At 34.9% G+C, this 72,089-nt stretch overlaps 2 non-coding genes across 2 annotated transcripts; one reads left to right on the forward strand and one right to left on the reverse strand.

Annotated features, from left to right (window-relative positions):
* Positions 1-30,300: 30,300 nt before the first annotated feature.
* Positions 30,301-30,406, forward strand: LOC139851168 (small nucleolar RNA R71). The gene has a single exon (XR_011760526.1). It is a non-coding gene; the product is annotated as a small nucleolar RNA R71 (small nucleolar RNA).
* An 18,122-nt stretch (positions 30,407-48,528) lies between these two features.
* Positions 48,529-48,635, reverse strand: LOC139851056 (small nucleolar RNA R71). The gene has a single exon (XR_011760419.1). It is a non-coding gene; the product is annotated as a small nucleolar RNA R71 (small nucleolar RNA).
* Between the last annotated feature and the right edge of the window lie 23,454 nt (positions 48,636-72,089).

Raw genomic sequence — 72,089 nt, forward strand, 5'->3', positions numbered from 1 at the left:
ATGGAAAAGGTCTTGAAAAAGTTTACCGGCTAAAAGTTTCTCGAGATGAAGTATCTTAATATATATATATATATATATATATATATATATATATATATATATATATATATATATATATATATATATATATATATATATATATATATATATATATGGTTATGAAAAAGGAGCAGAACTAAATAAGAGAAATGCCGAAGAGAACTCGACCGAAAATGATTATCAAATGAAGAAAAGTTCAAAAGTGCTTCTCAAAATACTTCAGCACTCCTATCTATCCGAATAAAAGTCTGTATAAACACTACGTTACCCTTTATCTCACCCCTCAAAAACAACTTCACTACCACTCCAAAATTCCTTTTTCATCATTGACAAATGACCCATAAAGCTGAGATTACTACCGTTCTCGCATTAGCAGTATGGATTTGAGTCTTTATCAAGCCTATGACGATGGGTGCAGCATGAATGGCTATGAGCGTTTTCATTTCTTAGATCTATAGGGAACCCTAAACACTTGAGTGATTTGAGTGACCCGTGAAAGCTAGCCTATGTCATGTAAGCTCCTCGCATGCTTGCAGAGATAATTTCAACCCTAACATAGATGACTCACCTTATCTTTTGCTCTTATAATAAAAGCAAACCGTTTAGGCTATTAGAAAAGAAGCGCGAAAAAGATTCTTAAGGAAATGAGAGTTTGCTTGAGGACAAGCAAAGTCTAAGTGTGGGATATTTGATATCGGCTAAAAAGTCACGTTTTCACCCCGGTATTAAGGCCCAAAAACAAGAAAGATTTGAACTTTGTCGGCAAAATACCCACTTCGTCAGTTAGAATTGAAGAAAAAGTAATTACGAAGGCGGTGCAAAAAAAATCAAGAGAATCGGAGCTAAAACAAAGATTCTAGAGCAAAAACAATGAAAGACAAGAAATCAAGTTACGATCCAGTGAATCAAGGCTGACCAGCACCAAAAACGGCCTGCCATACAGCTTGCCAGTATGGGGTACGGCTTGCCAAATGGTCCAGTAAACGGCCCCAAGAAACGGGCTGCCAAGCAAACGGCTTGCCAAATACGGCTCACAAAACGGGTTGTCATACGGCTTGCCAGCCGTTTGCAGGCAAAAACTTTGCTTATTTAAAGGGTCTTTGTCATTCATTCCAACACACACTTCAATTCACTTCTTTCTCTCTCTTGTACAATATTAGTCATACTCTCAAGGCATTCGACTCCGTCTGGGAAACCTAGTACCCGGAGAAGAATGCTGAAGATTGTATTAGGAGCGGTCTGGAGTCTTGAAGTTGTCACTTTGGTATTTAGAACTTGTTTAATCTACTGGTACTTCTATCCTTTATCTTATATAATGTTTTATGATATTGTTGCCATGATTAGTGAGTAGTTATCTTTAGTGTATGCTATGATGTAAGCAGTTATAATGCTGAAATAATATTATGGTTTGTGTATGCTGTCGAAATGCTTTCCTATTATGCTTTAAACTCAATCGTTTTTCCAACTAATAGAATGTAGTTATAGGCTCTGTTATTGGGAGGTCGCGAACCCCGATTCAGAGTACACCGGTTGTAGTAAGTCTATCAAGCTTTGGATTCCGACTGAGGACTATTTCGTAGTGAAACATCTAACTAGACCCTTAGTACATTGTGGGTCTTAGACCATGCTAGTGTAGTCATAAAGCATATAAACTTCGTACGTGCACGCTGAAGCACAGCGATTGTTGTAAGCTGTACCTCTGCTAAGTAAGGCCATGGAACCCTGTTAGTGTTGACCAGTACACTGCACCATAACGCGATCTCAAGCATTGCACCCCACTTGAGGGATTCTTAGTTAATTAAGGAACTATTTGTTTAGACACATAAAGTATTGGACCATCAGGATAACCGAACGTGTTCATGGAAGTCAGCTTGACTTGACCATGGTGTTCTTTATGGTTGAACTCTTTTTAAGGGCCTAACTATCTTTCAAAACCAATCATTAACGAAAGCATTGAAACACATCACGTCTCTCGGATATGGTAAACCATGTATTCTCTTATGCTTAAGAAAGTTTAGACCATTTTAGAATGTTAATACGTCACCCAACCGAGTCGCTCAATTGGATGAGGCGTCTGAACGTGTATGCCTGTAGTCAGACTGCACGGGCGTCGGGGGTAAGGGATGTTGCTGTCTATTCAGAATCTTCAAGCCTAATGCAGTACCTGAAATGTCCCGTTCTTATTGATTAAAAACGTTCCATATTAATTGATTTCGTTGCGAGGTTTTGACCTCTATATGAGACGTTTTTCAAAGACTGCATTCATTTTAAAACAAACCATAACCTTTATTTCATCAATAAAGGTTTAAAAAGCTTTACGTAGATTATCAAATAATGATAATCTAAAATATCCTGTTTACACACGACCATTACATAATGGTTTACAATACAAATATGTTACAACAAAATAAGTTTCTTGAATGCAGTTTTTACACAATATCATACAAGCATGGACTCCAAATCTTGTCCTTATTTAAGTATGCGACAGCGGAAGCTCTTAATAATCACCTGGGAATAAACATGCTTAAAACGTCAACAAAAATGTTGGTGAGTTATAGGTTTAACCTATATATATCAAATCATAACAATAGACCACAAGATTTCATATTTCAATACACATCCCATACATAGAGATAAAAATCAATCATATGGTGAATACCTGGTAACCGACATTAACAAGATGCATATATATATAAGAATATCCCCATCAATCCGGGACACCCTTCGGATATGATATAAATTTCGAAGTACTAAAGCATCCGGTACTTTGGATGGGGTTTGTTAGGCCCAATAGATCTATCTTTAGGATTCACGTCAATTAGGGTGTCTGTTCCCTAGTTCTTAGATTACCAGACTTAATAAAAAGGGGCATATTCGATTTTGATAATTCAACCATAGAATGTAGTTTCACGTACTTGTGTCTATTTTGTAAATCATTTATAAAACCTGCATGTATTCTCATCCCAAAAATATTAGATTTTAAAAGTGGGACTATAACTCACTTTCACAGATTTTTACTTCGTCGGGAAGTAAGACTTGGCCACTGGTTGATTCACGAACCTATAACAATATATACATATATATCAAAGTATGTTCAAAATATATTTACAACACTTTTAATATATTTTGATGTTTTAAGTTTATTAAGTCAGCTGTCCTCGTTAGTAACCTACAACTAGTTGTCCACAGTTAGATGTACAGAAATAAATCGATAAATATTATCTTGAATCAATCCACGACCCAGTGTATACGTATCTCAGTATTGATCACAACTCAAACTATACATATTTTGGAATCAACCTCAACCCTGTATAGCTAACTCCAACATTCACATATAGAGTGTCTATGGTTGTTCCGAAATATATATAGATGTGTCGACATGATAGGTCGAAACATTGTATACGTGTCTATGGTATCTCAAGATTACATAATATACAATAAAAGTTGATTAAGTTATGGTTGGAATATATTTGTTACCAATTTTCACGTAGCTAAAATGAGAAAAATTATCCAATCTTGTTTTACCCATAACTTCTTCATTTTAAATCCGTGAATCAAATTGCTATGGTTTCATATTGAACTCTATTTTATGAATCTAAACAGAAAAAGTATAGGTTTATAGTCGGAAAAATAAGTTACAAGTCGTTTTTGTAAAGGTAGTCATTTCAGTCGAAAGAACGACGTCTAGATGACCATTTTAGAAAACATACTTCCACTTTGAGTTTAACCATAATTTTTGGATATAGTTTCATGTTCATAATAAAAATCATTTTCTCAGAATAACAACTTTTAAATCAAAGTTTATCATAGTTTTTAATTAACTAACCCAAAACAGCCAGCGGTGTTACTACAACGGCGTAAATCCAGTTTTACGGTGTTTTTCGTGTTTCCAGGTTTTAAATCATTAAGTTATCATATCATATAGATATAGAAAATGTGTTTAGTTAATTTTAAAAGTCAAGTTAGAAGGATTAACTTTTGTTTGCGAACAAGTTTAGAATTAACTAAACTATGTTCTAGTGATTACAAGTTTAAACCTTCGAATGAGATAGCTTTATATGTATGAATCGAATGATGTTATGAACATAATTACTACCTTAAGTTCCTTGGATAAACCTACTGGAAAAGAGAAAAATGGATCTAGCTTCAACGGATCCTTGGATGGCTCGAAGTTCTTGAAGCAGAATCATGACACGAAAACAAGTTCAAGTAAGATCATCACTTGAAATAAGATTGTTATAGTTATAGAAATTGAACCAAAGTTTGAATATGATTATTACCTTGTATTAGAATGATAAAATACTGTAAGAAACAAAGATTTCTTGAGGTTGGATGATCACCTTACAAGATTGGAAGTGAGCTAGCAAACTTGAAAGTATTCTTGATTTTATGTAACTAGAACTTGTAGAATATATGAAGAACACTTAGAACTTGAAGATAGAACTTGAGAGAGATCAATTAGATGAATAAAATTGAAGAATGAAAGTGTTTGTAGGTGTTTTTGGTCGTTGGTGTATGGATTAGATATAAAGGATATGTAATTTTGTTTTCATGTAAATAAGTCATGAATGATTACTCATATTTTTGTAATTTTATGAGATATTTCATGCTAGTTGCCAAATGATGGTTCCCACATGTGTTAGGTGACTCACATGGGCTGCTAAGAGCTGATCATTGGAGTGTATATACCAATAGTACATACATCTAAGAGCTGTGTATTGTACGAGTACGAATACGGGTGCATACGAGTAGAATTATTGATGAAACTGAACGAGGATGTAATTGTAAGAATTTTTATTAAGTATAAGTATTTTGATAAGTGTATTGAAGTCTTTAAAAAGTGTATAAATACATATCAAAACACTACATGTATATACATTTTAACTGAGTCGTTAAGTCATCGTTAGTCGTTACATGTAAGTGTTGTTTTGAAACCTTTAGGTTAACGATCTTGTTAAATGTTGTTAACCCAATGTTTATAATATCAAATGAGATTTTAAATTATTATATTATCATGATATTATCATGTATGAATATCTCTTAATATGATATATATACATTAAATGTCTTTACAACGATAATCGTTACATATACGTCTCGTTTAAAAATCATTAAGTTAGTAGTCTTGTTTTTACATATGTAGTTCATTGTTAATATACTTAATGATATATTTACTTATCATAGTATCATGTTAACTATATATATATATCCATATATATGTCATCATATAGTTTTTACAAGTTTTAACGTTCGTGAATCACCGGTCAACTTGGGTGGTCAATTGTCTATATGAAACATATTTCAATTAATCAAGTCTTAACAAGTTTGATTGCTTAACATGTTGGAAACATTTAATCATGTAAATATCAATCTCAATTAATAATTATAAACATGGAAAAGTTCGGGTCACTACAGTACCTACCTGTTAAATAAATTTCGTCCCGAAATTTTAAGCTGTTGAAGGTGTTGACGAATCTTCTGGAAATAGTGCGGGTATTTCTTCTTCATCTAATCTTCACGCTCCCAGGTGAACTCGGGTCCTCTACGAGCATTCCATCAAACCTTAACAATTGGTATCTATTTTTGCTTAAGTCTTTTAACCTCACGATCCATTATTTCGACGGGTTCTTCGATGAAATGAAGTTTTTCGTTGATTTGGATTTCATCTAACGGAATAGTGAGATCTTCTTTAGCAAAACATTTCTTCAAATTCGAGACGTGGAAAGTGTTATGTACAGCCGCGAGTTGTTGAGGTAACTCAAGTCGGTAAGCTACTGGTCCGACACGATCAATAATCTTGAATGGTCCAATATACCTTGGATTTAATTTCCCTCGTTTACCAAATCGAACAATGCCTTTCCAAGGTGCAACTTTAAGCATGACCATCTCTCCAATTTCAAATTCTATATCTTTTCTTTTAATGTCAGCGTAGCTCTTTTGTCGACTTTGGGCAGTTTTCAACCGTTGTTGAATTTGGATGATCTTCTCGGTAGTTTCTTGTATAATCTTCGGACCCGTAATCTGTCTATCCCCCACTTCACTCCAACAAATCGGAGACCTGCACTTTCTACCATAAAGTGCTTCAAACGGCGCCATCTCAATGCTTGAATGGTAGCTGTTGTTGTAGGAAAATTCTGCTAACGGTACATGTCGATCCCAACTGTTTCCGAAATCAATAACACATGCTCGTAGCATGTCTTCAAGCGTTTGTATCGTCCTTTCGCTCTGCCCATCAGTTTGTGGATGATAGGCAGTACTCATGTCTAGACGAGTTCCTAATGCTTGCTGTAATGTCTGCCAGAATCTTGAAATAAATCTGCCATCCCTATCAGAGATAATAGAGATTGGTATTCCATGTCTGGAGATGACTTCCTTCAAATACAGTCGTGCTAACTTCTCCATCTTGTCATCTTCTCTTATTGGTAGGAAGTGTGCGGATTTGGTGAGACGATCAACTATTACCCAAATAGTATCAAAACCACTTGCAGTCCTTGGCAATTTAGTGATGAAATCCATGGTAATGTTTTCCCATTTCCATTCCGGGATTTCGGGTTGTTGAAGTAGACCTGATGGTTTCTGATGCTCAGCTTTGACCTTAGAACACGTCAAACATTCTCCTACGTATTTAGCAACATCGGCTTTCATACCCGGCCACCAAAAATATTTCTTGAGATCCTTGTACATCTTCCCCGTTCCAGGATGTATTGAGTATCTGGTTTTATGAGCTTCTCTAAGTACCATTTCTCTCATATCTCCAAATTTTGGTACCCAAATCCTTTCAGCCCTATACCGGGTTCCGTCTTCCCGAATATTAAGATGCTTCTCCGATCCTTTGGGTATTTCATCCTTTAAATTTCCCTCTTTTAAAACTCCTTGTTGTGCCTCCTTTATTTGAGTAGTAATGTTATTATGAATCATTATATTCATAGATTTTACTCGAATGGGTTCTCTGTCCTTCCTGCTCAAGGCATCGGCTACCACATTTGCCTTCCCCGGGTGGTAACGAATCTCAAAGTCGTAATCATTCAATAATTCAATCCACCTACGCTGCCTCATATTCAGTTGTTTCTGATTAAATATGTGTTGAAGACTTTTGTGGTCGGTATATATAATACTTTTGACCCCATATAAGTAGTGCCTCCAAGTCTTTAATGCAAAAACAACCGCGCCTAATTCCAAATCATGCGTCGTATAATTTTGTTCGTGAATCTTCAATTGTCTAGACGCATAAGCAATCACCTTCGTTCGTTACATTAATACACAACCGAGACCTTGCTTTGATGCATCACAATAAATCACAAAATCATCATTCCCTTCAGGCAATGACAATATAGGTGTCGTAGTTAGCTTTTTCTTCAATAACTGAAACGCTTTCTCTTGTTCATCATTCCATTCAAATTTCTTCCCTTTATGCGTTAATGCAGTCAAGGGTTTTGCTATTCTGGAAAAGTCTTGGATGAACCTTCTGTAGTAACCAGCTAGTCCTAAAAATTGGCGTATGTGTTTTGGAGTTTTCGGGGTTTCCCACTTTTCAACAGTTTCTATCTTTGCCGGATCCACCTTAATACCTTCTTTGTTCACTATGTGACCGAGGAATTGAACTTCTTCCAACCAAAATGCACACTTTGAAAACTTAGCGTACAATTCTTCCTTCCTCAATACTTCTAACACCTTTCTCAAATGTTCACCGTGTTCTTGGTCATTCTTTGAGTAAATAAGTATGTCATCAATGAAAACAATGACAAACTTGTCAAGGTATGGTCCACACACTCGGTTCATAAGGTCCATGAACACAGCTGGTGCATTAGTTAAACTAAACGGCATGACCATAAACTCGTAATGACCATAACATGTTCTGAAAGCAGTCTTTGGAATATCATCTTCTTTCACCCGCATTTGATGATACCCGGAACGTAAGTCAATCTTTGAATAAACAGACGAGCCTTGTAGTTAAGCAAATAAGTCATCGATTCTCGGTAGTGGGTAGCGGTTCTTGATGGTAAGTTTGTTCAACTCTCGGTAGTCGATACACAACCTGAATGTACCATCTTTCTTCTTGACAAACAAAACAGGAGCTCCCCACGGTGATGTGCTTGGTCGAATGAAACCACGCTCTAAAAGTTCTTGTAATTGGCTTTGCAGTTCTTTCATCTCGCTGGGTGCGAGTCTGTAAGGAGCACGAGCTATTGGTGCAGCTCCTGGTACAAGATCTATTTGAAATTCAACGGATCGATGTGGGGGTAATCCTGGTAATTCTTTCGGAAATACATCGGGAAATTCTTTTGCAATGGGAACATCATTGATGCTCTTTTCTTCAGTTTGTACTTTCTCGACGTGTGCTAGAACAGCATAGCAACCTTTTCTTATTAATTTTTGTGCCTTCAAATTACTAATAAGATGTAACTTCGTGTTGCCCTTTTCTCCGTACACCATTAAGGGTTTTCCTTTTTCTCGTATAATGCGAATTGCATTTTTGTAACAAACGATCTCTGCTTTCACTTCTTTCAACCAGTCCATACCGATTATCACATCAAAACTCCCTAACTCTACTGGTATTAAATCAATCTTAAATGTTTCGCTAACCAGTTTAATTTCTCGATTCCGACATATATTATCTGCTGAAATTAATTTACCATTTGCTAATTCGAGTAAAAATTTACTATCCAAAGGCGTCAATGGGCAACTTAATTTAGCACAAAAATCTCTACTCATATAGCTTCTATCCGCACCCGAATCAAATAAAACGTAAGCAGATTTATTGTCAATAAGAAACGTACCCGTAACAAGCTCCGGGTCTTCCTGTGCCTCTGCCGCATTAATATTGAAAACTCTTCCGCGGCCTTGTCCATTCGTGTTCTCCTGGTTTGGGCAATTTCTAATAATGTGGCCCTGTTTTCCACATTTATAACAAAATACATTGGCATAGCTTGCTCCGACACTACTTGCTCTGCCATTACTCGTTCCGACACCATTTGTTCCTTTGGTTCTATTAACCCCTGGTCCGTAGACCTCACACTTCGCCGCGCTATGACCATTTCTTTTACACTTGTTGCAAAATTTGGTGCAGAACCCCGAGTGATACTTTTCACACCTTTGGCATAGCTGCTTCTGATTGTTGTTGTTGTTGCGGTTATTATTGTTGTTGGGATGATTGTTGTAGTTGCTGTTGTTGTTGTTGTTGTTGTTGTTGTTGTTGTTGTTGTTGTTGGACCGTTTGTTGTAGTTGCGATTGATGTTGCGATTGTTGGGATAATTGTTGCGATTGCTGTTGTTGTTGTTGTATTGGTGATTCTTATCACCATTTTCCTCCCACTTTCTTTTTACTTGCTTCACATTGGCCTCTTCAGCAGTCTGTTCTTTAATTCTTTCTTCAATCTGGTTCACTAGTTTGTGAGCCATTCTACATGCCTGTTGTATGGAGGCGGGCTCGTGTGAACTTATATCTTCTTGGATTCTTTCCGGTAATCCTTTGACAAACGCGTCGATCTTCTCTTCCTCATTTTCGAATGCTCCCGGACACAATAGGCACAATTCTGTGAATCGTCTTTCGTACGTGGTAATATCAAATCCTTGGGTTCGTAACCCTCTAAGTTCTGTCTTGAGCTTATTGACCTCGATTCTGGGACAGTACTTCTCGTTCATCAAGTGCTTGAATGCTGACCACGGTAGTGCGTACGCATCGTCTTGTCCCACTTGCTCTAGATAGGTATTCCACCATGTTAACGCAGAACCTGTGAAGGTATGCGTAGCGTACTTCACTTGGTCCTCTTCAGTACACTTACTTATGGCAAACACCGATTCGACCTTCTCGGTCCACCGTTTCAATCCGATCGGTCCTTCGGTTCCATCAAATTCCAAAGGTTTGCAGGCAGTGAATTCTTTGTAGGTGCATCCTATACGATTTCCTGTACCGCTAGATCCAAGGTTATTGTTGGTATGTAGCGCAGCCTGTACTGCGGCTATGTTTGAAGCTAGAAAAGTACGGAATTCCTCTTCATTCATATTCACTGTGTGTCGAGTAGTCGGTGCCATTTCCTTCAAAATAGTCAAATGGAACAAGTTAATCATACAGAATATTAAGAGTAGTTAATAGTATTTCGTAGCATAATATGAACTCATTTATAAAAGCTTTTTCTTCATATTAGTGTTTTATAAGTTTAAATTCGGGTAGTACCTACCCGTTAAGTTCATACTTAGTAGCTAATATACAATTCAACTACTACAATTCTATATGAAAAACTGATTATAATAATATTTCGCGTTCAAACTTTTACACAATATTTTACAAACTTACAATACCGCTTATTTTACATATAGCATGAAATATAGCACACAATAAATTTGATACAAGATGGTTGTGAAGATAATTCTAGCTAGTACACAAGTCGTTCAGCAAAGGCAATAAAGACACGTAATTCATACGTCCAGAAACAAGTCATGCATTCTGGTTTTACTAGGATTACTTCCCATCCTTGGTCTTGTGGAACATAACCGTTATGGCCGTTGATAAGACAGCGTGTTGTAACGTCGTCAAAGGGACGAGGGTTACGTAATGTCCAACAGTACCGTAACAATCTAAAAACCTCATTTCTTACCCCAATTACCGACTCCGTCACTTGTGGGAACGTTTTGTTTAATAGTTGTAGCCCGATGTTCTTGTTCTCACTTTGGTGAGAAGCGAACATTACTAATCCATAAGCATAACATGCTTCTTTATGTTGCATGTTAGCCGCTTTTTCTAAATCACGAAGTCCAATATTCGGATATATTGAGTCAAAATAATTTCTTAACCCATTGCGTAAAATAGCATTTGGGTTCCCCGCAATATATGAGTCAAAGTAAACACATCGTAACTTATGGATTTCACAATGTGATATCCCCCATCTTTCGAACGAAAGCCTTTTATAAACCAAGGCATTCTTGAAACGTTCTTCGAATGTCTTACAAACTGATCTCGCCTTAAATAGTTGTGCCGAAGAATTCTGACCGACTCTAGACAAGATTTCATCAATCATGTCTCCGGGTAGGTCTCTTAAAATATTGGGTTGTCTATCCATTTTGTGTTTTTATACTGTAAAATAGACAAGAGTTAGATTCATAAAAAAAATACTTATTAATACAAGCAATTTTTACATATATCATAAAGCATAAGCACACTATATTACTTATATTACACCACACGAATACAACTATCTTATTCCGACTCGCTTGTTTCTTCTTCTTCTTCAGTTTTGGTTCGTTTTGCCAAGTTTCTAGGGATATATGATGTTCCCCTAATACGAGCCGTCGTTATCCACATTGGTTTAGAAAAACCTGGTGGTTTAGAGGTTCCCGGGTCATTGTTACAACTTAAGGACTTCGGGGGTTGACGATACATATAAAGTTCATCGGGGTTGGAATTAGATTTCTCTATTTTTATGCCCTTTCCCTTATTATTTTCTTTTGCCTTTTTAAATTCAGTTGGGGTAATTTCTATAACATCATCGGAATTCTCGTTGGAATCCGATTCATCGGAGAATTGGTAATCCTCCCAATATTTTGCTTCCTTGGCGGAAACACCATTGACCATAATTAACCTTGGTCGGTTGGTTGAGGATTTTCTTTTACTTAACCGTTTTATTATTTCCCCCACTGGTTCTATTTCTTCATCCGGTTCCGATTCTTCTTCCGGTTCCGATTCTTCTTCCGGTTCCGACTCTTCTTCCGGTTCCTCTTCGGGAACTTGTGAATCAGTCCACGAATCATTCCAATTTACATTTGACTCTTCATTATTATTAGGTGAGTTAATGGGACTTGTTCTAGAGGTAGACATCTATCACATAATATCAAACGCGTTAAGAGATTAATATATCACATAATATTCACATGTTAAAAATATATAGTTTCCAACAAAATTTGTTAAGCAATCATTTTTCAAGTAAACACGGTCGAAGTCCAGACTCACTAATGCATCCTAACAAACTAGATAAGACACACTAATGCAAAATTCTGGTTCTCTAAGACCAACGCTCTGATACCAACTGAAATGTCCCGTTCTTATTGATTAAAAACGTTCCATATTAATTGATTTCGTTGCGAGGTTTTGACCTCTATATGAGACGTTTTTCAAAGACTGCATTCATTTTAAAACAAACCATAACCTTTATTTCATCAATAAAGGTTTAAAAAGCTTTACATAGATTATCAAATAATGATAATCTAAAATATCCTGTTTACACACGACCATTACATAATGGTTTACAATACAAATATGTTACAACAAAATAAGTTTCTTGAATGCAGTTTTTACACAATATCATACAAGCATGGACTCCAAATCTTGTCCTTATTTAAGTATGCGACAGCGGAAGCTCTTAATAATCACCTGAGAATAAACATGCTTAAAACGTCAACAAAAATGTTGGTGAGTTATAGGTTTAACCTATATATATCAAATCGTAACAATAGACCACAAGATTTCATATTTCAATACACATCCCATACATAGAGATAAAAATCATTCATATGGTGAACACCTGGTAACCGACATTAACAAGATGCATATATATAAGAATATCCCCATCATTCCGGGACACCCTTCGGATATGATATAAATTTCGAAGTACTAAAGCATCCGGTACTTTGGATGGGGTTTGTTAGGCCCAATAGATCTATCTTTAGGATTCGCGTCAATTAGGGTGTCTGTTCCCTAGTTCTTAGATTACCAGACTTAATAAAAAGGGGCATATTCGATTTCGATAATTCAACCATAGAATGTAGTTTCACGTACTTGTGTCTATTTTGTAAATCATTTATAAAACCTGCTTGTATTCTCATCCCAAAAATATTAGATTTTAAAAGTGGGACTACAACTCACTTTCACAGATTTTTACTTCGTCGGGAAGTAAGACTTGGCCACTGGTTGATTCACGAACCTATAACAATATATACATATATATCAAAGTATGTTCAAAATATATTTACAACACTTTTAATATATTTTGATGTTTTAAGTTTATTAAGTCAGCTGTCCTCGTTAGTAACCTACAACTAGTTGTCGACAGTTAGATGTACAGAAATAAATCGATAAATATTATCTTGAATCAATCCACGACCCAGTGTATACGTATCTCAGTATTGATCACAACTCAAACTATACATATTTTGAAATCAACCTCAACCCTGTATAGCTAACTCCAACATTCACATATAGAGTGTCTATGGTTGTTCCGAAATATATATAGATGTGTCGACATGATAGGTCGAAACATTGTATACGTGTCTATGGTATCTCAAGATTACATAATATACAATACAAGTTGATTAAGTTATGGTTGGAATATATTTGTTACCAATTTTCACGTAGCTAAAATGAGAAAAATTATCCAATCTTGTTTTACCCATAACTTCTTCATTTTAAATCCGTTTTGAGTGAATCAAATTGCTATGGTTTCATATTGAACTCTATTTTATGAATCTAAACAGAAAAAGTATAGGTTTATAGTCGGAAAAATAAGTTACAAGTCGTTTTTGTAAAGGTAGTCATTTCAGTCGAAAGAACGACGTCTAGATGACCATTTTAGAAAACATACTTCCACTTTGAGTTTAACCATAATTTTTGGATATAGTTTCATGTTCATAATAAAAATCATTTTCTCAGAATAACAACTTTTAAATCAAAGTTTATCATAGTTTTTAATTAACTAACCCAAAACAGCCCGCGGTGTTACTACAACGGCGTAAATCCAGTTTTACGGTGTTTTTCGTGTTTCCAGGTTTTAAATCATTAAGTTAGCATATCATATAGATATAGAAAATGTGTTTATTTAATTTTAAAAGTCAAGTTAGAAGGATTAACTTTTGTTTGCGAACAAGTTTAGAATTAACTAAACTATGTTCTAGTGATTACAAGTTTAAACCTTCGAATGAGATAGCTTTATATGTATGAATCGAATGATGTTATGAACATCATTACTACCTTAAGTTCCTTGGATAAACCTACTGGAAAAGAGAAAAATGGATCTAGCTTCAACGGATCCTTGGATGGCTCGAAGTTCTTGAAGCAGAATCATGACACGAAAACAAGTTCAAGTAAGATCATCACTTGAAATAAGATTGTTATAGTTATAGAAATTGAACCAAAGTTTGAATATGATTATTACCTTGTATTAGAATGATAACCTACTGTAAGAAACAAATATTTCTTGAGGTTGGATGATCACCTTACAAGATTGGAAGTGAGCTAGCAAACTTGAAAGTATTCTTGATTTTATGTAACTAGAACTTGTAGAATATATGAAGAACACTTAGAACTTGAAGATAGAACTTGAGAGAGATCAATTAGATGAATAAAATTGAAGAATGAAAGTGTTTGTAGGTGTTTTTGGTCGTTGGTGTATGGATTAGATATAAAGGATATGTAATTTTGTTTTCATGTAAATAAGTCATGAATGATTACTCATATTATTGTAATTTTATGAGATATTTCATGCTAGTTGCCAAATGATGGTTCCCACATGTGTTAGGTGACTCACATGGGCTGCTAAGAGCTGATCATTGGAGTGTATATACCAATAGTACATACATCTAAGAGCTGTGTATTGTACGAGTACGAATACGGGTGCATACGAGTAGAATTATTGATGAAACTGAACGAGGATGTAATTTTAAGCATTTTTGTTAAGTAGAAGTATTTTGATAAGTGTATTGAAGTATTTCAAAAGTGTATAAATACATATCAAAACACTACATGTATATACATTTTAACTGAGTCGTTAAGTCATCGTTAGTCGTTACATGTAAGTGTTGTTTTGAAACCTTTAGGTTAACGATCTTGTTAAATGTTGTTAACCCAATGTTTATAATATCAAATGAGATTTTAAATTATTATATTATCATGATATTATCATGTATGAATATCTCTTAATATGATATATATACATTAAATGTCTTTACAACGATAATCGTTACATATACGTCTCGTTTAAAAATCATTAAGTTAGTAGTCTTGTTTTTACATATGTAGTTCATTGTTAATATACTTAATGATATATTTACTTATCATAGTATCATGTTAACTATATATATATCCATATATATGTCATCATATAGTTTTTACAAGTTTTAACGTTCGTGAATCACCGGTCAACTTGGGTGGTCAATTGTCTATATGAAACATATTTCAATTAATCAAGTCTTAACAAGTTTGATTGCTTAACATGTTGGAAACATTTAATCATCTAAATATCAATCTCAATTAATAATTATAAACATGGAAAAGTTCGGGTCACTACAGTACCCACTGACATGTCTTATGACAGGGGCGTTTAGGACCAGTGTAATAAATACAAGGCCTCTGCCTATTCATGAGCCATCATTCCATAATCTCGGCAGAATAACTGATGAAGTCATAGTATGTACTCACTTTAACCTTATCTGAATTACGAATTTTATCGCATTTACTTTATCTATATTATAAATTAGAAAATCCCAAATTAAAATAACCACTACTCCCTAACTATCTTAGGCTTAAATATAGGTTCGATTCTACGGATATCTCAAAAATACGACTGTAGGTCATACTTCCCTTACTTATAAGGAGTAGTAAGATTTAGGCCCCGCTAAATATAAATTTAAAACAGTACCCTCTCCCACGAGTGGCTGATCCTGGCGAGCCGCGGCCCGACGACACCGCGCAAATAAAAATTGTCCATTTCGGCCATATCATGGGGAATTTTCCAAAAATTTTTTAATTACAGATTAGGCCCATTTTTGCAAGATAACTATAAAAAGGCACTACGAGCAAGACTTCCTTAAGGTTTTCCTCCGTTCGAAGTAGGTTAGATGTCGAAAATGACATTTTACTATTTTTAAAGGTGAATTTTGCACTTTTAGATCTTACGATTAGTAATACCTTCACATGTGAATTGTTGTGCCTGTTTAAATACAACTATGATACTCTTTTTATTTAATATTGTATTTAGGTACATCAAGAATCACGTTGCTGCGTTTATAATGTCTTGGTTTTTTTGTTCGAGTATTTTTAGCCGCTTTTTTATTTCTCTAGATTCATAACCTTATTTTTATTTTTGTTTCTAAATTTCATATTGAATGAGAATATATGAGAGTGTAGTTTCATGTTGATGATAATTAATGGCCGCAATACAAATATTTGAAATCACTACATTCCCCAACAAATCGGGCAAAAGTTTGTGGGGAATTTTCCGAAAACTTTTCAATTGTAGATTAGGCCCATTTTCGCAAGATAACTAGAAAACGGCGCTACGAGCAAGACTTTCTTAAGGATTTCCCCAGTTCGAAGCAGTTTAGATGCATAAAATGATATTTTACTATTTTTAAAGGTGAATTTTGCACTTTTAGATCTTACGATAATTAATACCTTCACATGTGAATTATTGTGCCTGTTTAAATACCACTATGATACTTTTTTAATTTTATATTGTAGTTAGTTACATCGAGAATAATGTTGGGGCTACTATCTCACCACTAGCCACAAAACGTTGTTGCATTTATAACGTCCTGGTTTGATTGTCCGGGTATATTTTTAGCCGCTTTTTTATTTCTCTAGATTCATAACCATATTTTTGTTTTTATTTCTACATTTTATATTGAATGTGAATATATGAGAGTGTAGTTTTGTTTTGATGATAATTAATGGCAACTAGATTTAGATTTTCCCAAAGTTCATATGTGTTCTAGACCTTTGAGATCAACATCAACACATGTTTTGACATCCAACATCATTACACTCAATTTGCAACAATGTCATTTATATTATATGAACAATGATTCTATGAAAATCTAACCTAGATGTATAATGAACCCTAGAATTATTCAATGTTAAATTAACTCATAGATAGGTACTACTACAATCGTTTCGAAGTTGTTCTTCACGAACAATTTTGATTGTTTGCATCAATTTAAGTTTTGATTCATTCTAGTTAGGGTTTCTTCATAACCTTAATTCATCATACAAACACAATTGAATGCTAGGAAAGCAAGAATTAATCATACCGAAAGTAGGAATTGAGATAGAAGGAATGAGCGTTCTTCTTCGTGCAGTCGATCTCCTCAGCCGTGTGCAAAGTGCATGTGTTTTGAAGTGAGTGGGAGTGAAGTAAAATTGAGGGTTTTATTTAATTTAAAACAGAATCAGACTACGCACGGTCGAAACACGGTCGACCGTGGTGTTAGCCGTGCAGGAATTTTCACACATACAGGACAGGAGTCTGCGGTCGGGTATACGGTCAGCCGTGATGCTGTCGTGGATTCTTCTGATCACCAATTTCGTTACTTCTTCTTTCTTTGAGCACGTTTTGACGATTCTTAGGTTCTGTTGAATACTTGAGGACAAGTTTTCTTTTCCTAACATTGAATGATTATATCCTCCCGATGTTTAATCATCAATGACATATAATATACTATATATATATATATATATATATATATATATATATATATATATATATATATATTCAATCATGCACATAGAATACACAAAACGCATCAATCTAGTATTTAGTATGCAATACATAGTTTCACATAAACACACAATCCTAATGCAAGTAAGCTTCCTTCACTAATCTTTTAAAATCATTTTTCAAAAATAATTTTTCATTTGTGAGAAAAACCTTTCATTAATACAAAGTCTTTTTGAGAAGGTTATTCTCATTTGCATTTTGATCATTGATTTTGATTGATTTTAAGATTACCCAATTCTTGACTTATCCCTACCATTGAATTGCTAGCTTGGTCCATTTTTCCCATGTTCTCAATTTTCCTAATAATAGACAATGGACTTTGATTACACGATTTGTGTTTGCTAGAGTCGTGACACATATTCATTTCATGTTTACCTCTTGATGAATCACAAATAATCATTCTTTCAAATTTTCTTTTTAACGCATTGTTTTCATCAATTAAGGTTTTGTTAAGTTGTCTAACATTGTATAATTCTTTCTCTAAAAGTTTTACTTTGTCACGACTACTATCATACATAAATTTAATAGTCTTGTAATCATCTAACAATTCTTCATAATTAGAAGAATAGAATACATGTACCTCATTGCAATTCATGCTTGAGACATCATCTTCTTTGAAAGGAGATTCAACCTCTTCCTCACTTTGACCATCTTGATCCAAATCATTTCAAGAACTCATGAGGCAAAAGTCTTCATTTCCATTCAAATCTTTTGCTTGAGAATCACCAAGCTTCTCCACATCCTTCCCTATTCCTTTACCCTTTAAACTCCTAGAGTTTCCTCTTTCTTGAGAACATAGTGAATCTCAACATTCCTTTGAATTTTCACATGAAATTATCTTTAATCTTTCTTCACTAGGAAGAATTCCACGAAGTAGTGAAATTGCATCAAATTGTTTCAAAACATCATTGTTTTGAAATGTTGACTTCACTAGTCTTGAACTAGCTTGTGGAACAAAGTCTCCTACTTTGATTATTCTCCACAAGTAGTAATCCTTGGATTTGAGAAAAGTCTCAAATCTTAGTTTCCACACATCAATATCCATCTTATCAAAGATTGGTGCTTCTTTCACCAATTCTTCCAAGTATCCCATAGTTTGAGTTGATCCGAGAATCGTTGACTCAAGTTTTTGCACAAAACGAAATTTGATACTTTCACAATCATTTATAGAGCAAAGATTTGAGCAACTGCTCTGATACAAATTGTAAGTAAGTAGGGGGGGTGAATAGTTACTTGATACATTTTTAGCACTTTTTTGATTGATCACCAAATTCGATTAACTTTGATCGACCAATTCAACTCAAACTTGATGTGTGTAGTGTATATGTTCAAAATGATAAATGAAGTAATGTAAAGAACATAGACACAAGGATTTATAGTGGTTCGGGTGAATGTTAACTAATCCACCTTAATCCACACCCCGATTACACTAATCGGGATTTATTGCTTCACTAAGCACTTTTCTCCAAACCTGGTGGAGATCCGATTTACAAGTCTTCAACTTCTTTGGTAGACAACAAACCTAATCTTTCTATCCCTTTGAAAGATCAACTCCAACCTAGATCAACTTGTCTTCACCTTGGACAAGTATTAATCTCCAAATAAGATTAATCAACTTCCTAATTCCCTTTAAGGAAGTAGATCACTAAGCTAGCCTATGCTTCTACTAATTGAAGTTACAAGACTTATACACTTTGTAATGATGATCCTAAGATAATACTAGGACATACATTACACTAAGTAAACTCACAAGATTAATGATTTTGATTAGTAAGTTTACAATAACCAAATTCTATATCTATAAGATCATAAAATCTTCTCTTGCTTGATCACATTTGAGTAGTAGTTAGAGCCCTTGTGATCTCATGAAATAAGCCTTTGAAATATGCAAGAGGGTTAGCTTTAAATGCTCTTTAATGTTTGCCTTTTATAGTGGGATTCAAAAAATAGCCGTTGACACACGGTTGCCTGCACGGTCGACCGTGGTTCGACCGTGCGTGCTCCAGTCCAAATTTAGTATCTGTTGTATAGCCGTTTGACTCAAGTTTGAACACCACATTTTGGCACCTTTACTCCTTCTAGCATCTGCAAAAGAAACCAAACATCCTATACAAGTACTATATGCATTAAGTGTGTGAGATTTGGCCTTATTGCATGAAAATGACTTAACATTCCAAAAGTGGTAAACCCAACATTCTTGGAGAAGTGTCTTGATTGATATTTTGGGAAATCTCAGTTTGGTCAAGACTTAGTTAGTCACATTAATGTCTTTGGTTCAATTCTAAAGACTAGTCACTATGTCATTAACTTCCTAGTTTCAATTAATCATAAATCATGTTCCATTTGAGTTTAGGTAGAGATTAATTGAATGATGTCTTTATAAGATAATCATGAAGTATGTAGAGACATCAAAGTTAAGTCATTCTTGAATAAGCAATCACACTTAGTTACTTAGGCCAAATAGACAATTGACTATAATTTCATTGTGAACCATATTACCCTTAATTTATTGGAGTAGGTTAGTTACTTGAATCCTAACTAGTAAGCACATAGCAAACATATTAATCAAGTTGACAAATTTATGAGTATTAAGCATATTGGCAAGTAGCAAGTAATACTCACACATAGCAAGAGATAGTTATTCTACAATCAATCATATAGATATTTGCACAACTTATAATTCAAGCTTTTAACAAGTTTAATTGCAATATAACATATTACTTGATTAATGTGTAAGCACACATTAATGTCCAACACATGCACAAGGGAAGATCAATCTCTAGTTAGGACTTGGTGACCATCCTAAATGTATCTAAGTTTATTTTAGAATTACAAGTCTTTACTAGTTACACTTGAGAGCATTGTTCCTCATTTAGCCTTAATTAATCACTAAGTCATTTTCAATAACAATTATTGTTCTAGTGACATTGGCTTAAGTGTGTTGGTACTTGATGATCATACTAAGGATGTCTAGATAAGAATTAAGATCACAAGTTGTTGATTAACACTTATGTGTTATGCCTAATCTTGGTTAATTTGTCATTAAGATGTCATTAGGCGTAATTAACCACAATTAGTGTTTTTATGACCAAAACTCAATTGAGTATGGAGAAGGCATCTATTGTAAGCGTGTTGAGAAAGGTTTAATGAATTATAGATGTCGGGAACTAGTCAAACTTTATTTGGTCAAAATTGGTAACAGAGAAAACTGCGGTCGCACTGCGGTTGACCGTGGTGGCGACCGTGCAACTTGTTTTCACAAAACTGCGTTGCAATTCAGTTTGGGGTTCTGCGGCTGGCTGTGCGGTCGACCGTACCTTGACCGTTTATTTAGCTAATCTTTTAATTTCATTCTTTAAGCTATGTTTGACTTGGTTGTTTGCAAGATAAAGTATGGATTAGTGACCTTGCGTGTTTTATGTTAAGATGTCAGTCATCACTTATGCATATGTATGTGTCATCATCAAAACATATTCTTTGGTTAATCATCATACTTAAGTTTGTCGTTTAGTTCATTAACCAACATTCAACCAACAGAAGTCACTACATTCCCCACAAAATCGGGCAAAATTTTGTGGGAAATTTTTCGAAAGATTTTAAATTGCACATTAGGCCCATTTTCACAAGATAACAATAAAACGGCGCTACGAGCAAGACTTCCTTAAGGCTATCCTCCGTTCGAAGCAGTTTAGATGTCGAAAATGACATTTTACTATTTTTAAAGGTGAATTTTGCACTTTTAGATCTTACGATAAGTAATATCTTCACACGTGAATTGTTACTTGCGCCTGTTTAAATACAACTATGATACTTTTTTTTATCTAATATTGTATTTAAGTACATCGAGAATCATGTTAGGCTACTATCTCACCACTAGCTACAAAACGTTGCTGCGTTTATAATGTGTTTGTTTTATTGTTCGAGTATTTTTAGCCGCTTTTTTATTTCTCAAGATTCATAACCTTATTTTTATTTTTGTTTCTAAATTTCATATTGAATGAGAATATATGAGAGTGCAGTTTTATTTTAATGATAATTAATGGCGAAAAAACACATGTTTGAAATCACTACATTCCCCAACAAATCGGGCAAAATTTTGTGGGAAATTTTTCGAAAACTTTTCAATTGTAGATTAGGCCCATTTTCGCAATATAACTAGAAAACGGCTCTACGAGCAAGATTTTCTTAAGGCTTCCCCCCGTTCGAAGCAGTTTAGATGCCTAAAATGACATTTTACTATTTTTAAAGGTGAATTTTGCACTTTTAGATCTTACGATAAGTAATACCTTCACATGTGAATTGTTGTGCATGTTTAAATACCACTATGATACTTTAAAATATTGTAGTTAGTTACATCGAGAATAATGTTGGGGCTACTATCTCAGCACTAGCCACAAAACATTGTTGCATTTATAACGTCCTGGTTTCATTGTCCTGGTATATTTTTAGCCGCTTTTTTTATTCTCTAGATTCATAACCATATTTTTATTTTTGTTTCTAAATTTTATATTGAATGCGAATATATGAGAGTGTAGTTTTGTTTTGATGATAATTAGTGGCCGCAAAACATAAATTTGAAGTCACTACATTCCCCACAAAATCGGGCAAAATTTTGTGGGGAATTTTCCGAAAAATTTTAAATTGCAGATTAGGCTCATTTTCACAAGATAACTAGAAAAAAGGGCTACGAGCAAGACTTCCTTAAGGCTTTTCCCCGTTCGAAGCAGTTTAGATGTCGAAAATGACATTTTACTACTTTTAAATGTGAATTTTGCACTTTTAGATCTTACGATAAGTAATACCTTCACCTGTGATTTGTTGTGCCTATTTAAATACCATTATGATACTTGTTTTTATTTAATATTGTATTTAGGTACATCGAGAATCATGTTGGGCTACTATCTCACCACTAGCTACAAAAGGTTGCTGCTTTTATAATGTCTTGGTTTTATTGTTCTAGTATTTTTAGCCGGTTTTTTATTTCTCTAGATTCATAACCATATTTTTATTTTTTTTCTAAATTTCATATGGAATGCGAATATATGAGAGTGTAGTTTCGCTTTGATGATAATTAATGGCCGCAAAAACACAAATTTGAAGTCATTACATTCCCCACAAAATCGGGCAAAATTCTGTGGGGATTTTTTCGAAAAATTTTGAGTTAAAGATGAGGCCCATTTTTGTAAGATAACTAGAAAACGGTGCTACGAGCAAGACTTCCTTAAGGCTTTCACCCGTTTAAAGCAGTTTAGATGCCGAAAATGAAATTTTATTATTTTTAAAAGTGAATTTTGCACTTTTTGATCTTACGATAAGTAATACCTTCACATGTGAATTGGTGACTGTTTATATACCACTATGATACTTTTTTTATTTAATATTATATTTAGGTATATCGAGAATCATGTTGGGGCTACTATTTCACCATTAATCACTAAACGTTGTTGCATTTATAAAGTCCGGTTTCATTGTTCGAGTATATTTTTAGCCGCTTTTTTATTTCTCTAGATTCATAACCATATTTTATTTTCGTTTCTAAATTTCATATAAAATGCGAATATATGAGAGTGTAGTTTCGTTTTGACGATAATTAATGGCCGCAAAACACATATTTGAAGTCACTACATTCCACACAAAATCGGGCAAAATTTTGTGAGGAATTTTCTGAAAAAATTTAAATAGCAGTTTAGGCCCATTTTAGCAAGATAATTAGAAAAAGGGGCTACGAGCAAGACTTCCTTATGGCTTTCCCCCGTTCGAAGCAGTTTAGATGCCGAAAATGACATTTTACTATTTTTAAAGGTGAATTTTGCACTTTTCAATCTTAAGATAAGTAATGCCTTCACATGTGAATTGTTGTGCCTGTTTAAATACCAATATTATACTTGTTTTTATTTAATATTGTATTTAGGTACATCGAGAATCATGTTGAGGCAACTATCTCACCAGTAGCTACAAAACGTTGCTGCTTTTATAACGTCTTGGTTTTATTGTTCAAGTATTTTTAGCTGTTTTTTTATTTCTCTAGATTCATAATATTATTTTTATTTTTGTGTCTAAATTTTATATTGAATGCGAATATATGAGAATGTATTTTCGTTTTGATGATAACTAATGGCCGCAAAACACAAATTTGAAGTAACTACATTCCCCACAAAATCAGGCAAAATATTGTGGGTAATTTTTCGAAAAATTTAAATAGCAGTTTAGGCCCATTTTAGCAAGATAACTAGAAAAAGGGGCTCGAGCAAGACTTCCATAAGGCTTTCCCCCGTTCAAAGCAGTTTAGATGCCGAAAATGACATTTTACTATTTTTAAAGATGAATTTTGCACTTTTCAATCTTATGATAATTAATACCTTCACATGTGAATTGTTGTGCGTGTTTATTTACCATTATGATACTTGTTTTTATTTAATATTGTATTTAGGTACATCGAGAACCATGTTGGGGCTACTATCTCACCGCTAGCTACAAAACGTTGCTGCTTTTATATATAACGTCTTGGTTTTATTGTTTGAGTACATTTTTAGCCGCTTTTTTATTCTAGATTCATAACCTTATTTTTTATTTTTCTAAATTTCCTATTGAATGCGGATATATGAGAGTGTAGCTTCGTTTTGATGATAATTAATGGCCGAAAAACACATATTTGAAGTCACTACATTCCCCACCAAATCGGGCAAAATTTTGTAGGGAATTTTTCGAAAAATTTTAAATTGCAGATTAAGCCCATTTTAGTAAGATAACTAGAAAAATGAGCTACGAGCAAGAATTTCTTAACGATTTCCCCCTTTCGAAGTAGTTTCGATGCCGAAAATGACATTTTACTTTTTTAAAGGTGAATTTTGCACTTTTAGATTACGATTAGTAATACCTTCACATGTGAATTGTTGTGCATGTTTAAATACCATTATGATACTTGTTTTTATTTAATATTGTATTTAGGTACATTGAGAATCATGTTAAGGCAACTATCTCACCACTAGCTACAAAACGTTGCTGCGTTTATAACTTCTTCATTTTATTGTTCGAGTATTTTTGTATGCTTTTTTATTTCTCTAGATTCGTAACTATATTTTTATTTTTGTTTCTAAATTTCATATTGATTGCGAATATATGAGAGTGTAATTTCGTTTTGATAATAATTAATGGCCACAAAACACAAATTTGAAGTCATTACATTCCTCACAAAATCTAGCAAAATGTTGTGGGGAATTTTCTGAAAAATTTTGAATTGCATATTAGGCCTATTTTCGCAAGATAACTAGAAAACGGCGCTACGAGCAAGACTTCCTTAAGGATTTCCCCCGTATAAAGCAGTTTAGATGCCAAAAATAAAATTTTACTATTTTTAAAGGTGAATTTTGCACTTTTAGATCTTACGATAAGTAATACCTTCACATGTGAATTGTTGTGCCTATTTAAATACCACTATGATACATGTTTTTATTTAATATTGTATTTAGGTATAACGAGAATCATGTTGGGGCTACTCTGTCACCACTAGCCACAAAACGTTGTTGTATTTATAAGGTCTGGTTTCATTATTCGAGTATATTTTTAGCCGCTTTTTTATTTCCCAAGATTCATAACCATATTTTTATTTTTTTCTAAATTTCATATTGAATGCGAATATATGAGAGTGTAGCTTCGTTTTAATGATGATTAATTGCCGCAAAACACATATTTGAAGTCACTACATTCCCCCACAAAGTCGGGCAAAATTTTGTGAGCAATTTTTCAAAAAAAATTTCATTTGCAGATTAGGATCATTTTCGCAAGATAACTAGAAAACAGCGTTACGAGCAAAACTACATTAAGGCTTTCCCCCGTTCGAAGCAGTTTCGATGCCGAAAATGACATTTTACTATATTTAAAGGTGAATTTTGCACTTTTAGATCTTACGATAAGTAATACCTTCACATGTGAATTTTTGTGCCTCTTTAAATACCATAATGATACTTGTTTTTATTTAATATTATATTTAGGTACATCGAGAATCATGTTGGGGCTACTATCTCACCACTAGCTACAAAACGTTGATGCTTTTATAACGTCTTGGTTTTATTGTTCGAGTACTTTTAGCTGCTTTTTTATTTCTCTAGATTCATAAACTTTTTTTTGTTTTGTTTCTAAATTTCATATTGAATGAGAATATATGAGAGTGTAGTTTCGTTTTGATGATAATTAATGGCCGCAAAACACATATTTGAAATCACTACATTCCCCACAAAATCGGGCAAAAATTTGTTGAGAATTTTCCAAAAAATTTCAATTGCAGATTAGATCCATTTTCGTAAGATAACTAGAAAATGGTGCTACGGGTAAGACTTCCTTAAGGCTTTCCCCCGTTCGAAGCAGTGTAGAGGCCTAAAATGACATTTTACTATTTTTAAAGGTGAATTCTTTTAGATCTTACGATAAGTAATACCTTCACATGTTAATTGTTGTGCCTGTTTAAATACCACTATGGTAATTGTTTTTATTTAATATTGTATTTAGGTATATCGAGAATCATGTTGGGGTTATTCTCTCACCACTAGCCACAAAACGTTGTTACATTTATAATGTCTTGTTTCATTATTCTAGTATATTTTTGGCCGCTTTTTTATTTCTCTAGATTCATAACAATATTTTTGTTTTTGTTTCTAAATTTCAAATTAAATACGAATATATGAGAGTGTAGTTTCGTTTTAATGATAATTAATGGCCGCAAAACACATATTTGAAATCACTACATTGTAAAGATGATGTGAATGTGGTGGTGAAGTAGAAGTAGTGGAGGAGCGGAAGGCTTATTTTTGACAAATGGCTAGCTCTTCTGTTTATAACCGAATCACGTTTAGCTGCTTTGAAAATATAGATCTAAAGCAAGTTCTGATTCTGAGCACAGACATCAGCACTCTCAAACGAAAACCGTGAAGAATTAAAGAGGAATGCTGGTCTTATTGGGGTGCCTTACTATAATCAGTTTAGGTCGATAATGCCTAGTCATGCAATGCTCTATTAGAGATTTGGTTCATCCTAGCAAGATTTCCATCTTACTTAAGCATTACTTTTATTTACAAACGTTTTATGTTTTCAAAAATACTTTTTCGGAAAGGCTTTTTCTTGTTAAAAATTTTATTTGACTTAAGAACTTGGAATCTTCGTAGTGGGTTATTTTAATACAGCATAAAAAGGTTATACCAACATCTCACACTTAGACGAACATTGTCCTCCATGTTCCTAGTGTATCCCACACTTAGGAGTTTTAGTTGAAGATTTGGAGTATTTGTCTAGTGTTTATTTGGGTTGGGATCCCACACTTAGTGATAAGCTAGAATGTGGCATAGTTTTAAAGTTTGAGCTAGTAACGGGAGGAAAGAAGTACCCCTAGTGAAGATATTGGCTGGCTTTCAATCCCTGCGTCCTTTATTGATCGGCTCATTTGTCATCCTTTATTCTTCTACTCTACTTTATTGCACGGGATGCCTCCCGATAAGCGTTTTTGTTTAAGGTCATTGGCTCGACCGTAGTGATGCTTAGAAAGTAAACATTCCTTGCTAGTGGTTGTGATCTTGGTCTTCTCGAGGGAATGTGAGTCTTGGCGGGTAAATCCTGAGAAAATGTTGGACCAAAAGTGGTAGAAGATCCGGTACTTCTCTTAAAGATCTTCTAAAAGATAGGTAGTGTGCAGTTTCGGCTCGTGATAAGTCTTGAAGTCCGATGAGAATATGATTCACGGCTCTGCTGGTTGATCTATGAATGTCAATCATAGAGGCGGTGCTGGTAGTGATTATCTCTCTGATAGGATGCTCATTTCGAGGTCTTCAAATAGTGTTAGAAACTGTATCTTCAGTATTTCAAAATCTTCGGAATGGTGATCTCCACATTAAGAGTCTGTAGCTTTGCACAGATTGGTCAGAAGGCGAAGCTAAAAAGAAGTGAAAAGCAATCCTGATCCGAGCATTAATTTCACCGTCTTTGAGTATATCTCCCAACATCCGGCTTTAAATGTAAAACTTGGATCCGTGGATTCGTGGAAGATACGTGCTATCTGCTTCATAACGTAGGTGGAAATGTTGACTCGGTCTGGTTCAAGATGAGAGAACGGATTGTTGCGTCTTACTTCTTTTGTAACTGCGTCTCGCAACTATTTGATAATCAGATCAGCGTGGTGATCCATTGTTACATAAATCACTAGCCTGTCTGGTGTGCTTTCAAAATTATCTCTTTCCATGAGAGTGAAAAAGCTGTGAATATCCTCGATCTTTTGCAAATCAGAGTGATAAGTCAGGCATCCAGTGGAAAGATCCATATGCATCCGGATGAGAGTTAGTAGTGCTTGTTGGTTTGCTGAGAAAGGAAGTGCAGATCCTACTAAGGCATTGTAAAGCTTAGAGTAAATGATCTTCTGATCTCGACAGGATCTTGTCTCAAGAATAGTGCTGACTACTAAATTGTGCTCTCGTTACCTTTCTTCGCGGTAGATATGATTGTGAAGGGTATTGATAAAGTCCTGAATGAGTTCTTCTATGATTTCAACATCATTGTCTTCTCTTTGGAGATAGAGGTTGTATTCTTCTCGGATAGCCATGATTCGTTCTCGGATAGCCATGATTCGTTCCGTTAAGCATAGAGTGAAATCAATTGTTGATTTACGGATGACTTCGAGAATATCTTCAAATTCATCGGTGTCATTGATGAAAGTTATCATGTCGGCGTGTGTAGATATGACCGGAATCCAATCTGAAAAAGAATCATGCTCCCCTTAATCTGGTTCGGTTGGAGAGTGTGAGTTATCCAGAATGTCTGCATGTTGTTCTTCCTCATTATCATCTGTATAATGTACTTCTGAGAATTTGTCTAATAAACAGGCTTCTTCAAGATTCTGGTTCTCCACTTTGATACTCGCAGGGTCAATTTCTATATCTTTAACCTCAAGCTTATCAGTCTTTTTCTTGAAACGAATGATTAAACTGTCTCAGTTTCTTTTACGTCTTCCATTAATTCTTCATGACGTTAATGCATAGAGAGGGTATTATCTCAGTTTCTTTTACGTCTTCCAATGCCTCTTCCTCTTCAGATTCTTCCTCTTCCTCTATTTCTTCGCTGGGATCCTCTTCTTCCATTTCTGGGTCATCTGCAGATTGTGATTCGACACCCAATTCGATATCATCGGCTGGTGGTGAAGACTCATCATCGGAAGTGATCCGTCTGGTGAAAATAGCAAACATCTCTGCCTGTCCAGAAAGATCGGTAGGTCGGTCAATTTTTTAGGTAACGCTCTCCCCATGTGATCGCAAGATCAAGGTTTGATTGTACACATCAATGACAGTCCCAGCCGTATTCATGAAAGGTCTTCCTAACACTACTGGTGTTTGTAGGTCTTCCTTAATGTCCATCACTACAAAATCTGTAGGATACAAGAATTTGTCGACTTTCACCAAGACGTTCTCAACTATGCCCTTAGAATATCGAATTTTGTGATCGGAAAGTTGGATTATCATTTTAGTTTGTGACAAGTCTCCTAACTCTAATCTCTTGAAGAGAGAGTAGGGGATTAGGTTGATACTTACTCCTAAATCTGCTAGCGTATGAATGGGTCCAGATTGGTAGATCGAACACGGGAAAATGAATCGGCCCGTGTCTCCTAGCTTCTGCGGTAGAGAGTTTCTGAGTAATGCTGAGCATTCTTCACTTAGTGAAATTTTGTTAGAATCTGGTATCCTCTCCTTAGCAGAGAGAAGCCTTCGAATATATCTCTTCTAGTTTGAAACTTTGGACATGGTGTTCAGAAATCTTCCATCGAGTTTGAAGGAATTAAGCTTGGATGGTTCCTACTATAGCCTTCCAGGATAGGGTACACGAACTGGAGTTGTAGTGGGCAGCTTCTGAGTATATGTTGATTTGTTCTTGAGTCTAGCTGACCTTCTCCGTGGTTTTTTCTCTGAGATTATAGAATCCATTTGCTTAGCTTCCTCTATGTGGGGATTTTGGATAGTATTACTAAGTAACCTTCTTTATGGTCGGGTTTCAAGGCGTTGTGATAACTGTCCGAGCTGCGTCTCTAGACTTTTTAATAGATCCAATTAATTTCTCATTAGTATCTCCGTCTAGTCTTGTCTGGATGTAGTTTCTCTAATTTAGCTGTTGTTGTCCTTGTATAAACTGAGCTAACTGGTCATCAGCTCCGAGAGTGGGGTTGGTTACTTTTTTAATTTGGGTGGTTGGGGAATTTTCCTCGACTGGCGGACCAGTGAGTGGAAGTGGTTGATCGTAGGACAATTGAGATTGTTAGGCTGGATAAGGTGAGTAGCGATAGCGAAAAGTCTGGTTGCTTCATTGAAATTGGTTAACCCTAGGTTGTTGATTGAATCCGGGATTTGGTTGATAAGCTGGGTATTGAACGTAACAGACTGAACCGTCAGGGTTTTCGTACTCAACTTGATATTCTTCATTGGGTTGAGGGTTGGTACAATTAACACAGGCCTGAGCCTGGTTGACATATTGCGGTTGCCTCTTCAATTCTCTGAGTTGTTTAGCGAGAGATTCCATCTTATATGTGAGGGATTTGATGGCCTCCGTTTGATTGTTAAGTGCATAGAGTGGGGCAGATGATGAAGTTGTTTCACCACTGTTCTAGTTATGAGGATGCATTGTCATGTTCTCGAGCAATTCCCATGCTTCATCTGCGGTTTGGTTCATCAAATTTCCTTGAGCTGCTGCATCGACCGTCGTCCTATGATTTACCGTAAGACCATTGTAGAAGGTACAGATTTGAGCTAACCGTTCTAACTGGTGATTAGGGCATTTCTTCAGCAGGGTTTTGAATCGCTCCCATGCAGTGTAAAGAGATTCATCATAACTTTGTTTGAAATTAATGATGTTATTCTTAAGTTTGGTTTGTTTAGAAGGATGGAAATATTTGGTTAGAAATTTAGTAGCCATCTCCGTCCATGACGTGATGGAATCGTTTTCCATTACTTCGAACCATGTTTGAGCATGATGAGTGAGAGAATAGGGAAACAAGTATAGCCGGACTATATCATGTCCTATGGTAATTCTAATGCAATCTAAGGTAATCTTAATCTAAGGTTGAATATGTTTTCGGTTCTTGCTACTGATTCCCTGGTACTTTGATAACAGAGCTTCGCACGAACTTTTCGACAAACCAAGTGGCCAGGCCAACTACAGAGAGGCAGGATCCTTTTGGTTCCAATATAATTGGAGACTATTCAGAAAATCCAACAACCAAGTCCGTGTATAATTGTCTTTCTTACACACCACTGAATGCTTGTGAATGAGTTTGATAGAAAGCAGTATTATCTTATACCAAGTCCCCGGCAGCGGCGCCAAAAACTTCTCCCTACTATGATATGGCCAAAATGGACGGTTTTATTTGTGCAGTGTCGTTAGGTCGCAACACGTCAGAATCAGCCACCAAGAGGGGGTACTGTTTTAAATTTATATTTAGCGGGGCCTAAATCGTACTACTCCTTATTATGAGTAAGGGAAGTATGACCTATGGTCGTATTTTTAAGATATCAGTAAAATCGAACCTATATTTAAAGCTTAAGATAGTTTTAAAGGAGTAGAGGTTACCTAATTTTAGAATTTTCTAGTTTATAAGATAGATAAAGTAAATACAATAAAATTCGTAATTTAGATAAGGTTAAAATAAGTGCATACTATTATTTCATCAGTTATTCTGTCGATGAAATGTCCCGTTCTTATTGATTAAAAACGTTCCATATTAATTGATTTCGTTGCGAGGTTTTGACCTCTATATGAGACGTTTTTCAAAGACTGCATTCATTTTTAAAACAAACCATAACCTTTATTTCATAGATAAAGGTTTTAAAAAGCTTTACGTAGATTATCAAATAATGATAATCTAAAATATCCTGTTTACACACGACCATTACATAATGGTTTACAATACAAATATGTTACAACAAAATAAGTTTCTTGAATGCAGTTTTTACACAATATCATACAAGCATGGACTCCAAATCTCGTCTTTATTTAAGTATGCGACAGCGGAAGCTCTTAATAATCACCTGAGAATAAACATGCTTAAAACGTCAACAAAAATGTTGGTGAGTTATAGGTTTAACCTATATATATCAAATCATAATAATAGACCACAAGATTTCATATTTCAATACACATCCCATACATAGAGATAAAAATCATTCATATGGTGAACACCTGGTAACCGACAATAACAAGATGCATATATAAGAATATCCCCATCATTCCGGGACACCCTTCGGATATGATATAAATTTCGAAGTACTAAAGCATCCGGTACTTTGGATGGGGTTTGTTAGGCCCAATAGATCTATCTTTAGGATTCGCGTCAATTAAGGTGTCTGTTCCCTAATTCTTAGATTACCAGACTTAATAAAAAGGGGCATATTCGATTTCGATAATTCAACCATAGAATGTAGTTTCACGTACTTGTGTCTATTTTGTAAATCATTTATAAAACCTGCATGTATTCTCATCCCAAAAATATTAGATTTTAAAAGTGGGACTATAACTCACTTTCACAGATTTTTACTTTGTCGGGAAGTAAGACTTGGCCACTGGTTGATTCACGAACCTATAACAATATATACATATATATCAAAGTATGTTCAAAATATATTTACAACACTTTTAATATATTTTGATGTTTTAAGTTTATTAAGTCAGCTGTCCTCGTTAGTAACCTACAACTAGTTGTCCACAATTAGATGTACAGAAATAAATCGATAAATATTATCTTGAATCAATCCACGACCCAGTGTATACGTATCTCAGTATTGATCACAACTCAAACTATATATATTTTGGAATCAACCTCAACCCTGTATAGCTAACTCCAACATTCACATATAGAGTGTCTATGGTTGTTCCGAAATATATATAGATGTGTCGACATGATAGGTCGAAACATTGTATACGTGTCTATGGTATCTCAAGATTACATAATATACAATACAAGTTGATTAAGTTATGGTTGGAATAGATTTGTTACCAATTTTCACGTAGCTAAAATGAGAAAAATTATCCAATCTTGTTTTACCCATAACTTCTTCATTTTAAATCCGTTTTGAGTGAATCAAATTGCTATGGTTTCATATTGAATTCTATTTTATGAATCTAAACAGAAAATTATAGGTTTATAGTCGGAAAAATAAGTTACAAGTCGTTTTTGTAAAGGTAGTCATTTCAGTCGAAAGAACGACTTCTAGATGACCATTTTAGAAATCATACTTCCACTTTGAGTTTAACCATAATTTTTGGATATAGTTTCATAAAAATCATTTTCTCAGAATAACAACTTTTAAATCAAAGTTTATCATAGTTTTTAATTAACTAACCCAAAACAGCCCGCGGTGTTACTACGACGGCGTAAATCCGGTTTTACGGTGTTTTTCGTGTTTCCAGGTTTTAAATCATTAAGTTAGCATATCATATAGATATAGAACATGTGTTTAGTTGATTTTAAAAGTCAAGTTAGAAGGATTAACTTTTGTTTGCGAACAAGTTTAGAATTAACTAAACTATGTTCTAGTGATTACAAGTTTAAACCTTCGAATAAGATAGCTTTATATGTATGAATCGAATGATGTTATGAACATCATTACTACCTTAAGTTCCTTGGATAAACCTACTGGAAAAGAGAAAAATGGATCTAGCTTCAACGGATCCTTGGATGGCTCGAAGTTCTTGAAGCAGAATCATGACACGAAAACAAGTTCAAGTAAGATCATCACTTGAAATAAGATTGTTATAGTTATAGAAATTGAACCAAAGTTTGAATATGATTATTACCTTGTATTAGAATGATAACCTACTGTAAGAAACAAAGATTTCTTGAGGTTGGATGATCACCTTACAAGATTGGAAATGAGCTAGCAAACTTGAAAGTATTCTTGATTTTATGAAACTAGAACTTTTGGAATTTATGAAGAACACTTAGAACTTGAAGATAGAACTTGAGAGAGATCAATTAGATGAAGAAAATTGAAGAATGAAAGTGTTTGTAGGTGTTTTTGGTCGTTGGTGTATGGATTAGATATAAAGGATATGTAATTTTGTTTTCATGTAAATAAGTCATGAATGATTACTCATATTTTTGTAATTTTATGAGATATTTCATGCTAGTTTCCAAATGATGGTTCCCACATGTGTTAGGTGACTCACATGGGCTGCTAAGAGCTGATCATTGGAGTATATATACCAATAGTACATACATCTAAAAGCTGTGTATTGTACGAGTACGAATACGGGTGCATACGAGTAGAATTGTTGATGAAACTGAACGAGGATGTAATTGTAAGCATTTTTGTTAAGTAGATGTATTTTGATAAGTGTATTGAAGTCTTTAAAAAGTGTATAAATACATATTAAAACACTACATGTATATACATTTTAACTGAGTCGTTAAGTCATCGTTAGTCGTTACATGTAAGTGTTGTTTTGAAACCTTTAGGTTAACGATCTTGTTAAATGTTGTTAACCCAATGTTTATAATATCAAATGAGATTTTAAATTATTATATTATCATGATATTATCATGTATGAATATCTCTTAATATAATATATATACATTAAATGTCTTTACAACGATAATCGTTACATATATGTCTCGTTTAAAAATCATTAAGTTAGTAGTCTTGTTTTTACATATGTAGTTCATTGTTAATATACTTAATGATATGTTTACTTATCATAGTATCATGTTAACTATATATATATCCATATATATGTCATCATATAGTTTTTACAAGTTTTAATGTTCGTGAATCACCGGTTAACTTGGGTGGTCAATTGTCTATATGAAACATATTTCAATTAATCAAGTCTTAACAAATTTGATTGCTTAACATGTTGGAAACATTTAATCATGTAAATATCAATCTCAATTAATATATATAAACATGGAAAAGTTCGGGTCACTACAGTACCTACCCGTTAAATAAATTTCGTCCCGAAATTTTAAGCTGTTGAAGGTGTTGACGAATCTTCTAGAAATAGATGCGGGTATTTCTTCTTCATCTGATCTTCACGCTCCCAGGTGAACTCGGGTCCTCTACGAGCATTCCATCGAACCTTAACAATTCGTATCTTGTTTTGCTTAAGTCTTTTAACCTCACGATCCATTATTTTGACGGGTTCTTCGATGAATTGAAGTTTTTCGTTGATTTGGATTTCATCTAACGGAATAGTGAGATCTTCTTTAGCAAAACATTTCTTCAAATTCGAGACGTGGAAAGTGTTATGTACAGCCGCGAGTTGTTGAGGTAACTCTAGTCGGTAAGCTACTGGTCCGACACGATCAATAATCTTGAATGGTCCAATATACCTTGGATTTAATTTCCCTCGTTTACCAAATCGAACAACGCCTTTCCAAGGTGCAACTTTAAGCATGACCATCTCTCCAATTTCAAATTCTATATCTTTTCTTTTAATGTCAGCGTAGCTCTTTTGTCGACTTTGGGCGGTTTTCAACCGTTGTTGAATTTGGATGATCTTCTCGGTAGTTTCTTGTATAATCTTCGGACCCGTAATCTGTCTATCCCCCACTTCACTCCAACAAATCGGAGACCTGCACTTTCTACCATAAAGTGCTTCAAACGGCGCCATCTCAATGCTTGAATGGTAGCTGTTGTTGTAGGAAAATTCTGCTAACGGTAGATGTCGATCCCAACTGTTTCCGAAATCAATAACACATGCTCGTAGCATGTCTTCAAGCGTTTGTATCGTCCTTTCGCTCTGCCCATCAGTTTGTGGATGATAGGCAGTACTCATGTCTAGACGAGTTCCTAATGCTTGCTGTAATGTCTGCCAGAATCTTGAAATAAATCTGCCATCCCTATCAGAGATAATAGAGATTGGTATTCCATGTCTGGAGACGACTTCCTTCAAATACAGTCGTGCTAACTTCTCCATCTTGTCATCTTCTCTTATTGGCAGGAAGTGTGCTGATTTGGTGAGACGATCAACTATTACCCAAATAGTATCAAAACCACTTGCAGTCCTTGGCAATTTAGTGATGAAATCCATGGTAATGTTTTCCCATTTCCATTCCGGGATTTCGGGTTGTTGAAGTAGACCTGATGGTTTCTGATGCTCAGCTTTGACCTTAGAACACGTCAAACATTCTCCTACATATTTAGCAACATCGGCTTTCATACCCGGCCACCAAAAATGTTTCTTGAGATCCTTGTACATCTTCCCCGTTCCAGGATGTATTGAGTATCTGGTTTTATGAGCTTCTCTAAGTACCATTTCTCTCATATCTCCAAATTTTGGTACCCAAATCCTTTCAGCCCTATACCGGGTTCCGTCTTCCCGAATATTAAGATGCTTCTCCGATCCTTTGGGTATTTCATCCTTTAAATTTCCCTCTTTTAAAACTCCTTGTTGTGCCTCCTTTATTTGAGTAGTAATGTTATTATGAATCATTATATTCATAGATTTTACTCGAATGGGTTCTCTGTCCTTCCTGCTCAAGGCATCGGCTACCACATTTGCCTTCCCCGGGTGGTAACGAATCTCAAAGTCGTAATCATTCAATAATTCAATCCACCTACGCTGCCTCATATTCAGTTGATTCTGATTAAATATGTGTTGAAGACTTTTGTGGTCGGTATATATAATACTTTTGACCCCATATAAGTAGTGCCTCCAAGTCTTTAATGCAAAAACAACCGCGCCTAATTCCAAATCATGCGTCGTATAATTTTGTTCGTGAATCTTCAATTGTCTAGACGCATAAGCAATCACCTTCGTTCGTTTCATTAATACACAACCGAGACCTTGCTTTGATGCATCACAATAAATCACAAAATCATCATTCCCTTCAGGCAATGACAATATAGGTGCCGTAGTTAGCTTTTTCTTCAATAACTGAAACGCTTTCTCTTGTTCATCATTCCATTCAAATTTCTTCCCTTTATGCGTTAATGCAGTCAAGGGTTTTGCTATTCTAGAAAAGTCTTGGATGAACCTTCTGTAGTAACCAGCTAGTCCTAAAATCTGGCGTATGTGTTTCGGAGTTTTCGGGGTTTCCCACTTTTCAACAGTTTCTATCTTTGCCGGATCCACCTTAATACCTTCTTTGTTCACTATGTGACCGAGGAATTGAACTTCTTCCAACCAAAATGCACACTTTGAAAACTTAGCGTACAATTCTTCCTTCCTCAATACTTCTAACACCTTTCTCAAATGTTCACCGTGTTCTTGGTCATTCTTTGAGTAAATAAGTATGTCATCAATGAAAACAATGACAAACTTGTCAAGGTATGGTCCACACACTCGGTTCATAAGGTCCATGAACACAGCTGGTGCATTAGTTAAACCAAACGGCATGACCATAAACTCGTAATGACCGTAACGTGTTCTGAAAGCAGTCTTTGGAATATCATCTTCTTTCACCCGCATTTGACGATACCCGGAACGTAAGTCAATCTTTGAATAAACAGACGAGCCTTGTAGCTGATCAAATAAGTCATCGATTCTCGGTAGTGGGTAGCGGTTCTTGATGGTAAGTTTGTTCAACTCTCGGTAGTCGATACACAACCTGAATGTACCATCTTTCTTCTTGACAAACAAAACAGGAGCTCCCCACGGTGATGTGCTTGGTCGAATGAAACCACGCTCTAAAAGTTCTTGTAATTGGCTTTGTAGTTCTTTCATCTCGCTGGGTGCGAGTCTGTAAGGAGCACGAGCTATTGGTGCAGCTCCTGGTACAAGATCTATTTGAAATTCAAAGGATCGATGTGGGGGTAATCCCGGTAATTCTTTCGGAAATACATCGGGAAATTCTTTTGCAATGGGAACATCATTGATGCTCTTTTCTTCTGTTTGTACTTTCTCGACGTGTGCTAGAACAGCATAGCAACCTTTTCTTATTAGTTTTTGTGCCTTCAAATTACTAATAAGATGTAGCTTCGTGTTGCCCTTTTCTCCGTACACCATTAAGGGTTTTCCTTTTTCTCGTATAATGCGAATTGCATTTTTGTAACAAACGATCTCCGCTTTCACTTCTTTCAACCAATCCATACCGATTATCACATCAAAACTCCCTAACTCTACTGGTATCAAATCAATCTTAAATGTTTCTCTAACCAGTTTAATTTCTCGATTCCGACATATATTATCTGCTGAAATTAATTTACCATTTGCTAATTCGAGTACAAATTTACTATCCAAAGGCATCAATGGACAACTTAATTTAGCACAAAAATCTCTACTCATATAGCTTCTATCCGCACCCGAATCAAATAAAACGTAAGCAGATTTATTGTCAATAAGAAACGTACCCGTAACAAGCTCCGGGTCTTCCTGTGCCTCTGCCGCATTAATATTGAAAACTCTTCCACGGCCTTGTCCATTCGTGTTCTCCTGGTTCGGGCAATTTCTAATAATGTGGCCCGGTTTTCCACATTTATAACAAACTACATTGGCATAACTTGCTCCGACACTACTTGCTCCACCATTACTCGTTCCGACACCATTTGTTCCTTTCGTTCTATTAACCCCTGGTCCGTAGACCTCACACTTCGCCGCGCTATGACCATTTCTTTTACACTTGTTTCAAAATTTGGTGCAGAACCCCGAGTGATTCTTTTCACACCTTTGGCATAGCTGCTTCTGATTGTTGTTGTTGTTGCGGTTATTATTGTTGTTGGGATGATTGTTGTAGTTACTGTTGTTGTTGTTGTTGTTGTTGTTGTTGTTGGGCCGTTTGTTGTAGTTGCGATTGATGTTGCGATTGTTGGGATAATTGTTGCGATTATTGTTGTAATTGCTGTTGTTGTTGTATTGGTGATTCTTATCACCGTTTTCCTCCCACTTTCTTTTGACTTGCTTCACATTGGCCTCTTCAGCAGTCTGTTCTTTAATTCTTTCTTCAATCTGGTTCACTAGTTTGTGAGCCATTCTACATGCCTGTTGTATGGAGGCGGGCTCGTATGAACTTATATCTTCTTGGATTCTTTCCGGTAATCCTTTCACAAACACGTCGATCTTCTCTTCCTCATCTTCGAATGCTCCCGAACACAATAGGCACAATTCTGTGAATCGTCTTTCGTACGTGGTAATATCAAATCCTTGGGTTCGTAACCCTCTAAGTTCTGTCTTGAGCTTATTGACCTCGGTTCTGGGACGGTACTTCTCGTTCATCAAGTGCTTGAATGCTGACCACGGTAGTGCGTACGCATCGTCTTGTCCCACTTGCTCTAGATAGGTATTCCACCATGTTAACGCAGAACCTGTGAAGGTATGCGTAGCGTACTTTACTTTGTCCTCTTCAGTACACTTACTTATGGCAAACACCGATTCGACCTTCTCGGTCCACCGTTTCAATCCGATCGGTCCTTCGGTTCCATCAAATTCCAAAGGTTTGCAGGCAGTGAATTCTTTGTAGGTGCATCCTACACGATTTCCTGTACTGCTAGATCCAAGGTTATTGTTGGTATGTAGCGCAGCCTGTACTGCGGCTATGTTTGAAGCTAGAAAAGTACGGAATTCCTCTTCATTCATATTCACGGTGTGTCGAGTAGTCGGTGCCATTTCCTTCAAAATAGTTAAATGGAACAAGTTAATCATACAGAATATTAAGAGTAGTTAATAGTATTTCGTAGCATAACATGAACTCATTTATAAAAGCTTTTTCTTCATATTAGCGTTTTATAAGTTTAAATTCGGGTAGTACCTACCCGTTAAGTTCATACTTAGTAGCTAATATACAATTCAACTACTACAATTCTATATGAAAAACTGATTATAATAATATTTCGCGTTCAAACTTTTACACAATATTTTACAAACTTACAATACCGCTTATTTTACATATAGCATGAAATATAGCACACAATAAATTTGATACAAGATGGTTGTGAAGATAATTCTAGGTAGTACACAAGTCGTTCAGCAAAGGCAATAAAGACACGTAATTCATATGTCCCGAAACAAGTCATTCATTCTGGTTTTACTAGGACTACTTCCCATCCTTGGTCTTGTGGAACATAACCGTTATGGCCGTTGATAAGACAGCGTGTTGTAACGTCGTCAAAGGGACGAGGGTTACGTAATGTCCAACAGTCCCGTAACAATCTAAAAACCTCATTTCTTACCCCAATTAGCGACTCCGTCACTTGTGGGAACGTTTTGTTTAATAGTTGTAGCCCGATGTTCTTGTTCTCACTTTGGTGAGAAGCGAACATTACTAATCCGTAAGCATAACATGCTTCTTTATGTTGCATGTTAGCCGCTTTTTCTAAATCACGAAGTCCAATATTCGGATATATTGAGTCAAAATAATTTCTTAACCCATTGCGTAAAATAGCATTTGGGTTCCGCAATATATGCGTCAAAGTAAACACATCGTAACTTATGGATTTCCCAATGTGATATCCCCCATCTTCCGAACGAAAGCCTTTTATAAACCAAGGCATTCTTGGAACGTTCTTCGAATGTCTTACAAACTGATCTCGCCTTAAATAGTTGTGCCGAAGAATTCTGACCGACTCTAGACAAGATTTCATCAATCATGTCTCCGGGTAGGTCTCTTAAAATATTGGGTTGTCTATCCATTTTGTGTTTTTATACTGTAAAATAGACAAGAGTTAGATTCATAAAAAAAAATACTTATTAATACAAGCAATTTTTACATATATCATAAAGCATAAGCACACTATATTACATATATTACACCACACGAATACAACTATCTTATTCCGACTCGCTTGTTTCTTCTTCTTCGGTTTTAGTTCGTTTTGCCAAGTTTCTAGGGATATATGATGTTCCCCTAATACGAGCCGTCGTGATCCACATTGGTTTAGAAAAACCTGGTGGTTTAGAGGTTCCCGGGTCATTGTTACAACTTAAGGACTTCGGGGGTTGACGATACATATAAAGTTCATCGGGGTTGGAATTAGATTTCTCAATTTTTATGCCCTTTCCCTTATTATTTTCTTTTGCCTTTTTAAATTCAGTTGGGGTAATTTCTATAACATCATCGGAATTCTCGTCGGAATCCGATTCATCGGAGAATTGGTAATCCTCCCAATATTTTGCTTCCTTGGCGGAAACACCATTGACCATAATTAACCTTGGTCGGTTGGTTGAGGATTTTCTTTTACTTAACCGTTTTATTATTTCCCCCACCGGTTGTATTTCTTCATCCGGTTCCGATTCTTCTTCCGGTTCCGATTCTTCTTCCGGTTCCGACTCTTCTTCCGGTTCCTCTTCGGGAACTTGTGAATCAGTCCACGAATCATTCCAATTTACATTTGACTCTTCATTATTATTAGGTGAGTCAATGGGACTTGTTCTAGAGGTAGACATCTATCACATAATATCAAACGCGTTAAGAGATTAATATATCACATAATATTCACATGTTAAAAATATATAGTATCCAACAAAATTTGTTAAGCAATCATTTTTCAAGTAAACACGGTCGAAGTCCAGACTCACTAATGCATCCTAACAAACTCGATAAGACACACTAATGCAAAATTCTGGTTCTCTAAGACCAACGCTCGGATACCAACTGAAATGTCCCGTTCTTATTGATTAAAAACGTTCCATATTAATTGATTTCGTTGCGAGGTTTTGACCTCTATATGAGACGTTTTTCAAAGACTGCATTCATTTTTAAAACAAACCATAACCTTTATTTCATAGATAAAGGTTTTAAAAAGCTTTACGTAGATTATCAAATAATGATAATCTAAAATATCCTGTTTACACACGACCATTACATAATGGTTTACAATACAAATATGTTACAACAAAATAAGTTTCTTGAATGCAGTTTTTACACAATATCATACAAGCATGGACTCCAAATCTCGTCCTTATTTAAGTATGCGACAGCGGAAGCTCTTAATAATCACCTGAGAATAAACATGCTTAAAACGTCAACAAAAATGTTGGTGAGTTATAGGTTTAACCTATATATATCAAATCATAATAATAGACCACAAGATTTCATATTTCAATACACATCCCATACATAGAGATAAAAATCATTCATATGGTGAACAACTGGTAACCGACAATAACAAGATGCATATATAAGAATATCCCCATCATTCCGGGACACCCTTCGGATATGATATAAATTTCGAAGTACTAAAGCATCCGGTACTTTGGATGGGGTTTGTTAGGCCCAATAGATCTATCTTTAGGATTCGCGTCAATTAGGGTGTCTGTTCCCTAATTCTTAGATTACCAGACTTAATAAAAAGGGGCATATTCGATTTCGATAATTCAACCATAGAATGTAGTTTCACGTACTTGTGTCTATTTTGTAAATCATTTATAAAACCTGCATGTATTCTCATCCCAAAAATATTAGATTTTAAAAGTGGGACTATAACTCACTTTCACAGATTTTTACTTTGTCGGGAAGTAAGACTTGGCCACTGGTTGATTCACGAACCTATAACAATATATACATATATATCAAAGTATGTTCAAAATATATTTACAACACGTTTAATATATTTTGATGTTTTAAGTTTATTAAGTCAGTTGTCCTCGTTAGTAACCTACAACTAGTTGTCCACAATTAGATGTACAGAAATAAATCGATAAATATTATCTTGAATCAATCCACGACCCAGTGTATACGTATCTCAGTATTGATCACAACTCAAACTATATATATTTTGGAATCAACCTCAACCCTGTATAGCTAACTCCAACATTCACATATAGAGTGTCTATGGTTGTTCCGAAATATATATAGATGTGTCGACATGATAGGTCGAAACATTGTATAAGTGTCTATGGTATCTCAAGATTACATAATATACAATACAAGTTGATTAAGTTATGGTTGGAATAGATTTGTTACCAATTTTCACGTAGCTAAAATGAGAAAAATTATCCAATCTTGTTTTACCCATAACTTCTTCATTTTAAATCCGTTTTGAGTGAATCAAATTGCTATGGTTTCATATTGAACTCTATTTTATGAATCTAAACAGAAAAGTATAGGTTTATAGTCGGAAAAATAAGTTACAAGTCGTTTTTCTAAAGGTAGTCATTTCAGTCGAAAGAACGACGTCTAGATGACCATTTTAGAAATCATACTTCCACTTTGAGTTTAACCATAATTTTTGGATATAGTTTCATAAAAATCAATTTCTCAGAATAACAACTTTTAAATCAAAGTTTATCATAGTTTTTAATTAACTATCCCAAAACAGCCCGCGGTGTTACTACGACGGCGTAAATCCGGTTTTACGGTGTTTTTCGTGTTTCCAGGTTTTAAATCATTAAGTTAGCATATCATATAGATATAGAACATGTGTTTAGTTGATTTTAAAAGTCAAGTTAGAAGGATTAACTTTTGTTTGCGAACAAGTTTAGAATTAACTAAACTATGTTCTAGTGATTACAAGTTTAAACCTTCGAATAAGATAGCTTTATATGTATGAATCGAATGATGTTATGAACATCATTACTACCTTAAGTTCCTTGGATAAACCTACTGGAAAAGAGAAAAATGGATCTAGCTTCAACGGATCCTTGGATGGCTCGAAGTTCTTGAAGCAGAATCATGACACGAAAACAAGTTCAAGTAAGATCATCACTTGAAATAAGATTGTTATAGTTATAGAAATTGAACCAAAGTTTGAATATGATTATTACCTTGTATTAGAATGATAACCTACTGTAAGAAACAAAGATTTCTTGAGGTTGGATGATCACCTTACAAGATTGGAAGTGAGCTAGCAAACTTGAAAGTATTCTTGATTTTATGAAACTAGAACTTTTGGAATTTATGAAGAACACTTAGAACTTGAAGATAGAACTTGAGAGAGATCAATTAGATGAAGAAAATTGAAGAATGAAAGTGTTTGTAGGTGTTTTTGGTTGTTGGTGTATGGATTAGATATAAAGGATATGTAATTTTGTTTTCATGTAAATAAGTCATGAATGATTACTCATATTTTTGTAATTTTATGAGATATTTCATGCTAGTTTCCAAATGATGGTTCCCACATGTGTTAGGTGACTCACATGGGCTGCTAAGAGCTGATCATTGGAGTATATATACCAATAGTACATACATCTAAAAAGCTGTGTATTGTACGAGTACGAATACGGGTGCATACGAGTAGAATTGTTGATGAAACTGAACGAGGATGTAATTGTAAGCATTTTTGTTAAGTAGACGTATTTTGATAAGTGTATTGAAGTCTTTAAAAAGTGTATAAATACATATTAAAACACTACATGTATATACATTTTAACTGAGTCGTTAAGTCATCGTTAGTCGTTACATGTAAGTGTTGTTTTGAAACCTTTAGGTTAACGATCTTGTTAAATGTTGTTAACCCAATGTTTATAATATCAAATGAGATTTTAAATTATTATATTATCATGATATTATCATGTATGAATATCTCTTAATATAATATATATACATTAAATGTCTTTACAACGATAATCGTTACATATATGTCTCGTTTAAAAATCATTAAGTTAGTAGTCTTGTTTTTACATATGTAGTTCATTGTTAATATACTTAATGATATGTTTACTTATCATAGTATCATGTTAACTATATATATATTCATATATATGTCATCATATAGTTTTTACAAGTTTTAATGTTCGTGAATCACCGGTTAACTTGGGTGGTCAATTGTCTATATGGAACATATTTCAATTAATCAAGTCTTAACAAATTTGATTGCTTAACATGTTGGAAATATTTAATCATGTAAATATCAATCTCAATTAATATATATAAACATGGAAAAGTTCGGGTCACTACAGTCGAGACTATGGTATGCTGACTCATGAATAGGTAGAGACCTTGTATTCATTACACTGGTCCTAAATGCCCCTGTCGTAAGACATGTCACTAAGTACTACGATAGGCTTGAAGATTCTGAATAGACAGCAACGTCCCTTACCCCCGACGCCCGTGCAGTCTGACTACAGGCATACACGTTAATAATGCTAAAAACGAACATATATTTCATAGCATTATCCTTCAAGAAAGACAAGCTTTTAGTTGCAATTGTTCTAATTCCAAGTGATATTCGTTTAAATAATAAAAGGTGAAGACAAAAGACAGAATCGACGATTTGAAGATGCAAATGACCAAAACGCTAAAAAGTACAAAGAACAATCCAAGTGGTTCAAATTATTGATAAGAAACGTCTAAAAATGACAAGAGTACAAGCCGCAAAACGCAAAGTACAAGATATTAAATTATACGAAAAGGCGTTCGAAAATCCGGAACCAACACATGAACTAACTATCAACGTACGACTCAACGGACCTGAAATTACAAGTCAACTATGCACAAGAATATAATATAATATATAATTAATTATATATATTATATTATAAAATATTAAGCAGCCCACGTTTTGGAATCGAGTGATGAGCTGGAAACTAAAGCTCCGCAATCACGGAGCTGTGGGGAAGAAAAATATCGTAGTCGCGGAGCACATAGTAATCAAATTGGCCTATAAAAGGCTGCGCATTCTGCCGAACTCATCATCCCTTTTCTTTCTTTTCTATATACGAAAAATATATTTATAATTATAATTTTAATTTTAATTTAAGTTTAATAATAATTGGGTTATTGTTAGGAATGTTTTATGGGTTTAATGTCGAAACTCTGTCTGTGTAACACTACGCGATTAATACTTATTGTAAGTTAAGTTCAACCTTTTTAAATTAATTTCTCGTAGCTAAGTTATTATTATACTTATTTAAGCCGAAGTAATCGTGATGTTGGACTAATTATTAAAGACGGGGTTATTAGGCTTTGGACCATAATTGGGGTTTGAACAAAAGACCGACACTTGTGGAAATTGGACTATGGGCTATTAATGGGCTTTATATTTAATTAGCTAAATGATATCTTGTTAATTTAATATAAAGGTTAAAATTTGACGTATCTATATATAACCACATACGCTTGACTGGGTACGGTGGGCGGGATATTTATAAATACTAATAATTGTTCATTTGACCGAACACGGGGATGGATTAATAGTCAATGGACTCATTAAAACAGGGGTGGATTACATACAAGGGTAATTGGTGTAATTGTTAACAAAGTATTAAAACCTTGAATAACACACAGTCGATAAACTAGTGTATTCATTAAACAAAGTATTAAGACCATGTTACAGTTTGAATCCCCAATTAGTTGGAATATTTGACTTCGGGTATAAGGATAATTTGGCGAAGACCCTCGCACTTTATAATTATGACCGATGGACTATTATGGACAAAACCAGATGGACTTATCAAATAATCCAGGACAAAGGACAATTAACCCATGGTAATAAATTAAAATCAAAACGTCAAACATCATGATTACGGAAGTTTAAATAAGCATAATTCTTTTATTTTATATCTCATCGTACTTTTATTTATCGTCATATTGTATATCGTACTTTTATTTATTGTCATTTAATTTACGCTTTTAATTAAGTTATATTTAATATTTAATATCGACAGCCAATGGGGCTTTGCCTCATTGGTCACCATGTTAACATGGTGTTCGAGGAGACCAAGGGTTCGAGTCTCGGGGGGGGGGGGGGGGGGGGATTTTCGTGAATTAACTCTAACCACTAACATTGCCTTTCAAAAAAAAAAAAAAAAAAAAAAAAAAAAAAAAAAAAAAAGACTTAAAATCGACAAACCGGTCATTAAACCCCCCTTTTATAATAATATATATATATATATATATATATATATATATATATATATATATATATATATATACATACATACAAATATAGTTAATAAAAATATAGTGTAAATTCAGCCAGCTCCCTGTGGAACGAAATGGACTTACTAAAAACTACACTACTCTACGATTAGGTACACTGCCTATAAGTGTTGTAGCAAGGTTTAGGTATATCCATTCTATAAATAAATAAATAACTTGTGTAAAATTGTATCGAAATTAATAGTATTTTGTAATAAAATATAATCTATTTCGTACCTGTTCGCTTTAACATCGAGTATTCTTGGTGCCGATGCCAGGGAAAACGCCAAAGCGAAACGCTATATATAAAAAAAAAATATTTAGTTTTTAAGCTATTTTTGTAAAAATATTTTTATATAAGTTTTAAATATTAAAAACAAAAATATAAAAAAGGACAAATATATATCTATATTTTTAAGTGTTAATTTAAAAAGTTTTTATTTTTATTTTAGTTGCAAAAACTAATAATTAATTTTTGTTAAAATATAAGTTATACTTAAATTATATTTTCTAAAAATTAAAATCAGAAAAAGAAAATAAAAAATCAAAGTAAAAAAAATATATCTGAAACTGCCCGAACCAGTTTAACCTGCGCGAATTCTGAACCTGCATTACTCCGCAGTCGCGGAGCCTTTTAGGCACAAACAAACCGCAGTCGCGGAGTTGTCTGACAGGTCAAACCTCAGACTGCATTTATTACGAAATTAGGGTTATTTAATTTATTATTATTATTATTAATTAGGGTTTAATTAAATTAATAATTGGTTTTAGTTTTAGTTAATTTTGTATTTTAAGTTTTAATTAGTTCTCTTAATTTATAAATTAGTACAATTTTAATAAATAATATAAAAATTGTATTTTTATAAAAATTGTATTTTTATAACTTTAAGTTTTATTTTTATATATTTTGTATTTTTTAATCGGTTAATTCGTAATTTGTATATTTATCGTTCGTAATTAGTACTAAACTTAGTTTTTGCCGTAGTATTTTATATTTCTAATTTTTAGGCTTTTCCGTAAAATCCCTTAAGTACTTTTTCTTTAGATTAAGATTTAGGCGCTTTAAAATTTTACGACGCTGTTTTAAGATTTAAGTGCCTTTTTAAGTAATTGTTGTAGTTCCTTTAGAATTTTAATACCTTTAGGCGCAACTTTTAAGTTTTTAGTTTTTATTTTTTAGACTTTTAAGTTTCGACGCTCTACTTTCTTATTATTATTTTTCGACTTTTTGTTTTTCGACGTTTATTTTCGACCTCTTGTTTTTCGACGCGCTGTTTCTTTCTCATTTCTGCGCTCTAGTTTTTAGGACATAGATTTTTATCTTCTTTAACTTTCGACGAAAAATTATTTTAAGCGGTTAAATTGATAGACATCCAAATTTTCTGGTTCGTAGTAATAGTTGGATTTGTTAGTGGCGATTTGTGGATTTCTGATTTAAAGGGTCCTGGCTACCTGCTGCATCCATTGGCTATTCGAAACGTGGGCAAAATCAGAAAAGTCTATTAATTTGATAACTTATATAATTTTTATCTTTATAAGTAATAGGATATTCAGTGAATGCACCGAGCAAAACGTTCACCACCTTTCATACGTTCACCACATGTAACTCGATCAAGACATCTAGCCAATATTGTCGCCGTTGATTTTTCTTTAGAATCATCATCTAGTCGAACGCGTACTCCAATTCAAATTTCTGATAATCCATTTTTTGAACCCGACCTCACAATTGAGAACCCGGAGGATATTCAAGGACAATTCAGAGATCCTGAACCACTAATCATTCCTCCTGAACCATAAATTACTCATCCAGAGATTGTCGAGGAAGAAAACATTAAATAATAATCCTCTAGTGATTCAGATTCAACAAATTCAATCATGGAAAATCAGGAACATCTAAGTATGGAGGATCGAATGAGAGCCACACGCACCGACCAAGGACATGCCATTACTCAACCAGACATTAATGCACCAGATTATGAAATCAAAGGACAAATCCTACACATGGTAACTAATCAATGCCAATTTAGTGGTACGCCAAAAGAAGATCCAAACGAACATCTTCGAACCTTTAATAAGATCTGTACTTTATTTAAAATCAGAGAAATTGAGGATGAACAGATCTATCTCATGTTATTTCCCTGGACTTTAAAGAGAGAAGCCAAAGATTGGTTAGAATCGTTACTTGAAGGAGCGATTGATACATGGGATGTTTTAGTTGAGAAATTTCTTAAAAGATTCTTTCCAGCATCTAAAGCCGTGAGACTTCAAGGAGAAATTGTTACGTTCGCACAAAATCCAAATGAAACATTATATGAGGCATGGACAAGATTCGAAAAGTTGTTGAGAGGATGTCCTCAACACGGTTTAAACACTTATCAAATAGTAAAAATATTCTACCAAGGTGTCGACGTTGCTACACGAAAAGACATCGACACATCAGCTGGTGGTTCCATTATGAAGAAAACCGCAACTGAAGCTCAAAAAATTATTGATAACACAGCCTCCCACTCACATGAGTGGCATCAAGAAAAAGATATCTTTCGTTCATCTAAAGCGGCTAGAGCCGATTCTAGCCATGACTTTGATTCCATTTCCGCAAAGTTAGATGCTTTCGAGAGACGAATCGAAAAGATGACTAAAGATATACACGTAATACGAATTAGTTGTGAGCAGTGTGGAGGACCACATTTGACAAAAGATTGTCTCAGTGTTGAACAAACAATGGAACAAAGAGAGAATGTTTCATACATGAACTAAATTCCTGGAAATAATTATCAAAATAATTATCAACCGCCAAGACCAAACTACAATCAAAATCAGAATTATAACTGAATTGTTCCATACAAAACCAACAAGGTCCTAGCAATCAACAAGTATCTAATAATACTTACAACCAGCAAAGACCTATTTTTCCAAATAAACCACTACAAACCGATGATAAAAAGCCAAATTTAGAAGATATGATGTAGAAGCTAGTTGAATCTCAAACTCATTTATTCACATCTCAGAAATAAACTAATGAACAAAATGCTCAAGCATTTAGAAATCAACAAGCTTCTATACAAAATCTGGAACAAGAAGTGAGTAACCTAGCAAGGTTGATAGGTGAAAGAAAACCAGAGAGTCTACCTAGTGATACAAATGCTAACCCCCGAAATGAAACAGCTATATCCATTACCACAAGAAGTGGTATTACACTTAAACCACCTGAAATACCTGTAATTTCTGATGACTCTATTCATACTACACAAGCACCACAGCCTGAGCAAGAGAAGGAAACAGAACCGGTAGTTGAAAAGGTTAATGAAGATAACACAGTTAAGGCTAAACCTTATGTTAAACCATACCAACCACCGCTTCTTTACCCACGTAAAATGAGAAAAGAAAGACTTGAAGCCGAGAAATCCAAATTCTTGGATATGTTTAAACAAATTAATGTCAACCTTCCTTTCATTGATGTGATTTCAGGAATGCCAAGATATGCTAAATTCCTGAAAGATCTAATCACAAATAGAAAGAAAATGGAAGAACTCTCGGCTGTTACAATGAATGCTAATTGTTCTACAGTGTTGTTGAATAAGATACCGGAATAATTATCTGACCCAGGAAGTTTCACAATTCCATATTTTCTGGGTAGTCTTAGTTCAATAGAAGCATTGGCAGACTTAGGTGCTAGTATAAATTTAATGTCATATTCATTATACACTAAACTAGACCTAGGAGAATTGAAACCAACACGAATAAGCATACAACTAGCTGATCGATCAATAAAATATCCTAGAGGGATAATGGAGAACATGCTAGTTAAAGTTGGTATTTTAGTATTTCCAGTAGACTTTGTTATTCTGGACATGAACAAAGATTCTCGAGTTCCTCTTATATTAGAAAGACCATTCTTAAACACGGCTAAAGCAATAATAGACGTGTTTGGTAAGAAACTAACCCTAAGTATAGAGGACGAGAGTGTTACCTTTTCTGTTGATAGAGCCATTCAACAACCGAAATCTGCAGACGATACATGTTATTATGTTCAAACTATAGATTCACATGCAGAATTGTTTCAAGAATTTCCAAAATTACAAGGAACATGAGAATGTTCTTTAGGAGAAGGAAATCAACCAATTGATGAAGCTGAAATGTTAGCTACACTTATGGCTAATGAATACGAACCAACAATATAAGAACTTCAAATGCTGAAAGAGGAAGACAGATATCGATACAAATCATCGATAGAAGAACCACCAACATTAGAGTTAAAGCCACTTCCAAACCATTTGGAATACACTTATTTACATGGTAAATCTGAATTACCTGTAATAATCTCATCTTCTCTTACGAAAAATGAAAAATCTCAACTTATTTCTGTGCTAAAAGCTCATAAACCAGCTATTGCATGGAAGATTCATGACATTAAAGGCATAAGTCCTTCGTATTGCACACATAAAATCCTTATGGAAGAAAATCATAAAACCTATGTGCAAAGCCGACGAAGACTAAATCCTAATATGCAAGATGTTGTTAAGAAAGAAATTATTAAACTGCTCGATGCAGGTTTAATTTATCCAATCTCTGATAGTCCATGGGTAAGCCCAGTTCAATGTGTACCTAAGAAGGGTGGCACCATTGTCATCACAAATGAAAAAGATGAGCTTATTCCTACTAGGACTGTAACAGTATGGCGTGTTTGTATTGATTATAGAAAATTAAATGATGCCACCAGAAAAGATCACTTTCCCTTACCTTTCATTGATCAAATGTTGGAAAGATTAGCTGGGAACATTAACTATTGTTTTCTTGACGGTTTCTCCTGATACTTTCAAATTCCAATCGCACCCGAGGACCAAGAGAAAACCACCTTCACGTGCCCTTATGGTACTTTTGCTTACAAACGCATGCCATTTGGATTTGCAACAACCCTGCAACCTTTCAAAGGTGCATGATGGCGATTTTTCACGACATGATAGAAGAATGCATGGAAGTTTTCATGGATGACTTTTCAGTCTTCGGTAATACTTTTGAAACATATCTAATTAATCTTGAACGAATGCTTATTAGAAGTGAGCAATCAAATCTAGTATTTAATTAGGAGAAATGCCATTTCATGGTTAAATAAGGCATCGTTCTTGTTCATAAAATTTCAAATGAAGGAATTGAAGTAGATAGAGCTAAAGTAGATGTAATTGCTAAACTTCCACATCCCACCAATGTTAGAGGAGTTAGGAGTTTTCTAGGGCATGCCAGTTTTTTCTGACGTTTCATAAAAGATTTTTCTAAAATTGTCACTCCTATGAATAAAATCCTTGAAAAGGATGCTCCATTTATCTTTTCAGATGAATGCATTAAATCTTTTAATATTCTTAAATAAAAACTCACTAATGCACCGATCATGATAACTCCAAATTGGAATCTACCATTCGAACTCATGTGCGATGCAAGTGATTTTGTAATGGGAGCCGCTTTAGTTCAAAGAATTGAAAAACGATTTCAACCTATTTATTACGCTAGTAAGACGTTACAAGGAGCACAAACGAATTATACAACTACTAAAAAAGAACTCCTTGCTATCGTCTTTGATTTTGACAAATTTCGTTCATATCTCGTTCTAGCTAAAACGGTGGTCTATACTGACCATTCTGCTATTAGATACCTATTTTTAAAACAAGATGCCAAACCACGATTAATCCGTTAAATCTTACTCTTACAAGAGTTCGATATTGAAATCAGAGATAAAAAGGGAGCAGAAAATCTCACCGATGATCATCTTTCTCGTCTTGAAAATCCTGAATTAGAAGTTCTAAATGAATCGGCCATACAAGACAAATTTCCTGATGAATATCTCTTGAAAATTGATTATAATGAAATTCCATGGTTTGCAGTCTATGCAAACTACTTAGTATGTGGATTCCTTGAAAAAGGGTTGTCGTACCAAAAACGAAAGAAATTCTTTAGTGATATAAAACACTATTTTTTGGAAGATCCACATTTATTCAAAAGTTGTCCCGATGGAATAATACGCCGATGTGTATTCGGAGATGAAGCTAGTCAAATCTTAAACCATTGTCACACAGGACCAACAGGAGGGCATTATAGGCCTCAACTCATAGCAAGGAAAGTCTAGGACGCTGGATTCTATTGGCCTACAATTTTCAAAGACGCACACCTTCTTTGTAAATCCCATGATGCATGTCAAAGGGCCGGAAAAATAATTCAACGTGATGAAATGCCACAAAATGTCATTCAAGTATGTGAAGTATTTGATGTTTGGGGTATTGACTTTATGGGTCCATTTCCAAATTCTCATAATAATCTCTACATTCTCGTTGCCATTGATTATGTATCTAAATGGGCAGAAGCACAAGCTCTCCCAACTAACGATGCACGAGTTGTAGTCAACTTCTTAAAACGTCTTTTTGCAAGGTTCGGAACACCGAAAGCTTTAATAAGTGATCGGGGTACTCATTTCTGTAATAATCAACTTGAGAAAGTTCTCAAAAGATATGGAGTAACTCATAAAATCTCAACCGTTTATCATCCACAAACAAGTGGACAAGTTGAAAATACCAACCGAGCTTTAAAACGTATTCTAGAGAAAACTGTAGGATTAAATCCGAAGGAATGGTCCATGAAATCGGAGGATGCACTCTGGGCTTTTAGAACAGCCTACAAAACTCCAATTGGAACCACACCTTTTAAACTCGTTTACGAAAAAGCATGTCACCTTCCAGTAGAAATTGAGCACAAAGCATTTTGGGCTTTGAAGACATGTAATCTTGATTTACATGAAGCCGGATGTCTAAGGTTAAGTCAACTAAACGAATTAGAAGAATTAAGAAATGATGCATATGAAAATTCGTTAATCTATAAGGAAAGAACAAAGAAATGGAATGATAAAAGAATTAGAAGTTCAAAAGAATTTAAGGAAGGAGACAGAGTTCTTCTTTTCAATTCAAGATTCAAGCTATTTCCTGGAAAATTGAAATCAAGATGGTCTGGACCATTCATAGTCAAAAGAGTTTTCCCATACGGAACAATATAGTTAATAAATTCAAACGGAATTGAATTTAAAGTAAATGGTCACAGAGTTAAACATTACATACATGGTCCGATGGAAGTTGACAATGAAATTAATCATAATTTCACCACTAATGAAAACCCTCAGAATGAAAACATAAATATGTTTTCAATGACATATGATGAAAAGTGATGAAATATATAAACCCCCAATTCCAAGAAAAGTGATGAAATATGAACAAGAGAACCAATTAGAAGTGGAAGAGCCAAGAAAAGAGCACCCGAAAAAGGTTAACAAACCAACTCCACCTCCTAAATTAGGAGACCCAAGTGAATTTATCATTTCTTGTTTGCTTAATGATGGTGCTATGTATAATGGGCTCGCAGATTTAGGAGTGAGTGCGAATGTTATGCCTCTTTCCTTATACAAAAGATTAGGTGCGGGTAAATTAAGACCAACCAGCATAGGTGTTCAATCATTTGATCTAACTATTAAACACCCGGTTAGAATAGCCAACAATTTACTTGTTAAAGTGGGAAGTTTGACCTTTGTTGCAGATTTCATAGTAATTAATATGGAGGAAAACATTGATATTTCTATAATTTTAGGTCGCCCATTTTTAGCGTCCACCGAGGCTTTCTTTAATGTAAGAGAGGGTAGAATGACACTTAGTGATGGTGACAAATCGGTCACCTTTGTGAACCAAAAGTTTAAATCTCCACCAACCAAAACTGTTGAACCAATAAAAACGCCCAAGTGTGGGAAAGATGAAGAAACACCTAATGATGACCCGATAACAAAGAACCCCGTTGTTGATACGAAATTAGATGAACCCGTTTTTAATAGTTCAATGAAGAAACTTTATAAACTGATTCAAGATGCTAGGATTAAGGGGAACTTTAAGTTATGTAACCGATTAGTATCCAATTTGTCGCCTAAAGAAAAGGCGATGTTAATTGAATTTGTGAATGTTATAGAGGAAATCAACAAATGGCTTGAAGCAAAAGTCAGAGATATGAAAGTTGTTGATGGTCCAATTGAAGTTAATAATGAAGTTAATCACAATTTCGATACCACAGCTAACTAAGTGTGGGGAGAATCAAATCTTTTAAGGATAATATAATGCTGTCTAGAGTTAGATTTTCTGTTTTCATGTAGTTCTCGAAAATGGAATCCGAGTGGTCTTTCCCTAGCAGACCCTAAAGAACTAGTCTTCTCCCTCCATTCTGAATTTTTGTTTTATAGGTTTTACTAGATGAAGAATTCCTTTGATTTGAACCATGGTCTACTACTACACGCTATGATTACTAAACGTAATAATAACACTTTTCCGAGTGAACTGGTATCATTCATAAGAGGCAAAATAGGCGAATTAAGGAAAGAACTCATGAAAGATCATAATAAGACACATTTTGGTAAAGGAAAATCAAAATCTGCAACAAAAAGAAGAGCACGACACCTTGAAAGATGTCATAAATGCGGAAAATGGTCACACGAAGGGAAATATTCGAACAATCAAACACATTCCAATTCTGAATTCGTTACTCTATGTAGAGAAGGACCGTTCATATGTTTAGAAGAAAAGTTATTGAAAACTCGTGGTTACGCCTATGTAGCTATGGAAAACCAAATCGAACGACTCTCCTATGAGTCGACTAAAGTAGGTCTCTGAGAATTCTATCTCATAGGTAAGTATGTACAGTTTTTATTTTATTTATATTTATTGCTTTTAACCTTTTATTAATAAACGCTGAATCGTTCGTTATAAAGTATTAAATTGATATTCAATAAAATTAGGTATAATAAATCAAAATTACTGATATTAGACATAAAATTTAATTCATCACTGCGAAATTTACCGTTTATTCATAAGGTATAAATATCTTTAATCAATTAATTCAAAATATTTCAGAAATTCGTCAGGAGTAAAACTAGGTAATATAGCCAAAATTACTTTACCCAAAAGAGGGACGTATATTTTTGTTAATATTTGATTGATTAAAGTGGGATAAAAGACCAAAAAAATTTTATTTTTATTTTGTTATTTTTACCTTGTTTTCGAAGTTAATATATAACTATAAATATAATTTTATAAAAGTAATGTATATAAATATTAATAATATTTATATGAAATTTTATTAATATGCATTTTAAATTTAAGTTTTGTGTGAATTTAAAAACAAAATTTACTTTATTTTATTTAAGTTAAAAAAATTATTTCTAAAATTCATCGTGAGTTAAAGACTCGGTTGTGGAACCGAAATTGTTTTACCCGATGGCGGGGAGACAAATTTTGTTATCATTATTTTTAATTTTATTGATCTAAAGTATGCCAAAAACATTAAAAAACCCAAAAATCTTTACTTTTAAAACAATCGCTTTAAAATGACAAATTTTAAAATTTTGTCGAGGGACGAACTAGGTAAACGTACCGAAACTACCTCAACCCAAGGAAAGAAACAAAATTTTAAAAATTACTCCATTAATTGTTTTATTACTAAAGGTTTTAAAAAAACACACACCGCAGTCGCGGAGCTTTGTGTGTACCCCCAACCGCAGTCGCGGAGATCCCAAATACCAGACCAGATAACTGGTCGAGACAGACCAGTCTCCAATCCATCCATCTCATATTTTTCTGCGAAAAAAACACCCAAAACACACACACAAACTCTCAATTTTTACCCATTTCTCACCAAATCTTCACTAAAATCATGATGAGAAGAATCCTACCAAGAAGTTTTTCAAGGAGATCGGTAATTTCTACATCCAAACACTCTTTAATTCGGATTTAAAGTGTTCTTGAGCATATTTTAACCTAATTTGATTTTGATGAATTTTAGCCTAATTGTGCTTAAATTGTTTGTAAATTATGCTTGTATAACCTAGATTGATGCTATTTAACATGATTAGAAGCTTCAAACTTCAAATTTTTAGCAATCTAGGGTTTGTGTTCTAGAGCAAAATTGGGGCTTTTTGATATAAACGGGTTATGGCCGAATTTTGTTGTTAGTTCATGCTTAATTAAGTAGTGTAACATGTTTAGGTTGCTAATTGATCCAAACTTTGATCCAAAACATGATTTTTGAGCATCAAAGTGGACTTTTTTAAGTAAAAAATGCATGAACGAGGTTATTTTGATATGAATGCCATTTGAAACTTGTTTAATTACTATAATGATTATTTTTGACATGTTTTAGAAGATGAATGCTTAGGAACATTGTATACATTTTCATATATGTTTATTTGTAAAAGTGTAGAATTATTAATATTATGAAAAATGCGTATAAGTTTAATATTGTTCAAACATGTCATTATGATTGTTTTGATTTATGATTTTGCTAATACTAATGCATATTTGGATGCACAAAAATTGTGTTTAATGTGTTTTGCAGACTGAAAGGGGTGAATCTTCATCCGCTTTTCAGGCTCACAATGCTCCTCCTGAGAATGCAGACGAACATGAGATTAACGACCAATACAGACAATATCTACCGCACCCAGTCATTTCATATTCAAATATACACGAGGTATATTTACACCCTAATTTAAGATTTGATAGACGTCGGATAGATTATCCAAAATATCAGAGGAACTTACACATTCTTCAGTCTAAGGATGTTGAAGTACCCAGGGTGATAGATTGGGAACCGTTAGAAACAGTGGGATTAGCCGAACCAATCAGGGAATTACTTTACCAAAGGTATGGTAATTCTACTTTTAACGATTGGGAACGTTTATTCACTATACGTAGGCCTGTATATAGGGAATGGTGTGTGGAATTATTAAGTACTATTGAAATAAACGATCAGGTAGCTAGCTTAACCGATCAAAGTTTTATTAGATTTTTGTTAGGAGGTGTGATATGCCATATGTCTCTATTAGATATGGCTCGGGCCTTGTGTATATATACGCCTGGGGAACTAGTATCTAATGATTGTCAAAGGTTGATAATTAATGGTAGAAGGGTTGATGAAAATTTTGATATGAATGGAATATGGAGTAGAATGACTAGCCATAACCAATTTCGTGGGGGATCTTACTCTTATACTGAAATTAATAGACCTGAGCTAAGAGTGATCCATAGGTTTTTAGCAAACTCGATTACACAACGAGGTAGAAATAAAGAAAAGGTAAATGAAAATGATCTATTTTACCTCATGTGTATTCGAGACCCACAGAGCGTTGTGAACATACCTTATTGTGTGGGTTATTACTTATCGGTAATGGTAAGGGGTATGTGACCTAATAGTATAATAGGAGGTGGTATTTTTATTACTTTAATTGCTGAGTATCTCAATGTGGATAGAGGTCAGGGGGGATTATTAGTTATAGTACCAGAACCCCGTGATAGAATTGATTTACGCATGTATCATGGTGCAAAGGTTTTAAAGAAACGACATAACGCTGCAGTACCATATGATGGCACACATCCACAGGTAGAACGAGATCAGGAGCAAGGTAATGCGGGTGGAGGAAACTAAATGATAGATATACAAAGAATAATGGCCCAAAATGCATACAATCAGGCTATGCAACATGAGTTTCAGGCTTGGCAATATCATCAAGAATATATCAAAGCCTATTTAGCCTCCCAAGGTAGGAACTACATTCCTACCGAACCGGCCTATTTTCCTCTATGGACTGACGATACACGAACACCTTTTCCTACATATGACCCATTCCAAGCATATCAAAACATATACCACGAAGCTTGGAACCCCTTCTGGTACAATCAGGATCAACCCTAATTTCCTTAGTCTTATTTATTTTATTATTTGCAATGTTACTACTTTTAATATTTATTTTGGTATTTTAATAGTTTTTATAGTTTTCTAACGTTTAAAATATTAGATTTTATAAATTTTTGAATGTGGGGTGATATACCCAACTTCAAAAATATATATATGTTTGTAGTTTATCTTATGTACAAAACAGGGTAAAACAGCGCACTTTCAAAGACTGACATTAAGTTCAGCAAAAGCTATTAATTTTGACGACAAGACGAAAAACAAATGTGATATAACAACTGCAGGAATGAACAAATGATGTGCACCATTTATCATTCAAACAAAGAACAATATATTTAGAAACTCTGGTAAATCTTAATCATCTTTTTACGCTAATCACCCTCAATAATTTAAATTGTTACTGATTTCTTGCAAATGAGGGCATTGCAAGATCTTAAGTGTGGAAAGGGATTAAATTCTTTCGGGTTTTTAAACATTTGACATATACACTTGGTTTAATAGCCACCGTTAAATTTTACTTGTAACGCAGTAGTTATATTAGAATTTAGTGCTCTCTGATAATAAAGAACAGCCCTAATCTTATATACCGACTACCAACTTTTAGTAAAATTTTTAAAAAATTTCAACTAAATGAACTCAAAATCATGTTTATACATATTTATGAACGATAAAACTAGGTATTAACATCGAAATTATTGTTACCTCGGAAAGGACATAAATTGAGAAACAACCCAAAACGCTTGAATTCATTTAAAATAGAATAGAAGAGAATTGATGAAACATGACTAGGAACTTCGAAATCAACAGGTTTAATTCACACAAAGGCAGAATTAGTGAATCAAACCATAACTAGTGAATATTAGGAGCTTTTTGGGATTAAATTAGTCAAACCACAACAAGGATTGTGTGATTAGATTAATGCCTAGAGCTATTATTCACTACTGGAGTGATTTGGGTTGAGAGAGAAACAAATTACGGTTACCAGATCTGAGTGATGTGTGTGTGAGAGAGGCTTAACCTAAAATGAAGAACATAACACATTATATACCCCTGCTATTGCATCAACCGCGCATGCCAGCTATCACTCGTACGAGTGATCAGCCTTAGCCGTATGGGTGATCACTCACTTGTGTATTTTTAGTCAGATTAGATTTATGACTCAGCTCAGCTCAAACGTGCGTATGAGCTTGTTACCCGTACGAGTGAGACTTCACTCGTACGTGTGACAGAGTCTAGCAATGTCAACTTATACTTTTCGCGTTCCTGCAGTACCTGTCACCACATATAAACACATATAGGATAATAACGAGCGATCATGGTAGCCCATAAACTGAAGTACTAATCACAAACGTAGGTTAGATGTCTAGGGACTTACAGAAAATGCATCAACAACTCCCCCTAGGACCTAGAACATCTATTACAATAAAGTAAAGGTCCGTGATATACATATAAGTCCAAAAGTAACATCATTTTAACATCAAATACATATCCAGATTCTCTCTCTCACCTAAATACATCATCAAAACAAAATACAAACTAGCAATACAGTATTCGATATAGATCAGCTGGCTTGAACTTGGTTTGAGCTTTGAGCATCACTGTTTCTGTTGAGGTAGGCATGGTAGACATCGATCACACATTGATATCTCATAGCTTCCTCTTTTCGATCATCTCTGAACGTAATGTGATGGCGGTGAAGAGTCTCCACATCAAATCTCGATAAGTTCCTCAGCCACATAGGATCTAGAATCCTCACATTGTCGAACTGTATGCTTCCATCTTCCTTCTCAATCTCAGTCAAAATCACTGCTTCCTTCGACAACTCGTCATAGAGCCACCATCTGAAGTTTTTGCATATGTCCTTGGGTTAGGGCATCAATGGAGATTGCTTTATGTACTTGGCTGGACGGAACTTAACAACACGTAGAGGTCCACCTTTAGAATTTTTCTTTGTTGGGTGCATGGAAAACCTGGCGGCTGTTGACTTAAAGATATCCCATTTCCATGTCTTATACTCATATCTGAGTTTTCTCTAAGACCACCTGGAAAGGTCACAATCTTCAGCGTTCAACATCTTCAGCTTAGCAAGTTGCATGATCTCGAAGTACGGTAGAGTTTTGAAGTGACTAGGATGTGCCATGTAATCAACTCCTCCTTCCCTCTTGATCGTGAAACAAGTGATCTCCTTGAAGTAACCCTAGCTTAGTATTTTACCCTTGGAATACTTATTGGTTCTCTTTCCCCCTTCGTAGAAACTAGCAAACTTTGGTTCGAGTTCTGGCTTATTCAACTGATCAGGGTTAACGACGTTCTGTTTCCACCAACTCTGACGGATCTCGTCTTCTACAACAATTCTGTTAACTTTAACCCTATCACGTTTTAACCATTCATTAATCTCATTCCATGCCTCGACTTTAGCTTGCTCGACTCAGAGTTTATTCTTCTTCAACTCAATCTCTTTTCTTTCTTCTTAACGAGTAGTTACTCATGTCGGATTTTCTTGTTCTTTTCAATTAAAACATCCACTTCTTTCACTTGTTCTTTGTATACCTTCCTCGCCTGTTCTAAATCATCTAATTTCTTTCTTTTCACATCACTACTCAAATTGAAAAAGTCACTTAATGTGTTGAGTGAAAGATTTGAGTATGGCTCAAGCGAAGGCATAACAATCTTAGCTTCTTCTTCTTCTTCATCATCATTCTGTTACCAATTCATCCTCGGATTCAACAATCACATCTTCTTTTACACTATTCTTACCAACAGAATCCTCACTCTTCTCATCAACAAACAAATTATCGAAATCACTCAAGTTGATATTTTGGATTGATTCGGGAGGGATACTGGCAAATGAATCTTCTTGTGGAGCCTTGTTCTCAGCTTCACCTGTCTCTGCATCCTCTGTATCATTTTCGCTATCGTATGCCAGAGCAGCAAGCTGTTCCATCGAAAAATCACTTGGTGGAACGTCCCCCTTTTCTGCATCATTTAAAACATTTGAATAATTCATATACTATTCAGCAGTAAAGACCTCACCGTATTTATTAAAGCTTCGAATAGGTATCACTAACGGTATCACAAAAGAGGGTCCTCCAATTCCAGCATCTTCTTCATCGTCTTTCTCATCATCACCACCCAAATCAGAAGAAAATTCTTCTCCTCTCTCCTTAATCAACTTTGTTTTACCATAGGTAATCGATTCGATCTTATTGTTCAAAGCCTTCAACTTCTCCTTATTCTCACTCTTAATTGCCAACACCTTCTTCTTCAACTTCTCCGTCCTTCCCTTCTAATGGTCCAATCTATCAGATAACCTCTTATTTTCTTCTACCAACGATTCAATCTTAGCTTCACTGATCTTCTTTTCCTCAATGGCTTGATTTTCTATATTGGTTAATTTTTTGATCAAAGACATCAGTAGATTTTCTTGTGCCTTGAATTCAGCTGGCGTGACCTGAGTTGTTGTGGTGGCAGGTTTTGGTGATTTAACAGCTGCACTTGCATCCTTCATGAAACCGGACGGTTGTCTCTGAGCCTGTTGTTTCAAACCTCCCTGTGATGACTTTTGAGATGAATCAAAATGATGTTTCGTTCTTTTCTTCTTCTTCTTGGGCTGTTCTGAAGTCATCGCTTCCTTCCCTTTCCTCTTCCTCTGAATCAAGCTAACATCATCCTCTATCACTTCATCATCACCTTCGATAATCTCATCATCAACATTACCTCCTCCTTGAACTTCACCAGCAGCTCGTTGATTATCACCCTCACCTTCCTTATCAGAAACTTCGTAGTCAGAGTCTGAATTCTCATTCCTCCAAGAATTACCTGCTGGACGTCGATAATTCTCCTTGGCAAGATGACAAATAAGCTTTCTATTAAAGTCAGGTTTCAAACCCTCATTTCTTATCTCCTCCATTCTTTGGAAAGTTATCGAATTCATTGGCTTAAGGTGAATAATATCCTCTTCAAGCTTAGGTAGATCAGGTGCAACGTCATTAATGATCAATTGAAGAAAACGGGCATAAATGAGATATCTCTGAGTAGAACTGAAAAGATTCGCTTTGAAGTAGTGTTCCTGAGAAATCGTATGGAGCCTTTAGGACAAGTGCCACAAACATACTATGCACTTTTTCATTCAACTTATCAAAACACGATTTACGTCCACTCAAGCAGTGCATGATCACGTGAGCAAGATATCTACACTGTAGAGGTAGAAGCGTCTTCATCAGTTCAGATTTTCCAGCAATATACCCAGAATAAGCACATATCTTGAAGCAACCATGAATTCTTTCTCGACTGATCGTCATGTGAGAGCAGTTCCCGTCATTAAAACCCAAAATCCTTCTTATCACTGTCTTTAAAACAATGATCTCATGCCCTTAAACCTTACTAACAATCTTAGCATCATCTTCTGATACATCCAGTATAGCATTTCTCTAGAATTCCCTCTGATGGCTGTAGTATGGCGTGCATGGAGTAGAAATAGCAGTGTATATCCTTGATCTCTGAAGGAAAGCTATAATTTTTGTAAAATGATCACCTCTCTCTAAAGTAGTGTCATAGAGAGCGACTTGATTGTTCAGTTCACCCTTCTCTAGAGGAATCTCTTACTGAGCAGGTGGGTTAACTGGATTCACTTGAGGGTTAGCTTGTTGCTCCCCCCGTCCTTCTACGTTAACAATTGGAACATTGACTTGTTGATCAGCCATTGATGATATCTTAACAAATTGAAACATTAACAGAAATCTTAGAAATACGACCCACATATCATAAAATATCAAATCATTCGCATCAAAGTGTCATAAACATGTTAACATTAACATGATAAACCGTGTGAGTGATAATGTCACACGTTCGGCTGAGTCATCAACCGTGTGAGTAATATAGTCACTCGTGTCACTGTTGACACATTTGAGCAGCAATATGGTTTCAGACAAGGTACACGGTTGAGGTACTATTCATAAGCGAGTGAGTCAACCGTGTGGTGACTCGTGTGTGTAATCACACGTGTCAGCTCTGTCAAACGAGTGAGCAACCAAATCAATTTTAACAAGTGAGCTCAAAGGTTCACACGGTTGATCATCAACCGTGTACTGACTCGTGCGAGTCATGTCTCACGCGTGCGACAGATGTCACTCGTGCATGTCTAATGAAACCCATATTAAATGCCTTTTCAAATTACATAGATTACATGTTTGATCATTTTAGGGACCGATTTACATCACAATAGCAAGTGTAGGTTCCGTTTAACTCAGAATAATAACAAATACACATTAATATACACTTCAATTGCATAAAATTTGAGTTAGAACCCTTAGGGTTTCGATGCATTCAAACAACAAATTAACACACTTAAACTCGATGAAATCTTACCTAGATGGTGGTGCTCGAGTCGCCTAAATGAGGTTAATAAATGCTGTGGTTGAAAACAGGATTGGTGATGATCAGATTTTGAGAGAGAAAATAGGTGGAGGGTGCAAGTGTGAGCAACTGTGCTCAGTGTAGTGACTCGAACTTTTCCATGTTTATATATATTAATTGAGATTGATATTTACATGACTAAATGTTTCCAATATGTTAAGCAATCAAACTTGTTAAGACTTGATTAATTGAAATATGTTTCATATAGACAATTGACCACCCAAGTTGACCGGTGATTCACGAACGTTAAAACTTGTAAAAACTATATGATGACATATATATGGATATATATATAGTTAACATGATACTATGATAAGTAAACATATCATTAAGTATATTAACAATGAACTACATATGTAAAAACAAGACTACTAACTTAATGATTTTTAAACGAGACATATATGTAACGATTATCGTTGTAAAGACATTTAATGTATATATATCATATTAAGAGATATTCATACATGATAATATCATGATAATATAATAATTTAAAATCTCATTTGATATTATAAACATTGGGTTAACAACATTTAACAAGATCGTTAACCTAAAGGTTTCAAAACAACACTTACATGTAACGACTAACGATGACTTAACGACTCAGTTAAAATGTATATACATGTAGTGTTTTAATATGTATTTATACACTTTTGAAAGACTTCAATACACTTATCAAAATACTTCTACTTAACAAAAATGCTTACAATTACATCCTCGTTCAGTTTCATCAACAATTCTACTCGTATGCACCCGTATTCGTACTCGTACAATACACAGCTTTTAGATGTATGTACTATTGGTATATACACTCCAATGATCAGCTCTTAGCAGCCCATGTGAGTCACCTAACACATGTGGGAACCATCATTTGGCAACTAGCATGAAATATCTCATAAGATTACAAAAATATGAGTAATCATTCATGACTTATTTACATGAAAACAAAATTACATATCCTTTATATCTAATCCATACACCAACGACCAAAAACACCTACAAACACTTTCATTCTTCAATTTTCTTCATCTAATTGATCTCTTTCAAGTTCTATCTTCAAGTTCTAAGTGTTCTTCATAAATTCTACAAGTTCTAGTTACATAAAATCAAGAATACTTTCAAGTTTGCTAGCTCACTTCCAATCTTGTAAGGTGATCATCCAACCTCCAGAAATCTTTGTTTCTTATAGTAGGTTATCATTCTAATACAAGGTAATAATCATATTCAAACTTTGGTTCAATTTCTATAACTATAACAATCTTATTTCAAGTGATGATCTTACTTGAACTTGTTTTCGTGTCATGATTCTGCTTCAAGAACTTCGAGCCATCCAAGGATCCGTTGAAGCTAGATCCATTTTTCTCTTTTCCAGTAGGTTTATCCAAGGAACTTAAGGTAGTAATGATATTCATAACATCATTCGATTCATACATATAAAGCTATCTTATTCGAAGGTTTAAACTTGTAATCACTAGAACATAGTTTAGTTAATTCTAAACTTGTTCGCAAACAAAAGTTAATCCTTCTAACTTGACTTTTAAAATCAACTAAACACATGTTCTATATCTATATGATATGCTAACTTAATGATTTAAAACCTGGAAACACGAAAAACACCGTAAAACCGGATTTACGCCGTCGTAGTAACACCGCGGGCTGTTTTGGGTTAGTTAATTAAAAAATATGATAAACTTTAATTTAAAAGTTGTTATTCTGAGAAAATGATTTTTATTATGAACATGAAACTATATCCAAAAATTATGGTTAAACTCAAAGTGGAAGTATGTTTTCTAAAATGGTCATCTAGACGTCGTTCTTTCGACTGAAATGACTACCTTTACAAAAACGACTTGTAACTTATTTTTCTGACTATAAACCTATACTTTTTCTGTTTAGATTCATAAAATAGAGTTCAATATGAAACCATAGCAATTTGATTCACTCAAAACGGATTTAAAATGAAGAAGTTATGGGTAAAACAAGATAGGATAATTTTTCTCATTTTAGCTACGTGAAAATTGGTAACAAATCTATTCCAAGCAAAACTCAATCAACTTGTATTGTATATTATGTAATCTTGAGATACCATATACACGTATACAATGTTTCGACCTATCATGTCGACACATCTATATATATTTCGGAACAACCATAGACACTCTATATGTGAATGTTGGAGTTAGCTATACAGGGTTGAGGTTGATTCCAAAATATATATAGTTTGAGTTGTGATCAATACTGAGATACGTATACACTGGGTCGTGGATTGATTCAAGATAATATTTATCGATTTATTTCTGTACATCTAACTGTGGACAACTAGTTGTAGGTTACTAACGAGGACAGCTGACTTAATAAACTTAAAACATCAAAATATATTAAAAGTGTTGTAAATATATTTTGAACATACTTTGATATATATGTATATATTGTTATAGGTTCGTGAATCAACCAGTGGCCAAGTCTTACTTCCCGACGAAGTAAAAATCTGTGAAAGTGAGTTATAGTCCCACTTTTAAAATCTAATATTTTTGGGATGAGAATACATGCAGGTTTTATAAATGATTTACAAAATAGACACAAGTACGTGAAACTACATTCTATGGTTGAATTATCGAAATCGAATATGCCTCTTTTTATTAAGTCTGGTAATCTAAGAATTAGGGAACAGACACCCTAATTGACGCGAATCCTAAAGATAGATCTATCGGGCCCAACAAGCCCCATCCAAAGTACCGGATGCTTTAGTACTTCGAAATTTATATCATATCCGAAGGGTGTCCCGGAATGATGGGGATATTCTTATATATGCATCTTGTTAATGTCGGTTACCAGGTGTTCACCATATGAATGATTTTTATCTCTATGTATGGGATGTGTATTGAAGTATGAAATCTTGTGGTCTATTATTATGATTTGATATATATAGGTTAAACCTATAACTCACCAACATTTTTCTTGACGTTTTAAGCATGTTTATTCTCAGGTGATTATTAAGAGCTTCCGCTGTTGCATACTTAAATAAGGACGAGATTTGGAGTCCATGCTTGTATGATATTGTGTAAAAACTGCATTCAAGAAACTTATTTTGTTGTAACATATTTGTATTGTAAACCATTATGTAATGGTCGTGTGTAAACAGGATATTTTAGATTATCATTATTCTATAATCTACGTAAAGATTTTTAAACCTTTATTGATGAAATAAAGGTTATGGTTTGTTTTAAAATGAATGCAGTCTTTGAAAAACGTCTCATATAGAGGTCAAAACCTCGCAACGAAATCAATTAATATGGAACGTTTTTAATCAATAAGAACGGGACATTTCAGTTGGTATCCGAGCGTTGGTCTTAGAGAACCAGAATTTTGCATTAGTGTGTCTTATCGAGTTTGTTAGGATGCATTAGTGAGTCTGGACTTCGACCGTGTTTACTTGAAAAATGATTGCTTAACAAATTTTGTTGGAAACTATATATTTTTAACATGTGAATATTATGTGATATATTAATCTCTTAACGCGTTTGATATTATGTGATAGATGTCTACCTCTAGAACAAGTCCCATTGACTCACCTAATAATAATGAAGAGTTAAATGTAAATTGGAATGATTCGAGGACTGATTCACAAGTTCCCGAAGAGGAACCAGAAGAAGAGTCGGAACCGGAAGAAGAATCGGAACCGGAAGAAGAATCGGAACCGGATGAAGAAATAGAACCGGTGGGGGAAATAATAAAACGGTTAAGTAAAAGAAAATCCTCAACCAACCGACCAAGGTTAATTATGGTCAATGGTGTTTCCGCTAAGGAAGCAAAATATTGGGAGGATTACCAATTCTCCGATGAATCGGATTCTGACGAGAATTCCGATGATGTTATAGAAATTACCCCAACTGAATTTAAAAAGACAAAAGAAAATAATAAGGGAAAGGGCATAAAAATAGAGAAATCTAATTCCAACCCCGATGAACTTTATATGTATCGTCAACCCCCGAAGTCCTTAAGTTGTAACAATGACCCGGGAACCTCTAAACCACCAGGTTTTTCTAAACCAATGTGGATAACGACGGCTCGTATTAGGGGAACATCATATATCCCTAGAAACTTGGCAAAACGAACCAAAACCGAAGAAGAAGAAACAAGCGAGTCGGAATAAGATAGTTGTATTCGTGTGGTGTAATATATGTAATATAGTGTGCTTATGCTTTATGATATATGTAAAAATTGCTTGTATTAATAAGTATTTTTTTTATGAATCTAACTCTTGTCTATTTTACAGTATAAAAACACAAAATGGATAGACAACCCAATATTTTAAGAGACCTACCCGGAGACATGATTGATGAAATCTTGTCTAAAGTCGGTCAGAATTCTTCGGCACAACTATTTAAGGCGAGATCAGTTTGTAAGACATTCGAAGAACGTTCCAAGAATGTCTTGGTTTATAAGAGACTTTCATTTGAAAGATGGGGGATATCACATTGGGAAACCCATAAGTTACGATGTGTTTACTTTGACGCATATATTGCGGGGAACTCAAATGCTATTTTACGCAACGGGTTAAGAAATTATTTTGACTCAATATATCCGAATATTGGACTTCGTGATTTAGAAAAAGCGGCTAACATGCAACATAAAGAAGCATGTTATGCTTACGGATTAGTAATGTTCGCTTCTCACCAAAGTGAGAACAAGAACATCGGGCTACAACTATTAAACAAAACGTTTCCACAAGTGACGGAGTCGGTAATTGGGGTAAGAAATGAGGTTTTTAGATTGTTACGGGACTGTTGGACATTACGTAACCCTCGTCCCTTTGACGACGTTACAACACGCTGTCTTATCAACGGCCATAACGGTTATGTTCCACAAGACCAAGGATGGGAAGTAGTCCTAGTAAAACCAGAATGCATGACTTGTTTCTGGGCATATGAATTACGTGTCTTTATTGCCTTTGCTGAACGACTTGTGTACTAGCTAGAATTATCTTCACAAATATCTTGTATCAAAGTAATTGTGTGCTATATTTCATGCTTTATGTAAAATAAGCGGTATTGTTAGTTTGTAAAATATTGTATAAAAGTTTGAACGCGAAATATTATTATAATCAGTTTTTCATATAGAATTGTAGTAGTTGAATTGTATATTAGCTACTAAGTATGAACTTAACGGGTAGGTACTACCCGAATTTAAACTTATAAAACGCTAATATGAAGAAAAAGCTTTTATAAATGAGTTCATATTATGCTACGAAATACTATTAACTACTCTTAATATTCTGTATGATTAACTTGTTCCATTTGACTATTTTGAAGGAAATGGCACCGACTACTCGACACACCGTGAATATGAATGAAGAGGAATTCCGTACTTTTCTAGCTTCAAACATAGCCGCAGTACAGGCTGCGCTACATACCAACAATAACCTTGGATCTAGCAGTACAGGAAATCGTGTAGGATGCACCTACAAAGAATTCACTGCCTACAAACCTTTGGAATTTGATGGAACCGAAGGACCGATCGGATTGAAACGGTGGACCGAGAAGGTCGAATCGGTGTTTGCCATAAGTAAGTGTACTGAAGAGGATAAAGTGAAGTACGCTACGCATACCTTCACAGGTTCTGCGTTAACATGGTGGAATACCTATCTAGAGCAAGTGGGACAAGACGATGCGTATGCACTACCGTGGTCAGCATTCAAGCACTTGATGAACGAGAAGTACCGTCCCAGAACCGAGTTCAATAAGCTCAAGACAGAACTTAGAGGGTTACGAACCCAAGGATTTGATATTACCACGTACGAAAGACGATTCACAGAATTGTGCCTATTGTGTCCGGGAGCATTCGAAGATGAAGAAGAGAAGATCGACGCATTTGTGAAAGGATTACCGGAAAGAATCCAAGAAGATATAAGTTCACACGAGCCCGCCTCCATACAACAGGCATGTAGAATGGCTCACAAACTAGTGAACCAGATTGAAGAAAGAATTAAAGAATAGACTGCTGAAGAGGCCAATGTGAAGCAAGTCAAAAGAAAGTGGGAGGAAAACGGTGATAAGAATCACCAATACAACAACAACAGTAATTACAACAATAATCGCAACAATTATCCCACCAATCGCAACATCAATCGCAACTACAACAAACGACCCAACAACAACAACAACAACAACAGCAGCTACAACAATCATCCCAACAACAATAATAACCGCAACAACAACAACAATCAGAAGCAGCTATGCCAAAGGTGTGAAAAGTATCACTCGGGGTTCTGCACCAAATTTTGCAACAAGTGTAAAAGAAATGGTCATAGCGCAGCGAAGTGTGAGGTCTACGGACCAGGGGTTAATAGAACGAAAGGAACAAATGGTGTCGGAACGAGTAATGGCGGAGCAAGTAGTGTCGGAGCAAGTTATGCCAATGTAGTTTGTTATAAATGTGGAAAACCGGGCCACATTATTAGAAATTGCCCGAACCAGGAGAACACGAATGGACAAGGCCGCAGAAGAGTTTTCAATATTAATGCGGCAGAGGCACAGGAAGACCCGAAGCTTGTTACGGGTACGTTTCTTATTGACAATAAATCTGCTTACGTTTTATTTGATTCGGGTGCGGATTGAAGCTATATGAGTAGAGATTTTTGTGCTAAATTAAGTTGTCCATTGACGCCTTTGGATAGTAAATTTTTACTCAAATTAGCAAATGGTAAATTAATTTCAGCAGATAATATATGTCGGAATCGAGAAATTAAACTGGTTAGCGAAACATTTAATATTGATTTGAAACCAGTAGAGTTAGGGAGTTTTGATGTGATAATCGATATGGACTGGTTGAAAGAAGTGAAAGCAGAGATCGTTTGTTACAAAAATGCAATTCGCATTATACGAGAAAAAGGAAAACCCTTAATGGTGTACGGAGAAAAGGGCAACACGAAGCTACATCTTATTAGTAATTTGAAGGCACAAAAACTAATAAGAAAAGGTTGCAATGCTGTTCTAGCACACGTCGAGAAAGTACAAACTGAAGAAAAGAGCATCAATGATGTTCCCATTGCAAAAGAATTTCCCGATGTATTTCCGAAAGAATTACCGGGATTACCCCCACATCGATCCGTTGAATTTCAAATAGATCTTGTACCAGGAGCTGCACCAATAGCTCGTGCTCCTTACAGACTCACACCCAGCGAGATGAAAGAACTGCAAAGCCAATTACAAGAACTTTTAGAGCGTGGTTTCATTCGACCAAGCACATCACCGTGGGGAGCTCCTGTTTTGTTTGTCAAGAAGAAAGATGGTACATTCAGGTTGTATATCGACTACCGAGAGTTGAACAAACTTACCATCAAGAACCGCTACCCACTACCGAGAATCGACGACTTATTTGAGCAACTACAAGGCTCGTCTGTTTATTCAAATATTGACTTACGTTCCGGGTATCATCAAATGCGGGTGAAAGAAGATGATATTCCAAAGACTGCTTTCAGAACACGTTACAGTCATTACGAGTTTATGGTCATGCCGTTTGGTTTAACTAATGCACCAGCTGTGTTCATGGACCTTATGAACCGAGTGTGTGGACCATACCTTGACAAGTTTGTCATTGTTTTCATTGATGACATACTTATTTACTCAAAGAATGACCAAGAACACGGTGAACATTTGAGAAAGGTGTTAGAAGTATTGAGGAAGGAAGAATTGTACGCTAAGTTTTCAAAGTGTGCATTTTGGTTGGAAGAAGTTCAATTCCTCGGTCACATAGTGAACAAAGAAGGTATTAAGGTGGATCCGGCAAAGATAGAAACTGTTGAAAAGTGGGAAACCCCGAAAACTCCGAAACACATACGCCAGTTTTTAGGACTAGCTGGTTACTACAGAAGGTTCATCCAAGACTTTTCCAGAATAGCAAAACCCTTGACTGCATTAACGCATAAAGGGAAGAAATTTGAATGGAAGGATGAACAAGAGAAAGCGTTTCAGTTATTGAAGAAAAAGCTAACTACGGCACCTATATTGTCATTGCCTGAAGGGAATGATGATTTTGTGATTTATTGTGATGCATCAAAGCAAGGTCTCAGTTGTGTATTAATGCAACGAACGAAGGTAATTGCTTATGCATCTAGATAATTGAAGATTCACGAGCAAAATTATACGACGCATGATTTGGAATTAGGCGCGGTTGTTTTTGCATTAAAGACTTGGAGGCACTACTTATATGGGGTTAAAAGTATTATATATACTGACCACAAAAGTCTTCAACACATATTTAATCAGAAACAACTGAATATGAGGCAGCGTAGGTGGATTGAATTATTGAATGATTACGACTTTGAGATTCGTTACCACCCGGGGAAGGCAAATGTGGTAGCCGATGCCTTGAGCAGGAAGGACAGAGAACCCATTCGAGTAAAATCTATGAATATAATGATTCATAATAACATTACTACTCAAATAAAGGAGGCACAACAAGGAGTTTTAAAAGAGGGAAATTTAAAGGATGAAATACCCAAAGGATCGGAGAAGCATCTTAATATTCGGGAAGACGGAACCCGGTATAGGGCTGAAAGGATTTGGGTACCAAAATTTGGAGATATGAGAGAAATGGTACTTAGAGAAGCTCATAAAACCAGATACTCAATACATCCTGGAACG

Source organism: Rutidosis leptorrhynchoides, chromosome 5 (genome assembly GCF_046630445.1).
Source record: "Rutidosis leptorrhynchoides isolate AG116_Rl617_1_P2 chromosome 5, CSIRO_AGI_Rlap_v1, whole genome shotgun sequence".
NCBI lineage: Eukaryota > Viridiplantae > Streptophyta > Magnoliopsida > Asterales > Asteraceae > Rutidosis > Rutidosis leptorrhynchoides.